This window comes from Schistocerca serialis, chromosome 5 (assembly GCF_023864345.2).
Source record: "Schistocerca serialis cubense isolate TAMUIC-IGC-003099 chromosome 5, iqSchSeri2.2, whole genome shotgun sequence".
Classification (NCBI taxonomy): domain Eukaryota; kingdom Metazoa; phylum Arthropoda; class Insecta; order Orthoptera; family Acrididae; genus Schistocerca; species Schistocerca serialis.
In genome coordinates, this window is record NC_064642.1 from 756,213,457 (window position 1) to 756,285,545 (window position 72,089).

The 72,089-nt window shown below is 44.1% G+C and overlaps 1 protein-coding gene across 1 annotated transcript; it reads left to right on the forward strand.

Moving 5' to 3' along the window:
* Nucleotides 1–4,536: 4,536 nt before the first annotated feature.
* LOC126480939 (uncharacterized) lies at nt 4,537–53,444 on the forward strand. The gene is made up of 2 exons (XM_050104356.1): nt 4,537–4,727; nt 50,630–53,444. Exon 2 carries the CDS (start codon nt 50,630–50,632, stop codon nt 50,930–50,932), a length of 303 nt encoding a protein of 100 aa, XP_049960313.1. The 5' UTR covers nt 4,537–4,727; the 3' UTR covers nt 50,933–53,444.
* Nucleotides 53,445–72,089: the final 18,645 nt, after the last annotated feature.

The following is a 72,089-nucleotide window of genomic DNA, read 5'->3' on the forward strand; positions in this document are numbered from 1 at the left end:
ATCCATTGTATTTTTCTGTGGTCAACACGTTCCCTGGTAGATTTCCAGGTCTCCCTTCGAATAGCTGAAAACCGATGTCTCGCAGGGATCTCTTCCTGGTCTGTGTTGTCTGTCAGAGTACATTGAGGAAAATGAGTCTTGAGGAGTAGTTACAGCGTTTCATGTGCTGTCCTTGTATACTCTCCATCCTCTTTCCTTAAAGTTCCTCCTGGATTAGTGGTATCCTACTGAGGATTTTGTGAAGTCTGGCCTGAACAGTCGTACCCTTTACCTCCTCACAGAATACCTTCGAGGACGCCTGTTTTGATTGCTTAACTACATGATTGTATTTGACAAGGGCTTCCCGATATTCTGCCCATTGTACTTTCCTTCTCGCAAAAAGTCTTCATACCTGTTTCCTCTATGATTCCAGGTTGTTGTTTCACCAAGGTACAATCCTATTCGTGCACTTCTTAGTGATTGAGCCGTTCTGCCTCTGCTACCTCCTCAAACTCTACTGGATTCCTTACCAAAGTACTGACTTCCGATAGGCTTGAGTCGAGGCCCCTCCTATACGCCTCCCATGCCGTTTTCCTGGGATGCCTATAGGACATGGTCTGTCTAATGCCCATTTCAACCACGAACTTAATATAAAAGTGTTCTGATGAGGATGGCTCTAAAGCCACATACCATTGTTTGACATAACTACCTATTAAATTGGAACCGAAGGTTATGTCATTTAGCTCTTCCCCCCTTATATTCCTAAACGTAGGTTCCTTGCCTCTATTGAGGATCGAGGATCTCTAAGTTATTAGCTAGTAGAAATTCTAGAAGGTGCTCACCTCTGCTGTTGGTGTCGGTGCTGCCCCACGCTAAACTGTGGCACTGGCAACGCATCCAACCAACAGTTGGTCGCCCTGTTGTGCACAGGCTTCCGTCAGTCACCTCACCTCCTGATAAGGAGGAGCACTGTCCTCGTAAAAAAATGTCGTGTGACTAGGGCGTCCCGTCGGGTAGACCGCTCGCTGGGTGCAAGTCTTTCTATTTGACGCCACTTCGGTGACATGGGCGTCGATGGGAATGAAATGATGATTATTAGGACAACACAACACCCAGCCCCTGAGCGGAGAAAATCACCGACCCAGCCGGGAATCGAACCCGGGCCCTTAGGATTGACAGTCTGTCGCGTTGACCACTCAGCTACCGGGGGCGGACACTGTCCTCGTATGAAAGGTATGTCGAGACCATTACAAACTCCCACGTGATTCCTTCCTCACGTTGCCGCAACCTGATGGTCATTAAGTCCCTAGAACAAAAGTCCGCCATCGGCATGAAGGGGATCCCATTTTTTACACAAATGCACGTTCTGGAGGTTCTTATATTTCTAATATAAACCAGCTTACCTCCAGTGCGGCCGAGGCCCGATACACCCCCTTTATATATATAGGGTTCCTGAATCAGGTCCACGTACACTTGTTGTCTTCCCAGAAGACGACTCAGGGCAGCAATGGCCCCTTTACTGTGTTGCAGATTCATCTGCAGCACGTTCAGTCTCCATGGTTCAAATGGCTCTGAGCACTATGGGACTTAACATCTATGGTCATCAGTCCCCTAGAACTTAGAACTACTTAAACCTAACTAACCTAAGGACGTCACACAACACCCAGTAATCACGAGGCAGAGTCAGTCTCCATCTTGCCGCCATTGTCACTTCTGATGTCTTTGATTACCCTGACGGCAACCTGCCAGAGCCCCAGGAATAGTCTCAGGTCCTGTTCCCGCATTGCCTACAGGGACTTCTCTCCGACTTCCACCATAAGGGTATGCTTACTTTTGAGACAGACACTTCCCGTTTATGTTGTATTTCGCTACTAGTGGGAATGGCTACAAATGAAGATAAAGAATTTCTGCCATTGTCTCTAGCACTGAGTTTACAGAAGAAGAAAACAAGACGATGATTTAAAATGAAATATTTACAACTGGAAACCTGTTAATGGAAATGCTGCACTCAGAACCTCATGATTACGTCAACTTTCTGCTGATGGACAGTGAAACGTTTGATAACTTGTTTAGCGTTACTTCACTCAAACATTGAAAAACAAGACACAAGTACGTGAAAATTTACTCTCTTCTACTAAATCCTCTCATGACAGGATATTAAAATACTGCAACGTGGGAACACATAGCCCACGGCGTCGGTGGAAGGACCGAAGAGCTTCGATTTCTTTTATTTCATTGCACTCCACTTGTATGCCATTGTATGACTAAAATATTGATTTTGCTCATAATCTCTTCAGGTGTGATATGTGGCTGGGAAAGACGTGGTACGTCTACAATTTCGGTAATTGTCAGTGCTATTTTGTTTTTCTACTCGAACGTAGTTTTCGTAGTTGTGCCGGCCGGAGTGACCGAGCGGTTCTAGGCGCTTCAGTCTGGAATCGCGCGACCGCTACGGTCGCAGATTCGAATCCTGCCTCGGGCATGGATGTCTGTGATGTCCTTAGCTTAGTTAGGTTTAAGAAGTTCTAAGTTCTAGGGAACTGATGACCTCAGATGTTAAGTCCCATAGTGCTCCGAGCCATTTGAACCATTTTCTCATAGTACTGGAAATTCACGATACAGTAAGATAAATAATAATAAAACAATTTTTTAGTAAAAATATACGGCGAAAAGTGGAAATAAACAACGTCCGCCATCTTGTCAAACTTTGTGGCAATCAAAATTTCTCTTAAACATGTCAAACACGATGTATGCTTGACAAAAGCGTCAAACCGCACAGCACATGGTCAAATGCACTTAAGCGACAAAGAAACTAGTACAGACATGCGTATTCAAATACAAAGATATATAAAAGGCGGAATAAGGCGTTGCAGTCGGCAAAACCTACATAAGACAACAAGCGTCTGGCGCAGTTGTTAGATAGGTTACTGCTGCTATAATGGCAGATTATCAACATTTAAGTGAGTTTGAACGTGGTGTTATAGTCGGCACACGAGTGATGGGATACAACATTTCCGAGGTAGTGATGAAGTGGGGATTTTCCAGTACGACCATTTAACGAGCGTACCGTGAGTATCAGGAATCCGGTAAAACATCAGATCTCCGACATTTCTTAAGCCGGAAAAAGATCCCGCAAGAACGGGACCAACGACGAGTGAAGGAGACAAGATAAGGTTTCAATGTGACGGAAGTGCAACCCTTCGGCAAACTGCTGCAGATTTCAAGACTGGGCCATCAACAAGTGTCAGCGTGCGAACCATTCAGCGAAACATTTTCGATAAGGGCTTTCGGAGCCGAGTCCGCAGCTCGTGGTCGTGCGGTAGCGTCCTCGCTTCCCGCGTCCGGGTTCCCGGGTTCGATTCCCGGCGGGGTCAGGGATTTTCTCTGCCTCGTGACGACTGGGTGTTGTGTGCTGTCCTTAGGTTCGTTAGGTTTAAGTAGTTCTAAGTTCTAGGGGACTGATGACCATAGATGTTAAGTCCCATAGTGCTCAGAGCCATTTGAATCATTTTCGGAGCTGAAGGCCCACTCGTGTACCCTTGATGACTGCACGACACAGAGCATTATGCCTCGCCTTGGCGCGTCAACGCCAACCTTGGACTGTTGATGACTGGAAAAATGTTGCCTGGTCGGACGAGTCTCGTTTCAAATTGTATCGAGCGGATAGACGTGTACGGGTATGGAGATAACCTGATGAATCCATGGACCCCGCACGTCAGCAGGGGACTGTTCAAGCAGGTGCAGTTTCTGTAATGGCGTGGGAAGCGTGCAGTTGGAGTGATATGGGACCCGTGACACTTCTAGATACGACTCTGACCGGTGAGACGTACATAAGCATCCTGTGTGATCACTTGCATCCATTCACGTCGATTGTAAATTCCGACGGACTTGGGCAATTCCAGCGGGATAATGCGACACCCCACTAGTCCACAATTGCTGTAGAGTGGCTCCAGGGACACTCGTCTACGTTTAAACACTTCCGCTGGCCACCAGACTCCCGAGGCATGAACATTATTGAGCATATTTAGGATGCAACGTGCTCTTCAGAAGAGATCTGCATGCCCTCATAGTCTTACGGATTTATGGACAGCGCTGCAGGATTCATGGTGTCAGTTCCCTCCAGCACTACTTGAGACATTAGTGAAGTCGATGCCACGTCGTGTTGCGGCACTTCTGCGTGCTCGCGGGGGCCCTACACGATATTAGGCAGGTGTACCAGTTCCTTTGGCTCTTCAGTGTACTTGGCAACCATATTTGACAGAATGTTTGATCGTTTACGGAGGCCTTTACACACTGTCCTCCCCGCCAACGCCTCCCCTCTCAACTTTGATGTCGACGCTGCGTCGCGTGTCGTTCAGTTCTTCCGCCCTGCGAAATGCGCTGCGGAAGGTTTTGACGTCTCCGTCCCACCGTTGCTGCGCAGCCCACTGTCGGCTGGTCCTTGAGCCGCGGAGTGTCAGACGGCTGCGAGGCCTTGAACTCGGCGCCGGCGCAGCCAGGCGAGGCGAGCTGAGGCCGTGTGCGCTATGAGGCGGTAGGCCACCGTGGGCGCCGCTCGCTGCTGCTGGCGCGCGCCTGGTTCCTAGCGGCGGCGGAGGCTGGCGCGTTGCGCAAGCGGCCGGGCGGCGGGCGGCGAGCGGCCGACCCAGGTGAAAGCGGCCGCCGTCTGCCGAGCTGTGCGGCCCCACCACACACCCAGCCAGCCGCGCGCGCAGTCCGCCACAGTCTGCGCGCCCGAGCACGGACAGGTAAGTCGCTGCCTGCTCGCTGAGCCGCCTGCGCTTTAACCAGTTCCATCCTCCGTAGCTCATTTCAACGATTCTTTTATCGAAACGGTGCGGAACCGATCATTTCACAGTATACGTACACATCGCTAGCGTTAACAATAGGAAAAACATAATTTTCTAGCCCAAGTTCACGCAATTAAACTCAAAAACATTAAAAAAAATTATCTCATTAGGTTGGTGCATAACTCCCTAGTGTTTCTATTTCGCATGTTTGTATTCCCACTCACTATTCGTTTATTTACAGACAGTCATTTTTTATTTGTAGTTCGCCGGTGCTTTCAGAGTTTACGTATTGTCTACATCTACATTTATACTCCGCAAGCCACCCAACGATGTGTGTCGGAGGGCACTTTACGTGCCACTGTCATTACCTGCTTTTCCTGTTCCAGTCGCGTATGGTTCGCGGGAAGAACGACTGCCGGAAAGCCTCCGTGCGCGCTCAAATCTCTCTAATTTTACATTCGTGATCTCCTCGGGAGGTATAAGTAGGGGGAAGCAATATATTCGATACCTCATCCAGAAACGCATCCTCTCGAAACCTGAACAGCAAGCTACACCGCGATGCAGAGCGCCTCTCTTGCAGAGTCTGCCACTTGAGTTTGCTAAACATCTCCGTAACGCTATCACGCTTACCAAATAACCCTGTGATGAAACGCGCCGATCTTATTTGGATCTTCTCTGTCAACCCGACCTCGAACGGATCCCACACTGATGAGCAATACTCAAGTATAGGTCGAACGAGTGTTTTGTTATCCACCTCCTTTGTTGATGGACTACATTTTCTAAGGACTCTCCCAATGAATCTCAACCTGGCACCCGCCTTGCCAACAATTAATTTTATATGATCATTCCACTTCAAATCGTTCCGCACGCATACTCCCAGATATTTTACAGAAGTAACTGCTACCAGTGTTTGTTCCGCTATCATATAATCATACAATGAAGGATCCTTCTTTCTATGTATTAGCAACACATTACATTTGTCAATGTTAAGGGTCAGTTGCCACTCTCTGCACCAAGAGCCTATCCGCTGCAGATCTTCCTGCATTTCGCTGCAATTTTCTAATGCTGCAACTTCTCTGTATACTACAGAATCATCCGCGAAAAGCCGCATGGAACTTCCGACACTTTCTACTAGGTCACTTACATATATAGTCATTTGGAGGTAACGAGTGGAGCTGTGGAAGCTAGAAGATGCAGTGCCGAGAGAACAAATTGGAACATTTTCGACATGTTCTTCTGTTTGAGTTCAATTCAGGCATAAACAGCAGCGGAGGCATCCACAAACGGTCTACTGAAAACGGCGCCCACTGAAATTTGCGCCCAGAAGGGACAGAGGAAGGACCCATTAATCCCCGTGCCCGGCAGCTAGAAGAGCTCAGGGGCGTTTCCGTACTCGCATACTCATGCCACACTATACAGAATGCTGCGAACTTAGGAGGTCAGTGTTAGGAGCGCATCGACAGCTTTCTACAAGAAATCTATACACTTTGCGAAGCCATAGAACGTATGTCAGATCTTGTTTCAGATCCCAGTCATTTGATTCAAAATCCAGACACGAAACTTCCCACTATCATACAAAAATCAATTGACTGATATCACGAGATTCCTGAAGACGGCGTCTTCGCACAAATTTGACGACTAAGAGGATTTCTTTCGAAATCCAAACTTTACTTTGCTGGCCGCGGTGGCCGTGCGGTTCGAGGCGCTTCAGTCCGGAACCGCGTGACTGCTACGGTCGCAGGTTCGAATCCTGCCTCGGGCATGGGTGTGTGTGATGTCCTTAGGTTAGGTTTAAGTAGTTCTAAGTTCTAGGGGACTGATGACCTCAGATGTTAAGTCCCATAGTGCTCAGAGCCATTTGAACCAAACTTTACTTTGGTGCTAAGATTTGTGTTTCGACAGCGCTATGTTAAAGAATTCTTTTATTCAAAAGTCAGATTAATTAAGAATTGTCTTTGGGCCGCTATGAGTCAAAGACGAATGTCAGATTTACCAGCTAGCTAATAAAAAATGGGCTAGCTACAGATATCGATATTTTTGAGGCAATTTCAAATTTTGCAAACGAAAAAGAGGGAAAAATTGGAAGATAGTGCTAGCCACCTGTTACTAAGGATATCTTGGGTAACTTATTCTGCTTCCTGAATAATCAGTTAAACTGGTGTGTTTTTTTTCTTTTTAATGCGTTTTACTTATTCTTTTCCTTCCATAAAAACTGTTTGCGGAGTAGTTAACATTATACTTTGATTACTTAATCACGCCTATGAAAAGACACCTACACAGAAATGTTGTATTTCATGCTTTTGCGAGGTTGAAAATACGGGGGCATGACAAATTAAAAGTCTGCACCGGGTACCAAATTACGTAGGTACGCCACTGCGTGAACGTCACCCTGAATGGTCGCTAAAACTCCCTTATCGTAACTGTTGTAGGAGAAATATTCCAGTCGCACGATGTCAACTATTACGGCAGCTAGATCGGTACTAAGGCCATCTGTTGAGATAGTCGGCTACTGTGATGTGACAGAGGAGGTCCCTCGGGGCGTAGATCGACCGTGTCTGAGGAGCAGGTAGTTCGTAGTGATTACGACGGACCGAGTCCGTGACACATAGGGGGCAGGTACCATTAGTCACTCTCCACGTTCAGGAGGACCTTTGCGTTTTGATGAAGATCGTTTAAACTCATTAATCCACAATGATCGACGTCAGTAAACTCGAGAACTGACAAATGTGATGAACTGTGATTATTTCAAAATCGTGTGACATCTGCATGCAGTAGAGAAGGTTCAAAAACAGGGAGTGTGGGTACTGCATGCTCTAAGCTAAAATCGTAAACATCAAAATGGTTCAAATGGCTCTGAGCACTATGGGACTTAACATCTTAGGTCATCAGTCCCCTAGAACTTAGAACTACTTAAACCTGACTAACCTAAGGACATCACACACATCCATGCCCGAGGCAGGATTCGAACGTGTGACCGTAGCAGTCCCACGGTTCCGGACTGCAGCGCCTAGAACCGCACGGCCACCGCGGCCGGCTCGTAAACATCAGCGGGTGGCCGTATGACCATCTCTGCCAAGGCCTACAGTGAACTGTTTACTCTGCAAAGGCCAACAGAGAATCATCACTCTGCAAAGGACTAGGCCGAAGTATACAACTTCTGGCTGCTCTCGAGCTTTACTGCAGTTTTTCGCCGGAGCGGGATCTCGACTGCCAGTGGTGGCAATGATTCCGAACTCCGACCAGTAAAACTCAATTGAAGAAGTTAAATAATATCCTACTCTCGTATATTTTCTCGACGTTGAACCAACATGGCTCTTAGGTGTGGAGGAAGGCAGAGAATCTCTTCCGCTCGACGGCATAATTCTGAAAAGGGCCTAATCAATGTTCCGCTCTGCATGTTCACAGCGACAAAGCGCGGGCTCTCCAGAAACTAACTGTACGACCCAATCAGGAAGCCGGATTCTCAAAGTTTAACCGAGCGAGCTGTCGTAACGAAAATTCACACGCTCTTTGGGAAACTACACATGCCTAGACGTTTCCTTTCTTGCTAAAAGCCGTCTGCGAAGGCTCTCGTGTTTCTTCCGACAGAAAAAGCCTGTCGCATGTCCAGCCTGGAGAGTGTGGCCTGGGGAACTAGGATGGGCACGAATGCAGGTCTGTTCATTTCAATCCGCGCATCTGCCGAGACAGTATTTTTACGACGGGAAATTCGTGAACAACACCGACCATTCCTATCCTGTGTCACTGGTGACGAGAAGTTCTGTCTTTACACTAACATAAGGAAAAGAAAGCAATGGTTGAACCCAAACAAAGCAGCAACTCCCCATACAAAGACCTGCGAGCAGCCACAAAAGATAATATTAAGCATCTGGTGGAAAAGCGACGTTGAGGGGTGTAACCATCACTGCTAATAAATCAGACGTCTTCCAGACGCAATCCAAGAGCAGGATTTGGTGAAGTGATGCTACTCCTCGATAAAGCCCACCCGCATTCTCCTAGACCGACAGAAAACGCTATACAGGACCTAGGTTGGAAAGTCATTCCGCTCCCATCTTATTCAGCTGATCTTGCACTCTCAGATTTTCACCTTTTCTGCTCTCTGTCGAACAACCGTAAAGAGACGTCCTCTCGGGATGAAAAAGCTCTCCGAAAACGGTTTGACGAGATCTTTCACCTCAAAACCACGTGATTTCCAGGCTCGCGGAATCGGAAAGTTGCCCCAGAGTGGCAGACTGTTGTAAATAGTGATGGAGAATACACTAATCAGGCAGAACCTTATGATCGTGAACCTAATAGCTGGTGTGTCCAACTTTGGCACGGTTAACAGTGGCGGCGCGTCGTGGCATGGAAGCAATGAGGCCTTGGTAGCTCGCTGGAGGGAGTTGGCACCACGTCTGCACGCAGAAGTCGTCACCTAATTCTTGCAAATTCCGGGGAAAGGGGGGGGGGAGGGTAATGAGTTCTGATGCCACGTTCAATCACAACCCAGATGTGTTCAATCGGGTTCAGATCTGGCGAGATAGGGGCCAGCGCATCAGTTGGAACTCGTCACTGTGTTCCTCGAACCACTCCATCACTCTCCTGGCCTTGTGACATGGCGCATTATCTTGTTGAAAAACGCCTCTGCCGTCGGGAAACTTGATCGTCATGATGGGGTGGTCTGCAACCAGTGTACAATACTCCTTGGCTGTCATGGTGCTTTGCACGAGCTCTACTAGACCCGTGGATGCCCACGTGAATGTTTCCCAGAGCATAATGGAGTCATCGCCAGCTTGTCCCTGCCCCGCAGTACAGGTGTCAAGGTTCAAATGGCTCTGAGCACTATGGGACTTAACTTCTAAGGTCATCAGTCCCCGAGAACTTAGAACTACTTAAACCTAACTAACCTAAGGACATCCTGCCCGAGGCAGGATTCGAACGTGCGACCGTAGCGGTCGCTGCGGTTCCAGACTGTAGCGCCTAGAACCGCTCGGCCACACCGGCCGGCCAGGTGTCAAGGAGCTGTTCGCCTGGAACAGACCGTGCAACGCTCTGCCACTGTGCCAACATCCACTACCGATGGCCACGTGCCCATTTCAGTGTAGTTGCCGACGTCTTGGTGTTTACATTGGTACGTGCGTGCGTCGTCGGCTGCGGAGGCCCATCGTTTGGAGTGTTCGGTACTCTGTGAGTTCTGACACAGTTGTACTCTGCGCAGCATTAACGTCTTATAGTTCCGCCATAGTTCGCCGCCTGTCCTGTTTTACCAGTCTGCCCAGCCTACGACGTCCGACATCTGTAGTGAGTGGTGACCGGCCAATCCTACGACGTCTGGACGTGGTTTCACCATGGTTACGCCACATGTTGTAGAGACTCACCACAGCACTCCTCGTACACCAGACAGTCGTGCAATTTCCGAAATACTTGTGCCGAGTCTCTGGGCCATCGGAATTTGCCCTCAATCAACCTCAGAGAGATCGCGCACGTTCCCCATTCTACACACAGACCACATGCTCACTGATAATACATGCACCGTGCATGTCTCTGACTAGCAGCCGTTCCTCGCCGGGTGACATTGCCACCGCCTGGACGGGTTTATTTCGACTGTAGATCGGAGGCCATAATGTGCTGGCTGATCAATGTATGTTGGTGATGACTAAAGTGTCCGTTATATCAGTCTTTAAAACTTACTTTGCTAACTGTCAGACTTTTCATGTTATCGGGCTAATGATCAAAAATTTTTATTGCTGCAAACTGAATTTCTTTCTGAGCTACTGACAGCCTCTAGTGCTGCAGGTATGAACATCACCGTTCTTCTAAAATTGTGATGGATTATTTATGACGAATTTCATTAGCTTCTTGGAGTGGTAACTACATCACGTCCGTGAGTGAATGCCACATATTATTCTTACTCCGCGCATTTGTGCGATCAGTACTTTCTAACTCATGAGTTACCCCAGAAAATTATTCCATAACACATTTTTGAGTGGAAATAGGCAAAATATGTCAGAAGGATTGTTCGTTTGTTTCGAAGATTACCAATTATAAGAAGACAACGTCTGAACTGCGTGCCACGCGGCTTTCGGAAGCCCAAGATCGAATTTCTCTATCACGCTTGCGCGCCAGGCCTGAATGGATTTTTGGTAGTTCGATCAGTTATCGGTTATCCGAGCGACAGTTGTTTCACACGAACCCTCTACTTCTTCCCCGCCATTTGCCGTTCCTCTGCACGGCCGGGATTCGGTAAATTCTTACTTCTTTTAATGTTCATCTCTGAGGTTGGTTTGCAGCAGGGCACCATTCCTCTCTTCTGCCTGCCTTCCTCTTCATTTCCACATGTGTTACATCCAACGTCATTCATGATCTGTTGCATGTATGACATACTTGGTCGCCCCCGCCGATTCCTTCTTTCATTAGCTTCTTCTGCTATTGTTCCAATGATGTTATTGTGTCGTAGGATGTGCCCTAAAAGTTTGTCTCTTCTTGTTTGGATGTGCCTCCACAGAGATTTGGTTTCCTCCACTCTTCTAAGCACCTCTTCATTTGTTACTTTGTCTCTCCAGCTGATATTCATCATCCTTCTACAGCAACACTCTTCCAGGGCCTCTAGTCGTCTTCTCTCTTCTCTTTCAATTGTTCAAGTTCCACATCCGTATAGGACCACACTCCAGACGAAAGGTTTCATGGTTCGGTAAATTGGGCTGTCGTAATGTTGGTGACACTGGGTGGTCTGGTGTCCTTCCTGACGGCGCCACTTCCCCGGGCCGAATCTGCGTGCGCCATCTGATTTATTTTTTCCGTATGGAATTTAGCCCAACTTTGCCTTCCACACTATAGAGTCTTCTTATTACCAAAAACTATGTATTCTGAAACTGTTATCCAACTTAGACTCGTACCTTTGACTAAACAGAACCGGATTTGAACTGAGCTGTAACTGATCTGAATGCAGCTTATCGTCGTACTAAATGCGCAACGGAAGTAAAACAATTATCTGGAACTAATCAAAATTTCCACTTGCCTCCCTTCTTGACAACATTATTGCAGATTTATCAAAGTTCAACAGCAAACAGCAACCAGGAAGCGGCTAAGCTAGATTTCTGTTTCTAAATACAGTACATATTCGAACTCTTGCATGTGGTAATGCGTAATGAGAAGCAGTGCAGTGGGGAGAGTAACTGTTCCTATGAAATGATATCCCCAGACAACGACTTTAGAATGAAGTATATATTCAATAAGACAGAGTAAAATTTCGCGCGATCTTTACACATAACATTGGTCTGATGAAAATGCGAGGTGCCGGGGCTAGCAGTGTATTTAACACTAAATTCTTCTAGAATCTACATATGTAAATGATGCTCTAAGCCCCCCCTATTCTAACTCCGACTTTTGCTGTTGCACAAGGATTAAAAAAAATACGCGAACTGACTCTAATCAACCCTGCCAGTGGAGTAGAAGAGAGTTTGGCACCTGCAATAATTTAATTTGATAAATAAGTTAAATAAACGAAGGTTTCATTAACATAGTGAGGAATGATAGGGTTGCTCTACCGATTAACAGAATGAAAGTTCTGTCCAAAATAACAATATGATTTATTAAGACTAAACACAAAATAATAAACAAAAACACATGAAACATTTACAATACATCAAATTGGCTCAAATTGGATACTCATACAAACACTGTAAAGGTGAAGTTGTCCCTAAACTAGATTGTGAGGTTTAAGACGAAGTAGTATGTGGAGCCAATTCCTTGCCACTCAAATCTTAAGAGAGACACACAGCTAACACAACATTAATTGCTGCTACTCAAGACAGAACAAAGTTAGAAAAAGACGAACAGGCGCGCTCTGCTGAGCTCTGATTATCACCTAGGAAAACCCCTATCTGCCGGTGCTGCGGACATACATTACCAAACTGTCTTCTTAGCTGCCAGAACACGATCTGGCGTACCGGAGGCGATGGCTGGTTGCTTCGACGTCCTCGACCGAAAAGTGAGAGACGACTACCTAGAGCACCCGTACAGGCCGAACACACAACATTCCTGCCCCCACGACAGTGGCCGTGGTTAAACGTTCCAATCAGCAACTCGAAAACCTGCGGAAAATTCCACTCCATTGCCGGAGCACTACCATTCCACCAATGGAGATTCTTGGCGCCAATTTCTGCGCTGATTTTTGCTACGTCACGGAGCTATGCCCTGAGCAAGCCAATCACAGTTACTATTTTGCAGAAAGCGCGGGAATTTTCCCGCCACAACTGCCTGGGTACACAAGTCATTCCCACGCCTCGCTGGCAGCCCGCCAGAAAGTGTTTTCGCTAAGTTTCTGCGAAGTAACGGAACCTCTAGCCCAGCCGCTACTTCAGGCCCCGGCGGGCGTGTCTCTTGACAATATCGGCGTCTGGAAAGCATTCACTCAACTGCCTCCCACCCGTCGGCTTAACCCTCTCGAGATCAGTGGACCCCGCCTGTCACCGGACCACCTGGGTGACGAGAGACGCTGCGTGGGAAGTCCGCGTGTGAAGGAATAGCAACTTTCCACTGCATGCAATTAGAGAGGAGAATCGTAAGATAGAAATATGAGAGGGGGCTCATGCCACCTCTCAAAATTTATACATAACAAGTGAACAATGATTTGAAAAGGACAAAATGTTGACAGAAGATTTGTATAAAAATCAAACAGCTCAATCAATTCATATGTTAATGCGTAACACAGGGAAGTGGGGTGGTCTTTCTTTCAGTTCTGAGCAAGTTAACTAGCTGGCAATAATCATTCCTAGCTGCACAGTGCTGTAGTATTACTTCAAACTTCTTCTCTTCAAATAACATTATTCAAACTTTATATTCCTTTCACCTTTCATTGTATACATCGTATTGATCCATGCTGGCCTTTCTTCATCTAAAGGATACAATCACAAGTCCACATAGCACTACTAAATGCGTCTGTCGCCTACCACACTTTAACTGAATGTATCAGACTGCACAGACACAAAGAATGTACCACGACAAGACCAAAGTTTCTTTAACAGTAACGTAACTTGCTCTCTCTCTCTCTGACGTGCACATCGATGACATACAAAAATCAAAATGACATGACGACCTTACAGGAGTAATCACTTTTTGAAGTGGGAGAACATTATGTAAACATCTGTGAAGCGTTTATCTTAGGCGGATCGTGGGTACCAGGCCCGTATTTGCCCCCTTGGATGCAGGAATCCGCCTACAGCCTACATCCAGGCTGGCGCATTCCCCAGCTGTCGTCGTTAATCCACGAGGCGGATTAAATCTGAAGCAGACAAGCCTCCCTGAGTCCCAGAAGCGGCGCTTTATCCCTCTTGGCTCTCCGGCAGGATCAGTTGTTTCATACGAATGGTGTCTGGAACTCAGCCTTAGACCGCGCACAATTTCGTTGTGCTGGAACCAACATCTCGATCAGGTCACTCATCTAGTTGCACGCGGCTACTTCTGCAATGCTCTTCAGCTGATCGTAGTTATAGCATTTTCGGTAAAGGTTTCTGTATTGCAATGGTGAAATCAGCAGCCGCGCTTGGCTACACCGAAAGATATGGGAAAGCAAGTAATATTTCAATCCACAGGTAAAGTTGCTGTAAAATTACAAAAAAAAAAAAATTGCAAAAATTTTTGAGAGAGTAACTCATTGACCTTACAAGCTGAACGCGAATGGTCTTCTACTTGTGAGCAATTGTTCGTGTCTAAATGTTAGTAATTGAATCATAAGGATCATTACACCCCGTCAGTCCAAATACTTTCGAGGCTGGACTAATAAAAAGATAGAGGAAAGTTGCGATGTTGGTTTTTAATGTTTCAGGTATCCTACGTAGTCACTGTCCCTCCACCCCCCCCGCCCCCTCCCCCCGCCTCCCCTCCCCCCCCCCCTCCCCCACACACACACTAGAATACAGCGCACAGGACGTCCACATAGTCAAGTGAACAATCTGGAAAATCTCCCTTTGGGATGTTGTTCAGTTCGTACGTCACTTTGGTTTGACCATCGGTTATATCTTCAGAGCGTTTGCCCTTTCTGTGAATTTCTGCACTTTGTCGTTCTGTAGTAGGTTCGTACTGACAAAACCAAGTCTCATCACCCGTAATGGTTTTTTCCAGAAGAGAATATTTTCGGAGGTTTGGATTTCAATCAAGTCGAGGCCGGCGTCGTTTTTGTTCGGGAGTCGAGGTGTGCGAGACAAACTTTGAACACACTTTTCCCTTCTTCGGAAGAGTCTGAAGGATACCGTGAACGCTTGATTCAGAGATGTTACTCTACTGCCTTCTCACAACTCACTGATAGAATGTATAACTGTTATTTACGTTGGTAGTTAATGTTGGTGCCGTAGTTACTATACAGACGTTGCTTGCTGTCGTCGACTGCTGCAATTCGATTCCGAGTACGCACAGCTCCTTGTTGTAGAAAACCAGCATTGCAACTCAACTTATGGATGTGTCTCCGATGGCTGAACAGACCAATCCTGGCATCGAACATGCGTCCACACAAATCACACTGAATGGTTGGAGGAGGGCGGTGTTGTAACTGACGAAGGTTTCTTGCTTGATGCTTGCACTCTTCCTGACTGCGCCTTTGTCCTTCAAACAAGTTGATAGCGTTGGGAGTAGTGTTACTCCACAGTAAATGGTCCACAGCACGATCTTCCCACGTTTGTAAGTTTGTACCAGTTGTTTCCATGATGCATTTTAGCTGGTCCTTAAGGCGCTCCATGACGTCTCCTGCCAGAGCACAGTTCAAATGTTCAAATGTGTGTGAATTTCTAAGGGTACAAACTGCTGAGGTCATCGGTCACTAGACTTACACACTACTTAAACTGAAACTAACTTATGCTAAGAAAAACACACTCACCCATGCCAGAGGGAGGACTCGAACCTCCGATGGGAGGGGCCGCGCAGAGCACAGTTCACCATAAAGGATTCGGCTGGGGAACTTTGTATCACTCACGCTAGGAACATGGCCTAATCATCTCAGTTGATGAACGAAGGTGGTTTCCTCGTTGCTGTTTAGATGAGCTTTCTCGAGAACCACAGTGTGGATCACATGGTGCCCCCTCCCGCTTAATGTTCAAGATGTATCTCATTTTTTGTTAGTGGAAGCGCTCAAATTTCTTGATATGTCGTCGATAGACTGTCCATGCTTCATAGCCATACAGGAACGTAGACGACAGCTCAGTACACCACTCGTTTGGTATGCAGCTTTAGATCTTTATTCGCGAAGACTGCGCATTGAAGGTCCAAATGCTGCATAGGCATCCCCAATTCTTTCATCAACATGCTGTTCACCGGTACACCGTTTACACGAGAAGCTTCCAAGATATGAAAAGTGCTGAAACTGTTCCCGTAATGTGTCTAAGGTGGAGGTATTAAACTCCAGGAGAGTTGATCCTGGGCAGGTTGTGCAAATAGCTTCGTTTTTCCCGCATGGATGGTAAGACCAAAGCGATCACTTTCAGTATTAAAGCAGTTGACAGCCTGCTATAACCCTGCCGGTTTTAGAGCAGGAGATGCAGTGTCATTGGCATACTGTAGTTCTGTCACCTGGGTAACTTGGGAACATCTTTGTGAACGAAGTCTTGTTACACTGGGTGACCACCATCGAAACGAAATTTAATCTCCATGCCTGGGTTGTTTCCCGATGATTCGTACCGCATGACAGCCGTGTAACGTGGGAGAAAGTGCAAACCCTGAGTTGTAGGGAACAAATCCAATTAAGAGTTATCGTGAAGATCCTGCCCAGACGCCGTCACGCAGAGCTTCAACCAGGTCCACATAGCGTTCAGGAGATCGAAACTGTCTTAGTACCTTCCACATGGCAGATTTAGGTACGCTATTCAAAGCACGTTTCCAGGTCACAGAAAACTAAATATAGAGCCTTCTGTTGCTCCCTGGATTTTTCCCAGAACTGTCTAGCATAAAAGTTAATATTTGTTGCGCCTCTGGATGTTCGGAAACTCAGGCAAAATCCTGTCTGAAATTATTTGGAGAAGATTTAATATAATTCTTGCGAGAATATTACCTGACATTGACAATAGCGATATATCACGGCAGTTCCCACACATGCTACGATGCCTCTCTGGAAGGTAGAGATGATGGTAGGATTTTTCAAGTCATCAGGTACTTCTCGAGTTCATGGTAGAAAGTCTGGTCTTCCAGGGTGTTCTTGGATTTTGTATCAGTTCGAGAGGATTGTTATTAGGACCAGGAGCCTTTCTTAGTCTTAGTCGATCGAGTACCTTCATAAAGTGTCCCTATGTGGGTGAAAGTGCCATCCATGGTTGTTTGGGTTGCTGAGGGACATTACAAAGAATGCGCTGGAGGCACGATTTAGAAGAACAGAGAAATGTTCCTTCCAATGCTCTAAGATTTTTTCATTCTCAGTTAACCTGATAGAATTATCAATAGTCTGCAGAGTTCCTCATGAAGATCGAATTGGACTGTATATGTCCTTTACTCCTGCGCAGGTCTCGGGCATCAGGAAATCTTTGCAGTTCTTCAGCTTTTTGTTACCATCAGTTATTCTTGCACATGACATTTTGTCTCAAGTTCCATGAAATGTGATTTCTTCACATTGGAAGGCGGATCTCGAATAAAGCCACTCTCGAACTTATTGGATGAAAAACGTATATTGGGTTGGAGATTTGCTCCTCTCGATGACTGGGTGTTGTGTTGTCCTCATCATCTTTTCATCCTCATCACCGGTGCGCAAGTCGCCCAGTGTGGCGTCAACTGATATAAGACTTGCACTTGGAGGCCTAACTTCCCTGTATGGGGCCTCCCGGCCAACGATGCCAAACGCTCATTTCCATTTTTGTACCGTATGAAGCAAGGGATAGGATGTTGTTAAGGTGTCCAGTATCGTCTTTCTACAACAAAAATCGCATGCGGATTAACACGGTTCTTTATTTGCATTAACAGGTAGCTGCTACTTAACTTTAATAGAGTCCATGTGGTATACGCTCTTCCATAATAGTGCTCTTGCAGACAATATCGGTAATCTTGCTATTACACAATTCTGGACGCATGAACTGTCGTAGCCAGTTGCTTACTTAGCTTGCATTTATCGTGTATCTCTTGCCCAACGTAAATTCCCGAGCGACTGGAAAAAAAGCGCAGGTGACACCTGTATATAAGAAGGATAGAAGGACGGATCCTCAAAATTACAGACCAATATCCTTAACATCGGTTTGTTGCAGGATTCTCGAACAAATTCTCATTTTGAATATAATGAATTTCCTTGAGACAGAGAAGTTGCTGTCCATGCATCAGCACGGCTTTAGAAAGCATCGCTCCTGCGAAACGCAACTCGCCCTTTTTTCACATGATATCTTGCGAACCATGGATGAAGGGTATCAGACGGATGCCATATTCCTTGACTTCCGGAAAGCGTTTGACTCGGTGCCCCACTGCAGACTCCTAACTAAGGTACGAGCATATGGGATTGGTTCCCAAATATGTGAGTGGCTCGAAGACTTCTTAAGTAATAGAACCCAGTACGTTGTCGTCCATGGTGAGTGTTCATCGGAGGTGAGGCTATCATCTGGAGTGCCGCAAGTGTGGTAGGTCCGCTGTTGTTTTCTATCTACATAAATGATCTTTTGAATAGGGTGGATAGCAATGTGCGGCTGTTTGCTGATGATGCTGTGGTGTACGGGAAGGTGTCGTCGTTGACTGACTGTAGGAGGATACAAGATGACTTGGACAGGATTTGTGATTGGTGTAAAGAATGGCAGCTAACTCTAAATATAGATAAATGTAAATTAATGCAGATGAATAGGAAAAAGAATCCCGTAATGTTTTAATACTCCAGTAGTAGTGTAGTGCTTGACACAGTCACGTCGATTAAATATTTGGGCGTAACATTGCAGAGCGATATGAAGTGGGACAAGCATGTAATGGCAGTTGTGCGGAAGTCGGATAGTTGTCTTCGCTTCATTGGTAGAATTTTGGGAAGATGTGGTTCATCTGTAAAGGAGACCGCTTATAAAACACTAATACGACCTATTCTTGAGTACTACTCGGGCATTTGGGATCCCTATCAGGTCGGGTTGAGGGAGGACATAGAAGCAATTCAGAGGCGGGCTGCTAGATTTGTTACTGGCAGGTTTGATCATCACGTGAGTGTTACGGAAATGCTTCAGGAACTCGGGTGGGAGTCTCTGGAAGAAAGAAGGCGTTCTTTTCGTGAATCGCTACTGAGGAAATTTAGAGAACCAGCATTTGAGGCTGACTGGAGTACAATTTTACTGCCGCCAACTTATATTTCGCGGAAAGAGCTCAAAGATAAGAGAGATTGGGGCTCGTACAGTGGCATATAGGCAGTCATTTTTCCCTCGTTCTGTTTGGGAGTGGAACAGGGAGAGAAGATGCTAGTTGTGGTACGAGGTACCCTCCGCCACGCACCGTATGGTGGATTGCGGAGTATGTATGTAGATGTAGATGAACTGTACTGCTCCACGAATGGACTGACAGTTGCCAACTTGGAGTAGTGAGACGCATCGGTGACTGAGTGACCAAGACCCTCCGGTCAGAGGCGGCAACCTAAATACTCTCGATCGAGAGAGCGTTGGCAGCATGTTGCTTGCGGGTGTGTCTCTGACCTCTCCCGTGATACGAACGCTTGATCCAGTGCCTACTATCGATCTTTGCACTACATCTTTGCTCACCGGTGTGCTGTCAACAGCTTATGCCAGCACAACAACAGTCAACACCAACAACACTAATGCATTGTGGAAGCCTTTTTACCTGTCACAGAGAACTGAACTCTAATCGCTTACACACCCACCGATGGCGTGTATGTGTACAGTGTTGCACTGACATTCATCCATTTTTGGATGTTGTTGTGCAACAGTCATACAATATTTTTTAAAGTAACACACAGCCATTTGACTGCTTCATTGTTTATTTAAGTATAACACAGGTTTTGGCCTTTTATACCATTTTCAAGTATTCGATTTTAAATCTTTAATATATATTGCAAAACACTTAACAAGATGCCAGGCTCAAAGTTCGCCATAAATTAAGAAGAATATTGGCTCCTCACGAAACGCCAGATGTAAAATTACTATCATCATGACGTGCTCCCACGATTATTTCCTGCCCTGTTACAAGATGGTGATTTTACATCTGGCATTTCGAGGGGAACCAATATCTTTCTTAATTTATGGCCAGCTTTGAGCTTACAACATGTTGAATGTCCTGCAATATATGTTAAAGACATAAAATCAAATTATTAAAAATGGGATAAAATGCCGAAACCCGGGTTGTACTTAAATAATAAAACAGTCAAATGGCGGCGTGTTACTTTAAAAACATTCAACCATGTCTTCTAAGTGCTGCACCTTTTTTGGCAGACAACGTGTATCAGCATTTATATCTCCCTTTCCATCGAGTCAAGATAAACTGCATCTCTTCAGTTCTATAAAGGAAATGAGCACGTTCCTGGTCAGGCGAGCACCAGAGATTTTCTTTCACTTCACTCAAAACGATTTAGTCCACATTAAGTGAGTTCGGGAATCAAACAACATCTGAAATGTAGTGGGGAGTATACAGGGACTGAAAATCATTTGTGAGAGCTGGAATCCGGCAACCAAACCTTCATTTGCGGAATCGAAGTAGATGTGTTTAAATGACCAACCAGGACCGGTAACGAGAATTCGCTACGCCGAGAACTGGATGTGGGAGTCCGTGTGAAGTGCTGCTCCTTCTGCCTTCTTCCTCTTACACCACCTCAGTTTGCTACCCATCTCTCTGTCGACTTGCAGCTACCGAATATTTTCTGCTGTTTTCCTCTGCCCTAGGTAGTGCCAATAACAGTTAACATAAACTGATTTTTGTAGTTTCGTAGTTTCATTTGTTTTTCGTAACAGTTACGGTTAAGTCTAAACTAAAATGTTTGTACTTGAACTTAACTTCTTCTTAAATGAACCAAACAAGCTTCTGATACTTGTGTAACAAAGGGCACTGTGTCCAACAAAAAAGTAAATCGTTTCAACTTCGTTCTTAAACACTTTAACATTTGTAAAGTAGGCTTCATTTTCTCTTTCATATTATTCTTTTTATACCCAGCCTCGCATTGTTGTCTCTTTGTGAAACGGCACTGTAAGTTTTTACATGGCTTTCCGCCAGGTGATGAGCCCCTCGGATTAAAATCGAACATTATCCTTTTATCTCTACAAACACACCCTGTTCTGCGCTCTCATAGGTAGCACACCACGCTAGTACACGTCCACCGTGGCGCTCGGCGACCACAGCACGGTTGCGACACCTGAGGATGGGCTTATGAGAGCCCGAAACCGGTAGTGATAATAAAAGGAATTTACAACTGAAACGGTATTTTCAACCTCTGGCATTTTATCTCTGTTATTTTTACTTACGAGGCGTGTTTTTTTAAAGTAAGTAATGGAATGGTAAGAAAGTGGGAGAGAGCATTTAAAGATGGCCGCACAAACGTGCATGATGAACAACGGAGTGTGCGTCCTTCGGTCGTTAATGAAAGTTTAGTGCAGGAAGTGGACAATAATGTGAGAGAAAACAGATGCTTTACGGTTACCTCCTTGCGGGATGACTTTCCTAATGTTTCTCGTAGTGTTTTGTACGACATTGTGACCGAGCACTCGAATTACTGAACATTGTGCGCACGTTGGGTACCGAAAATGTTGACGGATGTGCACAAAACCAAACGTTTAGACAGTGCATTGACTTTCCTTGAGCGGTACCACAACGACGGTGATGATTTCTTAAGCCAAATTGTTACGGGCGATAAAACATGAGTGGCCTACGTCACACCAGAGTCCTTGGAAGTTTAGCAAGGGCATCGTTTTGCTGCAAGACAATGCCCGTCCGCATGTGGCGAATCAGACCATAGATCTCACCACATCTTTTAGATGGGAAACTCTAGATCATCCTCCGTACAGCCCCGATCTTGCACCCAGTGACTACCATCTGTTCCTGCGCTTGAAGAAAACCTGGGCGGTCAGCGTCTTCAAGACGATGACGAAGTCAAAACAGTGGTGATGCAGAGGTTAACAAGCCAGGCGGCAGACTTCTATGAGGAGGGTATTCAAAAACTGGTACAACCTTGTGATAAGTGCCTCAATATTCACGGAAATTATGTAGAAAAGTAGATTAAGGTGCAGGCTTTCATGTAAAAATAAAATTATTGAGATATCATAGCACGTCTTTTTTTAATTTCAAAACGGTGCTTACTTAAAAAAAAACGCCTCGTGCAATCGGCCTTCTTGGCCCAAAACCCATTTTTTATTCCACGTTTAAGCTCTCTTTTGTAGCTTACAGTCAGCTTCGTGATAGAACTGTTTATATTTAGACGGGAAATATGGTGGTGAGATGCAGTTTCTATCTTCAATGAGTTAACTAAAATGAACGAAGAGTGTAATGTAGACGCAGTTATGGATGTTAAATGTGAAATGAAGTCGGACACTTTGCAGTCTGGTTAGACGTTAAGTCCGTGTGGTTCAGTAGCAGAGGGCCGTGACTGCTAAGCTCTCCAGCCTTGGCACGGCCTTCGGTCGTGTGTGTGTGTGTGTGTGTGTGTGTGTGTGTGTGTGTAAACGTGTGACGAGCGCTGCGCATCCGTGGTCCGCATTCCATACGGCAGTTGTGGCGCTGTGCGAGTTATGTCTGCTGGGAAAGCCCGCAGGCGAAGTACTGCTTTCCTGTGACTATCAGTTGCGGATGTGCGTACAATGTCAGCGATATAGGGGGGGTTCTTACGTGGCCGATAGATGAATCGTATCAGAAGATCGCTAATAAAACATGTGAATCGATCACGTCTGGATAAGTGATGCTGTGATATAATTGTATTCAACTCACCGCGATTTTCATAAATCCGAGATCGAGTGGGACCACTTGATCTATTCCCAATAGATGATTTCAGCTGGAAACTCCCTTGTAAACTATAACCTAAAATTCTACGTAATCAAATTTGATTCCGATGTAACATTGCAGACGCTTTCGGCTCCTACGTAAAATTGCTTAAAATTATCCACCCCTTTCCATATTGATCTTTTTACTTTTATATCATCGTATAGTTCGAATTTTCGTATTTAATTTCTGTTTTAGAAATTATCTCCAGTTTTACTAGCATGTATTGGAAAAAGGTACAACTCTTTACTCTCTGTGAATAATAGTTTTTGTTGGGGGGATATCTGCCATCACCTAACCTGTAAAGCCAGATTCTGGAACACTGCTCATCTTAATGTTCACATAAAAAACCCCTTTTAAATTGTTGATGTACACTACTGGCCATTAAAATTGCTACACCACGAAGATGACGTGCTACAGACGCGAAATTTTACCTACAGGAAGAAGATGCTGTGATATGCAAATGATTAGCTTTTCAGAGCATAAACCAAGGTTGGCGCCGGTGGCGACACCTACAACGTGCTGACATGAGGAAAGTTTCCAACCGATTTCTCATACACAAACAGCAGTTGACCGGCATTGCCTGGTGAAGCGTTGTTTGATGCCTCGTGTAACGAAGAGAAATGCGTACCATCATGTTTCCGACTTTGATAAAGGTCCAATGACTGTTAGCAGAATATGGAATCGGTCGGTTCAGGAGGGTAATACGAAACTCTGTGCTGGATCCCAACGGCCTCGTATCACTAGCAGTCGAGATGGCATCTGCACGAACAGACAGGAGCGCCTGCGATAGTGTACTCAACGACGAACCTGTGAGCACGAATGGCAAAACATTTTTTCGGATAAATCCAAGTTCTGTTTACAGGATCATGATGTTCGCATCCGTGTTTGGCGACATCGCGGTGAACGCACATTGGAAGCGTGTATTCGTCATCGCCATAGTGGCGTATCACCCGGCGTGATGGTATGGGGTGCCATTGGTTACACGTCTCGGTCACCTCTTGTTCGCATTGACGGCACTTTGATCAGTGGACGTTACATTTCAGATGTGTTACGACCCGTGGCTCTACCCTTCATTTGATTCCTGCGAAACCCTACATTTCAGCAGGATAATGAACGACCGTATGTTGCAGGTCCTGTACGGGCCTTTCTGGATACAGAAAATGTTCGTCTGCTGCCCTGGCCAGCACATTCTCCAGATCTCTCACCAACTAAAAACATCTGGTCAATGGTGGCCGTCACAATACGCCAGTCACTACTCTTGATGAACTGTGGTATCGTGTTGAAGCTGCATGGGCAGCTGTACCTGTACACGCCATCCAAGCTCTGTTTGACTCAATGCCCAGCCGTATCAAGGCCGTTATTACGGCCAGAGGTGGTTGTTCTGGGTACTGATTTCTCAGGATCTATGCACCCAAATTACGTGAAAGGTAATCACATGTCGGTTCTAGTATAATATATTTGTCCAATGAATACCCGTTTATCTTCTGCATTTCTTCTTGGTGTAACAATTTTAATGGCCGGTAGTGTATTTCCATAGAAGTAAAAGGTCGAAATGCATCGATTCTTACAATAGGTATTGCTTAAAAGGCGATGTTTTAATTTCTGTTAATTATTTAATCCTAGTGCAGAGGTATATAGACAGTTATTTTTCGCTCGCTCCGTTTGCGAGTGGAAGAGGAAAGAGAATGACTACCAACAGTACAAGAAACCATTCATTGTAGCCCTCAGAAGGCATCAGCCGACCGCCGTGTCATACTCAGCGGATAGGGATGCGGATGTGGAAAGGCATGTGGCCAGCGCTCTCCCCGCCATATGTAAGTTTACGAGACCAGAGCCGCTACTTCTCAGTCAAGTAGCTCCTCAGTTGGACTCACAAGAGCTGAGGGCACCCCACTTGCCAACAACACTCGGCAGACCCGGATGGTCACCTACCAATATGTTTTTGTATCCTTTTGATCGGAAGTCGTGGAGACCACGGCCGTTCACTATTGTAAGAAAATAAAACCTCTACATCCTTCCTTGTGATTTTATTCATTGTGTAGCTACCAGTTTCGGCGCTTCAACGCACCGTCTTCAGGCCTTAGTTGATGCTAAAGTGGTTATCACGATCCATACACACGCTGCATCAACTGTCAACTGACCGCTCCAGTCAGTTGGCAGCTGATGGGTGGAATGCTGACATCACAGTTAGAGATAGCCTGCATAAACCAGTTATGTTGGCCACTAATGCAGCCTATATATGGATCGTGATAGCCGCTTCATCATCGACTAACATTAGACCTGAAGGTGGCGCGTTGAAGCGCCGAAACTGGTAGCTACACAATGAATAAGGTTATAAGGACGGCTGTAGGCGTTTCATTTGGTTACATCCAAGTGTTAGCCGAGCCGACAGCACTTAACTTTGGAGATTTTGTTGGAATCGCTGTTACCATTGCTATAAGACCGTTGGCTAAGTATTCGTTAGGGGTCCCGGAAAGTCGTTTCTGCGCATGTCGACGTTCGTTTGTCATTTATCAGCTCATTGTGTACCATACTTCAGAGTACTGCCAAAGACATTTTAAGGTTAGAGTGATTTGATTACTCGTAAATAATTGAATCATACATGTTTTTGCAATTTTATGGTGAAGTGGATAACCAAGTACCAGAAGAGGTTCATATACGGCATTGAATGCTTTTTTAGTTTCGCAAGTTACTACCAAAAAACATTTGCCATGTTTATCCAAGTGCACTGGGCGGTCGTAAATGCCAAAGGTGGTTTCCTGAGTTCAAATCCGCTAATTTTAATCTTTCTGAACCCAATCGACATGGAAGACGAAAACATGTTAAGGGCGAAAGTGTAAGCAAATCCGTCTCAGACAATCGAGGAATAGTCAGAGACTCTTAATTAACCTTGGTCGACCATCCAAGAACGTCTGCAGCAGATTGGTAACGACCAACAGAGTTAACAGACCCACCATATGCAAGTTATAACTTCAGTGACACGATACGGAAGCCCTGTCTGATCGCTTGATCACAGAAGATGAAAAATGAGTCTTCTGTGAAAACCCAAAACGCAAACGGCAGCGGCGCCCTCGGAATGAATCGCCACGAAATACAGCTAACTGAGATTTACACCACAAAATGAGGCTTTTCTGTGTTTGGTGGAATATTAGCGCTGCTGTTCATTTTGAAGTGCTGAAACCTGGACAAACTGTGTATGTGGACGTTTACTGTGAACACCTACATTGAGTAAATCAATCTTGAATTGAAAAGCGCGCAGCGATTGACACCAGAAAAGGCGTTATTCTGCTACACGATAATGCAAGAGTGCACTGCGCAAGACGAACTCCGGAAAAAATTAATTAATTGGACTGGGAGGTATTGCCTCACCCACAATGCTCGCTCGATATTCCGCCAACGGATTTCCGTGCACTCCGATCTTCACAATTCTAAGTGGCAAAAAACTTGGAAATGTGGGTGGTGTCCAGAATGTCATCTCCAGATATTTTGCTCATAAACCAGAGGATTATTGTCTACACGGCATTGAAAATTTGCACACTATATGACAAAAAATCGTTATCATAACGACGGCGATTACATCACTGATTAAAAATAAAAAAATTGTTAACAGTCTGTCTGAATTTAATGTAAAAACCGACGTTACTTTCCGGTCCCTCTAGTAGATGTGAACGTAGTTGTAGTGGGGCTGCGAGCTGCCACCGAGTTTCGGCCTCACCCTCCTCTCATATGGGCACAACACAAGCATGAGGCCTCACTGTACGCACTATAATATAATAAAATAATGGAATAGATGACAATAAAATGTTGAAATGCGTGGCTTTTTAAAATGTATTGAATTTATGAGATTAATTTTTCGGCATGAATGACAAGCACAATAAGCTGAGCTATGCCTGGAAATAAGTTCGTATTAGTTCATATTATTTTGCAGGGCGAAGTAGTTTCTTTCTCCGCTGTAGATTTGTGCTTACCATTCCTTATAATGCTACGTTTGGTCGCCGCGTTCACCTTTGAAGTCTTGACCGTGTTCCCATTAAGCTTATCGGATCTTCGTAATTTTCCAAAGTACACAGGTGGGCTTCAGTTTTTGTAACTATCGTACTATTTGAAATAACAACTCACAAGACCTTTTTGTTAATAAAACAATACTATATTTTTCTAAACTGTGCACTTATGAAATACATACTCCTCACTTATCCATAGCGACCCCTAAATGGCGGTCTACAATTACTCGCTAAAAATGGCGTGCTTCTCACTCGTTCACTAGCTGAGCGCGAATCCTCCCTTCCTCCTACTGGTACCAGAAAAAAATCCTCTGTTTTTTAACAACTGAAAGTAAAAAATACATGACGGTAGGCATAGGCGCTATGATGGGCTACCGCTTCATCTTTTCTCTTTCTCTTTGCCTTTAAAGAAGACGAAAACATAAAAGAAATGCAAAAGGTTTATCACAGCACATTAATGACAGTCATCAACAGGGTCTCCCTATTTTTAAATAGTTATAATTTTTTTAAATTTATGAACCAATTTTCTTACAACTACTATTGTTAGAAACTTTCACATAAGTTCCACCATTCCCTACGCATTTTTTAAACGAACCGGTATGTGCGAAACTGCTGCTTGCAACATATTAGGTGGAACATTGGCTAACACATCGGATATTACTGCTTCCAGTTCATCAAAGTCCCGCGGCTTTCTCTTGTAAGCCTCGTCGTTAGTCCACCCCCAGAGAAAGAAATCGCGAGGCATCGAATCAGGGCTGCGGGCAGGCCATTCGTGTGCACCACGCAGCCAATCCAACGACCCACAGTCATTCGCGGAAATCATTTGCAGAATGTGCAGGCGCTCCGGCCTGCATGAAGTGAAGCTGTGGGTTGTCCCATTGTGAAAGTACTGGTCATACGCAATATTGCAGCGTTTCCAGATATCTTTCGCTATTCACTGTGTTCCGCGGAAAGAAAGGACCAACAATTTCGGATGACGTGATACCACAGCATACTATCACCTTCGGACACCCCTGTGCTTTTTCAACACATTCGTGAGCGTTTCCGGCTCCCCAGTAATGGCAGATATGCCAGTTTACAAATCCTCCGATGTGGAAAACTGACTCATCAGTTCACATAATGCTCGCAAAAATTTCAGGCCAATCATCATTCGAAAAACTTCTCCGAACTCAATTCTTCTGCCACCGTCATCAGGAAACAACTACCGCACATGATGTGGCTTCCACGGGTAAAAGTGAGATCTTTCTGAAGAATTATTGCAAGCATATAATACTAAAGACCACTTTCGCGAGATACTTGATGCAATGATTTCTTAGGGCTCCTCGTGAACGTTTCACGAACTGTGTGTGGTGTCCTCGAAGTTTATGTTTTCCCGATCTTCTTGCATCGGTGTAATTTGGAATGGTGATTTTTAACTGTTTTTACATCCAGTGTTGCAGCCCTCCATCACCTTTGTACTCGCCCCGCAGATCGCCAAACCTCATCTCTCTCTCTCTCTCTATTCCTTTAGTCGGTTCCGACTCTTCGTGACCCCATGAACCAAAGCACACCAATTTCTTTCGCCCTGCAATTAATTTCTCCCGTAGTCTTTCCAGCCTTGAACACATTACTTTTGTGATGCCATCGATCCATCCCATCCTCTGACGTCCTCTTTTTCTAGTGCCTTCGATCTTCCCCAGCATTAGTGTCTTTTTTCACTGAAACATGTCTTCTCATGATGAGTCCAAAGTAGGTCAGCTTTTGTTTTAGCATCATATCTTCGAGAGAGCACTCTGGTTTTATTTGCTCTAATATTGACCTATTCGTTCTCTTTGTAGTCTATGGGATTTTTTCTCCCTTGCGCCTTTCTAACGGTCCAGGTCTCATATCCATACAACCCTCATAACGAGCTGCTATTTTGGCCCGTTCTTCCACAGTCAACACAGGCGGCATTTTCCAACAGAAAAAAAATAAAAAAATGATATTAAACCCAACACCGAGGAGTGCTGTTTCTAACATAAATGGCTCTGAGAAAATTGGGTCATAAATAAAGAAATTATAAGTGTTTAAAAATAGGGAGTGACTTATCAGACACCGTGAACACTAAACAAAACACCACAAGACACAAATCTTATAGACCGCATTGAAACGTTCCGTTGTGTGCAATGGAAGAAAACCCTTTCTGGTTAGGCAGCTGAACAAAGACCGGGGGTCCATCAGCCAACAGTGCTGCACGAACCGTCCTTCCTTTTCCTTTGAAAAGGACAAGGCCACTTTCCTTCTCCGTGTTTACTCAGTCCGAGCATGTATTAAGGCGTGGATCCAGCGTTCGGTTAAGGGGAGAGGGCCACCGTGCGTTAAGGGCCCTCACAAGCTTTTTATTTATTGCACAATAATATTGTATCAGTATATTGAGCGAAAGTTTGAGGCCAAGAACGGCACAATGTTATGGCGTAATATTAACACCCGGGGAGCGGCAGTTAGAATTCAGCCTTCGTAGCGAACGTGTCGGCACTTGATGACGTAGTACTCGCATGTACTGCAGTTGCAATCGCCACACACTGCAAAAAGAAAAGCAACAGGAAGCGGCGATAGGCGAAGAAAGCGTCTTGGAAGGCGTTCTGCACACGGCCATACTAGCATGCTAAGAGCCGAGAGAGGACTTGCAACGCAGCCAGATAACTATACGAATTTTTAAGGATGAACGAGTAGTCTTTCAACGAACTGGTGTACTTCGTTACACTTCGCGTAATACGGAATATATACTGCCCATATACTCGTCGGATTTCACTTTCCTAAATGCTGGAAGCGTTCTATAAACCTGAAAAGAGTAATATACAGTATTCTATAATCTAGAGGATCGGTAGATATCGCTGTTATGTATTTCTGCCATAATAATCCAAATTCCTGAAACGAAAAAATAAGCGGTCGCGATGTTATTTGCCTTCAGATTAACATTTTTGTTGTATGTTTCTACCGCAGCGCGTGGTCTAGTGGCTAGCGTTGCTGCCTCTGGATCACGGGGTCGCGGGTTCGACTACCGGTTCGAGGATTTTCTGCGCCCGGAGACTGGGTGGCCGTGTTGTCATCATCATTCGGGGAGTGCTGCGACTGGAAATGGGAAGATTTGGAACTTGTACGGTCGCTGATGACCACAATATTGAGCGCCCCACAAACCAACATCATCATCACGGTATGGTAGAGCGTCTCAAAGGATATACATTACCACGAGGTAATGTAAGTTGCACTACCGCGTCAGTGCAGGTTGATCGCATGAAGCGAAAATGGCGACATCACAGCAGCGTGCGGAAACTGTAGCTTAGTTTACGGAAACAAAAACGGCGATTAGTGTGCAAAGAAATTATCGGAGATTGTGTGGATGTGATTCAACTTATGTGGAAACGATTAATGAATGGTATTGTACCGAGCGAGGTGGCGCAGTGGTTAGCACACTGCACTCGCAATCGGGAGGACGACGGTTCAAACCCGCGTCCGGACATCCTGATTTAGGTTTTCCGTTATTTCCCTAAATCATTTCAGACAAATACCGGGATTGTTCCTTTGAAAGGGCTCGGCCGACTTCCTTCCACATCCTTCCCTAATCCGATGGAACCGCTGACCTCGCTGTTTGGTCCCCTCCCACAAATCAACCATCCAGCCAATGGTATCATAAGCATCTGACGAGTGGAAGTGTTCTGAAGCTTTCTGGCGATGCACGTAGTAGTGTCTCGGAAGAGACGTTGGAGGATATCGGACAAGAAGTTCTCAGAAGCACTCGTAACTCAGTTCGGCAGGCATCCAGCCAGCTTAATGTACCTCTTCAACATTTATACCAACGACCAGCCATTGACTCCAGGCACAAGGAGATTCTTATATGCAGATGACCTAGCCCTTGCTACGCGGAGCTCATGCTTTGAAAGAGTGGAAAGAAACCTGACAACAGCACTTAGAACACTGTCAAGCTACTACAATCGAAACCAACTCAGATCAAACCCTTCGAAGACACAAGTGTGTGCCTTTCATTTAGGGAACAGGGAAGCTAATCGTGAGCTACATATTGCATGGTCCGGCATCCAACTCCAGCATCATCACGCACCTAAATACTTGGGAGTCACTCTCGATAGAACTCTGACATTCAAAACTCACTGCAAGAATACCAAAATGAAAATCTCCGCTCGAAACAACCAAATTCGCAAACTAGCGGGGACACAGTGGGGATCACATCCACAAACTGTTCGCTGTTCTGCAATGGCACTGTGCTTTTCCACTGATGAATATGCTTCTCCAGCCTGGTACAGGTCATCTCATGCCAGACAAGTAGACATTGCTCTCAACGAAACCTGCAGGTTGATCACAGGTTGCTTAAGACCTGCCCCAACTGATAAGCTCTACTGCCTGCCTGGAATAGCGCCACCATGGGTACACAGAACAGTGGCTGCCAACAAGGAGAGGACTGAAAGTGGAACAGGCCAGTGCCCATCCACTGCACGGACATAATCCACCACAGCAACGGCTGAGATCGCGAAAGACCTTCCTGAGAACATCCGAGAAGCTCACCATTTCACCATAGAAGGCAAGGCTGGAGTTATGGACGAAATCGACTCCTCACCTGCAGACGCCAGGAGCTGAAGAACTGCCACCTGGACACGACGAGAGCTGGCTGGTGTGGAAATCTTTAAACAGATTACGATCAGGAGTTGGACGATCCAGAGACAACCTGAAGAGATGGGGTTTCATAACAGAAGATACGTCCTGTGATTGTGGACAAGATCAAACCACAAGCCACATGCTCCAGTGCCTCCTGTGCCCTACATCCTGCACGAAGATTGATCACTTGCAAGCCACTCCAAGCGCCTTGGAGCTTGCAAAGTACTGGGCACATATATATATATATATATTGAACGTTTCCTGTAACAAAGTGTTTGAAGTCACGATGGTATGCTGTGTGTTTCCATTCCATGATTAATATATATATATATATATATATATATATATATATATATATATATATATATATATATATTGAACGTTTCCTGTAACAAAGTCTTTTGAAGTCACGATGGTACGTTCTGTTGCTGTGTGTGTGTTTCCATTCCATGATTAATGTGATTTGAAGCGAAGTAATAAAATGAGCTCTAACATGGAAACTAAGCGTTTCTGGACACGTGTCCACATAACATATTTTCTTTCTTTGTGTGTGAGGAATGTTTCCTGAAAGTTTGGCCGTACCTTTTTGTAACACCCTGTATATATTGATGTGTATGGCTGCTGTAAATTTGTATGTTTCTGGCTTGAGAATAAATAAATAAACACTGCATCGCGTAGTACACTAGCGCCTTTCCTTGTACGTTTACATAGTACAAATTCTGCAACATCTGATGCCGAATGGTGAACAATGGCGCCAAAATTCTGCTACGGACATGCTACTGCAGATCGACGTGAATGTCAGCTTCCTGGAAAGATGTTTCTTCCCAGATGAGGCAAACTTTCATGAACCAAGAACTCGCTTCGCGCTACAAATGGTTCACGTGTAGAGGTGTACTGATGAGTAGTAAATAGATTCTTTGAGAAACAGTAGAATGTGGTGCAACTTCATTACCATACCTAGTGTAGCTATTTTCGCTGGGCCTTTGAAATGTGTGTGTGTCTGTGGGGGAGGGGGGGGGGAGGTGTTTTAAAGGGTCACTCAGTAATGTGTAAGTTACTTCTTGAAGTATGAACTCCACGACACCTCCTTGCCCCCCTCCACCTCTTGGATCCACGCCTGCTGACCTCTGATGGCCTCGTGGTAAACGGGACTTGAAACCCTAACCAGAGTGTTAGTTTTTGACTTAGCACCAGCGTACAACTTGGGCCTGTCAGCGTTGCGCAGTGCGGATCAGAGCCCAGCGCTGACCTCGGTCCACTGCGGTCCACCAGCGGCCGTGCTGGACGCGTCGGCACGCCGCTGCCGGGTGGGGTGACTCACTAATTGGGCGGTCGGTGACCCCGGCCGGCCAGACGGCATTCCTGGGGCTGCGGCGTCTCTCGGCTGCCGTAATGAGGCAGCCGCTCCCTAATTGGGGCGCCCAGCCTCGTCTGCATACGCTCTCACACCTCCCACGGGTCCCCTAATGGACGTCCGGCCGCCAGCCCTAAAAATGTCACTCCCCGCGTTCCTGTCACCACTGGACGAGGGCCGGCCTGGGAGGCGCAGGTGGGCAAGTTACGCAGCAACACGAGGTACACAGACAACGCCGTTCCTACACCTCCGTCCGCCGCGCATGTTTCGGACTGTAGGTTGACGTATTCAATGGTTCAAATGGCTCTGAGCACTATGGGACTTAACATCTATGGTCATCAGTCGTTGATGTATTAGCAGTGGTTTTAACGTTACCACACAGTAAGTGATTGGGGCGGAACACGGTTTACGCTAACATGTTGTGATTCTCAGACTTCGCCGGCCGTTGTGGCCGAGCGGTTCTAGGCACTTCAGTCTGGAACCGCACTGCTGCTACGATCGCAGGTTCGAATCCTGCCTTGGGCATGGATGTGTGTGATGTCCTTAGGTTAGTTAGGTTTAAGTAGCTCTAAGTCTAGGCGACTTATGACCTCAGATGTTAAGTCCCATAGTGCTCAGAGCCATAGCCATTCTCAGACTTCAACCAGAGCAGCATAACTCCAGTTGCAAAGACGGCAGGTGGTGACAGGTGTGAATACGAATGCCGGACATTTGGCACGCCGGATATTTGCCACACTTGCCCCTTCGCCAGGTAGCGATCCCTCAGGTAAGGGACGACCTTTCTACTTCTGTCCGCTTTCAGACTGCCGTCTCCACATCTTACTCGATACAACCAGTAAGTAAGGGACCTTCTTCTTGGAGATCTTACTCAAATACAGAGCTTCTTCTCCGAAATAAAAATATTTATTCTGGTGTCACCGCCAGACACCACACTTGCTAGATGGTAGCCTTTAAATCGGCCGCGGTCCGTTAGTATACGTCGGACCTGCGTGTCGCCACTATCAGTGATTGCAGACCAGCGCCGCCACACGGCAGGTTTAGACTAGAGAGACTCCCTAGCACTCGCCCCAGTTGTACAGCCGACTTTGCTAGCGATGGTTCACTGTCTACATACGCTCTCATCTGCAGAGACGACAGTTTAGCATAGCCTTCAGCTACGTCATTTGCTACGACCTAGCAGGGCGCCATATTCAGTTACTATGTCTTCTGAACAGATAATATTGTGACTCATGTACCGTCAAGAGCGACGTTCATCATTAATGGATTAAAGTTAAGTATCAAACTAATTACGTCCGCTTTCTGAATTCTAATTCCTTGTCATGTTCCGTACCTCACGTCGGTATAGTTCTTCCCTCCTCACGCCAGCCTGCGTGAGCTAAAACGCGTGTCTTTCGGCCTCCACTAGTAACACGGTGTTGGCTCTTCTACCAACACAACGTTTATAACTTTTGGGAAACGAAACCAATACCGACAATTATGTCACTATGTAATTAGTTCTGCCAAGTATAAATATAGATCCCTCTGTCTGTACGGTAGCTTCCTTTCATGCTTACTGATTGCAGTCCATCACCATGAGAGCAACAAGAAAGGAACGATGTAAAGAGAATGCGAATGTACGCTAATCATTTCTTTTTGATCACTACATTTGTGCCTACTTTAATTACTACAACTGCATGCCCAAAAGACAATAAGGACAGAAGAAATGGGTATGTAAATGTTTGAAAGGAAGAACGACATACTCCATATTAATTTACTCTGTATCTACTACATCTACATCTACATTTATACTCCGCAAGCCACCCAACGGTGTATGGCAGAGGGCACTTTACGTGCCACTATCATTACCACCCTTTCCTGTTCCAGTCGCATATGGTTCTCGGGAAGAACGACTGCCGGAAAGCCTCCGTGCGCGCTCGAATCTCTCTAATTTTACATTCGTGATCTCCACGGTAGGTATAAGTAGGGGGAAGCAATATATTCGATACCTCATCCAGAAGCGCACCCTCTCGAAACCTGGACTACAATTTCTAAGGACTCTCCCAGTGAATCTCAACCTGGCACCAAGCGCCTCTCCGCTGCAGATCTTCCTGCATTTCGTTACAATTTTCTAATGCTGCAACTTCTCTGTATACTACAGCTTCATCCGCGAAAAGCCGCATGGAACTTCCGCCACTATCTACTAGGTCATTTACATAAATTGCGAAAAGCAATGGTCCCACAACACTCCCCTGTGGCACGCCAGAGGTTACTTTAACGTCTGTAGACGTCTCTAACTTTGAGAGCAACATGCTGTGTTCTGTTTGCTAAAAACTCTTCAATCCAGCCACACAGCTTGTCTTTTATTCCGTAGACTGTTACTTTGTTTATCAGGCGACAGTGCGGAACTGTATCGAACGCCTCCCGGAAGTCAAGGAAAATGGCATCTACCTGGGAGCCTGTATCTAATATTTTCTGGGTCTCATGAACAAATATAGCGAGTTGAGTCTCACACGATCGCTGTTTCCGGAATCCATGTTGATTCCTACAGAGTAGATTCTGGGTTTCCAAAAACGACATGATACGTGAGGAAAAAACGTGTTCTAAAATTCTACAACAGATCGACGTCAGAGATGTAGGTCTATAGTTTTGCGCATCTGCTCGACGACCCTTCTTGAAGACTGGGACTACCTGTGCTCTTTTCCAATCATTTGGAACCTTCAGTTCCTCTAGAGACTTGCGGTATACAGCTGTTAGAAGGGGGGCAAGTTCTTTCGCGTACTCTGTGTAGAATCGAATTGGTATTCCGTCAGGTCCAGTGGACTTTGTTGAGTGATTTCAGTTGCTTTTCTATTCCTTGGACACCTATTTCGATGTCAGCCACTTTTTCGTTTGTGCGAGGATTTAGAGATGGAACTGCAGTGCGGTCTTCCTCTGTGAAACAGCTTTGGAAAACGGTGTTTAGTATTTCAGCTTTACGCGTGTCATCCTTTGTTTCAATGCAGTCGTCATCCCGGAGTGTCTGGATATGCTGTTTAGAGCCACTTACTGATTTAACGTAAGACGAGAACTTCCTAGGATTTTCTGTAAAATGCGATATCCCTTGCGGCGAAACATTAGTTAATAAAGTGTAGCGGGACAATGTTCAAAACATAACTGAAAATACGTTCACTAAATAGAGATAAGAACATCTATGATTGACATGTCATCTAAAGTCGACATACAATTTTAAAATGTTAGAAATAAGGAAACGGAATAATACAGAATGCTGTGCTTGTAACGTACGCTGTTGTTCTACATTGTTTAGCTCTGGTGTTTGCAGGGTCACAGAGAAAGCATCCTAGGTTTTGAAGGGAAAAGCAGTAATTATAATGATCTGCACTACAACAGAAACAAGATGCTCGACTTACAGAAAAATAATGTAATGTGTGTTCCAGCTCACAAGCGACATTGAAGCAGATAGTTCCTGTGACTTAGTATGGGCAGAGGTTATATTCGACAACCGGAATAAATTAATAACTGGCTCCTTTTACCGACCCCCGGTCTCAGATGAAACAGTTGCTGAGCAGTTCAAAGAAAACTTAAGTCTCATCACAAATAGATACCCCACTCATACAATTATAGTTGGCAGTGACAAAAATACATTTTCAGACCCTATTGTAGATAGGAAACAACTTCCGTAATTGTTCTAAATGCTTTTTTTTTAAATTATTTTTAACAATTAGTTGACGAGGCCATTCAGATTGTAAATGGTTACGAAAACACACTTGGCCTCTTAGCCACAAATAATCCTGAGCATCACGACGGATACAGGGGTTAGTGAACACACAGTCGTAGCGAGGCTCATTTCCGTAACAAAGAAATTCACCAAAACTAAACGCGAAATATATCTGTTTATAAAAGCAGCTAAAAATTCTGTTGACGTCTTTCTAAGAGACAGTCTCCAATCCTTCCAAACTATGTAAGTGAAGACCATATGTGGCTTAAGTTCAAAGAAATAGCATCAACAGCACTCGAGAGATTCATACCAAATAAATTAATAAGAGACGGAACTGATCCCCCATGGGACACAAAACACGACAGAAAGCTGATGCAGGAGCACCGAAAAAGGCAAGTATAATTTAGTCGAACGAAAAATCTCCAAGATCGGCGAAGTTTTACTGAGGCTAGAAATATGATGCGGATTTCAATGCGAAATGCATTTAATAGTTTCCACAACGAAACTCTCTCTAGAAATGTGGCGGAAAATCCAAAGAGATTCTGGTTCTATGTTAAGTAAACCAGCGGAAAGGCTCAGTAAGCGATGAGGAGGTGGAAGAGGGGGGGACAAGGGACCCAACCCTTCGGAGCAGGTAAAATCGTGGCAAATGTCCGCACACCGTGAATACTACCGACTCATCTGTATAGTACACTGAGGTGATAAAAGTCATGGGCTACCGATATGCACATATACAGCAGTAGCGGCTCGTGAGTATTCATTCTGGGTGTTTACAAATTTTTTGATTCAGATAAATCTGAGAGTGTGAAATTAATAGCATCTTCTGTATATCAGTTATGCTTATCACCAAACTTATACAACTACAGCCACTGTCAGTTATAATAACAACAGAAATAATAATACAGTAATAATAATTATAGACCCCTACCGAGGGAAGTGGCGCAGTGGTTAGCACACTGGACTCATTCGGCCATCTAGATTTAGGTTTTCCGTGATTTTCGTAAATCACTTCAGGTAAATGCCGGGATGGTTCCTTCGAAAGGGCACGGCCGATTTGGTCCTCAAACCTTCCCTAATCCGAGCTTCTGCTCCGTCTCTATTGACCTCGTTGTCGACGGGACGTTAAACACTAACCTCCTCCTCCTCCTTATAAGATGCCTAACTTATCTGACAAAAGAAGGAATTGATTTTGTTGTTTTGTACATAATTAAGTACAGTTCAGGGCAATGACGAAATAATGTGTAAGCTTTCGCAACTCTCCGTTTCGCATTTTTGTGTACGTGGGAGTTTCCGTGCTTTTCCATTTTTTCGTACAAATATACAAGATTCCTAACCGACGTATTAGTTCACGAATTTACTTCCGAGCTACACTCACACAACAACTTAGGCTAACTGAACACTTGCTTGTTAAATGTTCGCTTTTGGTCACGCTTGATTTCGTCACTCTGTTCTCGGAGGCCATACTTCTTTGCGGCTAACTTTTTCTGGTAATTTCTGTTCCCAGAATGAGATTATCAGTCGGTGTGTGCGCTGATACGAAACTTCCTGGCAGATCACAACTGTGTGGCGGACCGAGACTCGAGCTCGGAATCTTCGCCTTTCGCGGGCAAGTGCTCTACCGACTGAGCTATCCAAGCATGACTCGCGAAACGTTCTCTCAGCCTCACTTTTTCGTTAGCATTTAAAGTAGATTCAACATAGTTCACGTTTACACTGCACACGAAAGCCGAGTCCCGCACAGTAAGCGACCAACTCCAAACACAAAGTGCCGTTCGTGGAACTCAAGTAGTAATGTCTAAGACAGATAAGGGCCTAAAGCACTCCGCCGTCGATAGCACATTTAACCGAATATCAGAGAAAACAGTGATGCAGCTTTTCGTGAATTTTCATATTATACAGTGTGGGCCTACAGTACAGATAAACCTGACTTACCATAGGATCAACAGATTTCAGAAGCTTGAATAAACGCTGCAGTCTCACAACTGAAAAACTTTAACATATACTGACGACCAATCTAATTTTAGTACAGTGTATAGTGAATGAATCCGCACACCTGAGGAGTGTGTTGTCATCTAGCAGGATTTATGGTGGCACTGACGTAAACTTCTAATTGAGTGGCAAGGGCTAATTGTGCACTTGGAGAACCGTACACGTTCATTATCAAATTCGTATGTATTTAGCCCATAAGGCAATCACGTCACGTGAGTTGCTCACGTGCAAAAGCTCCTTAAACCGTGCACAACTGAGGGTGTGCTCTCTATCCTGATGCCAAGTTTTAACGGAATCTAGAGGAGCGGTAGCGCGGTAGATGTAAGTGCCGTATCGTTCAGATTGCAGCAGCTATGTTACATATAAGAGCATTCAAAGATAAATAACCAATAAATCCGCAAGGTGTCAAAAGTTACGGTGCTCTTACACACCAGCCGCCACGATATACAGACGGCCCTAGCATCGCATACGTAAGATGCAGTGCATTGACAGAGCTGTCGTTTGTACTCACGTGATGCACGTGAAAAGGTTTCCTGCTTGGTTATGGCTGCACTACAGTAATTAACAGACTTTGAACGCGAAATGGTAACATGAGGGAGACGTATGGGACATTCTGTTTCGGAAATCGTTAGGGAGTTCATTATTCCGAGATCTGCAATGTCAACACTATGCCGAGAATTTCAGGCATTACGTCTCAGCCCACAGAAAACACAGTGGCCGACGGGCTTCACTTAACGACCGAGAGCAGCGACGTTTGCCTAGAGTTGTCAGTGCTAACAGACAAGCAACACTGCGTGAAATAACCACAGAAATCACAGTAGACGACCGACGCGAGTGCCATTGCTGACTGCACGTCGCCTGCAGCGCTTCTCCTGGGTTCGTGAAAATATGGGTTGGGCGCTAGACGGCTGGAAAACTGAGGCTGGACACACGAGTCCCGATTTCAGTCGGTAAGAGCTGACGGTAGCGTTCGAGTCTGGCACAGATCTCGCGAAGCCATGAAGACAAGTTCTGAAGAAGGCACTGTGCAAGCTGTTAGTAGCTCCATAACGGCGTGGTCTGTGTTTTCGTGGAATGTACTGGGTTCTCTGGTGCAACTGAACAGATCATTGACAGGAAATAGTTACGTTGGATTGGAGACCATTTTAACCCACTCATGGACTTCATATTGCCAATCAACGATCGAATTTTTATGGATGACAATGCATCATGTCACTGGGCCAAAATTTTTGCGATTAGTTTGAAGAACGTTCTGGACAGTTCGAGCGAATGAGCTGGCTGCCCAGATCACTCGGCATGAATCCCATCGAACATTTATGGCACAAAATGGAGAGATCACTCTTTGCAGAAATTCCTGCACTGCCAACACTTTCGCAATTATGGACGACTATAGGGACAGTATGGCTCAACATTTTTGCAGAGGACTTCCAACGACTTGTTGAGTGTATGCCACGTCGAGTATCTGCACTACGCCAGGCAAATCGAGATCCGACACGATATTACACAAGACATCCCTTGACTTTTGTCAGCTCAGTGTAAGTCTTCGTCGCAAGATATTGACACGAATTATTTGCAGAGAAATAGAAAACTGGTAGAAGACGACCTCCGGGGAAACCTGTTTGGTTTCTGGAGAAAACTAGACACACGCGAGGCTATACAGACCCTACGACTTATCTTAGAAGATAGACTCAAGAAAGACAAAGCTCACTTCATAACTTTGCAGGTTTTAGGAAAGCTTTCGCCAGTGCTGGCTGGACTACACTCTTTCAGATGTTGAGTGTAGCAGGGATAAGTTACTGGGAGTGAAAGGTTATTTACAACCTATACTCAAACCCCAGTGCACTTCTGAGAGTCAAGGGACATAAAACGGAAGCTATAGTTGAGAAGGAACAGAGACAGGGTTGTTCTCTCTGTACGTGAGCAAGTAGCAACGAAACCAAGGAGTACTTGGGAAAGGGAATTAAGGCTCAGGGAAGGAAATAAACCTTTGAAGTTTGCCGATGACATTGAAAGGCAGCAAAGGACTTGGATGAATAGCTGAAAGGAATGGGTAGTGCCCTAAAAAAAGCTTTTAAGATGAACATCAACAAAAGTAAAACATGAATAGTAGAGTGTGATCGAATTCAATCAGGTGATGCTGAGGGAATTAGGTTAGGAAATGAAACAAAAAAGTACCAGGTCAGTTTTGATATTTGGGTACCAACGTAACTGATGGTAGTCGATACAGAGAGTACAGAAAATACGAACTGGCAATAGCAAGGAAAGCATTTCTGAAAAGAGGAATTCGTTGACATGGAACACAAATTTAGTTCTTAAGAAGTCTTTTCCGAAGTGTTTGTCTGGAGTGTAGCCTTGTGTGAAAGTGAAACGTGGACAATAGGCAGTTCAGACAAGAAGCGAGTAGAAGCTTTTGAAATGTGCTGCAGAAGAATGCTGAAGGTCAGATGAGTAGACAGCGAAAAAAAGAAACAAAACTTGTCTAAAAGAGCTGCTGTGTTGGTGGGACACATCCTGAGTCATACAGGAATAGTCAGTCGGGTTGTGGACGGAACAGCGGTGGGGAGGCCTAGACACGAATAGAGTAAACAGGTCAAAATAGCTGTAGGTTGCTGTAATTACTCAGAGGCGAAGAGGCTTGCACAGGATGAACCAGCGTGGAGAGCTGCGTCAAACCTCTCTGCACTGAAGACCACAACAACAGCACCAGCAAATATTTCCGAATGTCGTGCCTATATCTAAAAAAAATTGAGGTTATTTTATTTGTTTTTATTTAATTCGTTTAATTATCAGGCTAAGTGTAGCCGCGAGAGCTAAAGCTCTTTGGTCATGGATTTAGTCATTATATAGCTAAGAGATTACTGTTTAAAAAGCTTATAAACACGAGAAACTAAAGAACTGAAAAGAAAATACTTTTTTTAAGATTCTGTACTACTCACTAACACATTGCAGAAGAAAGTTCTCAAATATTTCAAGGAAGTCGTCTACGTTTGTTTTTTATGCAAACAACTTTTCAGATTAGCTTTAAAGACTTGGGTTATAACTTCCTTTTTTCAGTTTTCCTAGAGGCCTATTGAAAATTAAACGTACTGAACAGTGAACATCTTTTTGTCACATATTTAAGGAAGTGTTAGCCAATGGAAAACCGTTTTTTCCCACGTAGTGAATGCCACAGTTTCTTGTCAATGAGCCAATATTGTCAACAATAAATCCCATGATGGAATATACGTACAGGGGCAGCAGTATTATACGAGGCTAATCTGGAAAGTAAGGTTACAAGAATTTTTTGGAGTATAAAAATTGAATTTATTTTATTAAAATTCTCATGCATTGTAGTACATGTCTTGAGTTATTTTTTCACATAATGAACATTTGTACCTAATTCACTTTGCCATCTGTGGGACGACTTTTCGATTCCCGCGTCATAGACGTCTCTCACCGCCTTTTTTGCCCAGTTCTTTACTTCGTTTTGCACCTCATCGTCGTCGCAAAAGTGTTTTCCAAGAACGTGTTCCTTTAATTTAGTGAATAGATAGTAGTCACTGGGTGCGAGATCGGGGCTGTGACAGGCGCGGCTTCAAACATCTCTACCAAACGAAGTCAACAACTCTTCTGTTGCATGCGCAGTGCGCGCATGCGCGTTGTCATGAAGCAGTACAGTCTCCCGTTGTCCACATCCCGCGACGTTTGTTTTGTATGGCTCTGCAAAGTTTCTTCACGGTCTCACAATATCTTTCAGTATTTATTGTTTCACCTCTTTCGAAAAAATCAACGAGCAGAACCCCTTTTCTGTCCCAAAACACTCACACCATGATTTTCCTCGCTGTTGGCTGACTTTTGAATTTTTTTTCGTAAAGGAGAATGCGTATGGAGCTACTGCACTAATTGTCAGTTGCTCTCTGGAGTGTTGTTATAACCCCAAGTTTCAACTCCTATCACTATAGAGTTGAGAAAAACCTCACCTTCAGCCTCAAGACGGTCAAGAAATCCTCGAGCTCACTGATTCTGTTCATTTTGTGTGCTTTGGTAAGCGTCCTGTGCACGCATCGTACACACAATTCGCGATAATTAAGTCGAATAATCACGATTTCATGAAAAACAATTCGTGAAATGTTTGGACCAACTGCATGCAGGTCGTCAATTGTTGAACGGCGATCGGAGAGAAGTGTTCTTCAATTTTCTGCGTCACATCATCAGTCACAACAGACGGCCTTCCGCTTCTGTCTTCATCGTGAATTTCCGTCCTTCCATAATTTAAATTCCGTACACATTTCGTCACACGCTGCCTTGACATTACGTCCTCTCCATAAATTGAAACAATTTCGCGCCGAATCGCAGCGGCTTTCACGCCGTTAGCGTTTAGGTAGCGAATTGCAGCGCGCACTTTCCACTTGGCGGGAGTCGGAATGAGAACGCTGATTTCTAACAGTCTAAAAGTAAACTCCGCTCGAACAGGCCGTGAAGGCCCAACGGTACCCACCGGCCGCTGTGTTATCCTCAGCCCACACGGCAGTGGTACCAACATCCCCATGCACATTCCACGCTAAAGCTACATGCTTTGTAACCTTAGTTTCCGGATGACCCGAGACAGTGGCCTATACCAAGTTCGCGAATTGACGCCGCACGTCAGACTGGCCGCCTTTTTTGGGCTAAGAATATTCTTGGTGGGTCCACAGTTGCCCCAGATATAAAACCATACGATGGGAGACCGTGAAAGTAGGCAAGGTGAACAGGACTTCTTGTTTCCGTGCCGGAGACAGTGGAGAACATTCTTATAGTCAGGCTAGCAGCATTCCATTTGTACATAACATATTGATTGTGATTGCACTCTCCGTCCCAAGAATTTAAAATGGTCGATTCCACTGTTTCACCACCTTGGGGTATTGCATTGGAAACTGCATGCATAGCGTTATGTTGCAGATAGGCCTTAATCTGTTCTCTTAAGCCATATGCTACATCATTTAGTAAATAAAAAATGGTTCTGAGCAAAATGGTTCAAATGGCTCTGAGCACTACGGAACTGCTGTGGTCATCAGTCCCCTAGAACTTAGAACTACTTAAACCTAACTAACCTAAGGACATCACACACATACATGCCCGAGGCACGATTCGAACCTGCGACCGTAGCGGTCGGCATTTACTTAATATTACACGTCTTTTCCGAAAACACTTATGTCATCTACAAACAAACAAACAAATCAATCATCTGTTACGTTTAGTGGTAGATCATTAATATACACTCAAGGAAAAAAAAGAGAGAAACCACGAAGCAATTATCCGAATAGGAAGAAAATCGGTGGATGTGATGTGCATGTACGGACAAGCAAATAATTACAATTTCGGAAAAATTGCACGATTTATTCAAGAGAAAGAGATTCACAAATTGAGCAAGTCAATAATACGTTGGTCCACATCTGGCCCTTATGCGATTAGTTATTTGGCTTGGCATTGATTGATGGAGTTGTTGGCTGTCTTCCTGAGGCACGTCGTGTCAAATTCTGTCCAACTGGTCCGTTAGATCGTCAAAATTCCGAGCTGGCTGCAAGCTCCTGCCCGTAATGCTCCAAACTTAGATATGTAGAACTCTTACGGGGCGACAACTATTGAACTATATGAAATAAAATCGTCATAGCTTCTGCACGGTTTGCGTTAGGACGTTCAAATTGCACGGCTGGCCGTGGGGCATGATGGGAATTAGTATGCGCGAGCATGGTTTGGTTTAGCGACGAAGCCCACTTCCATTTGGATGGATTCGTCAATAAGCAAAATTGGCTCATCTGGGGGACTGAGAATCCGCATTTCGCGATCGAGAAGTCTCTTCACCCTCAACTGGTGACTGCGTGGTGGTCAATGGCCAGCCACGGAATAATCGGGGCGATATTCCTTGATGGCACAGTGACTACCAAACGGTACGCGAAGGGTTTGGAAGACGATTTCACTCCCATATCCAAAGTGACCCCGATTTCGACAAGATGTGGTTCATTCAAGACGGAGTTCGACCTTATCGAAGCAGGAGAGTGTTTGATGTCCTGGTGGAGCACTTTGGGGACCACATTCTGGCTCTGGGGTACCCAGAGGCCACTGGCATGGGGCTCAATTGGCTACTGTATTCTCCGGATGTGAACACAAGCGACTCATTTTCGTGGGGCTATATTAAGGACAAGGTGTACAGCAATAACCCCAAAACCATTGCTGAGCTGAAAACAGCAATTCAGAAGGTCATCGACACCATCGATGTTCCGACACTTCAGCGGGTCATGCTGAATTTCGCTATTCGTCTGCGCCACATCATCGCGAATAATGACAGGCGTATCGAACATGTCATAACATAAATCCGAATTTATGTAGAGACGATTATATGTTGAATAAAGTGTGTGCACGCCGTAGTTTGTAACTGATTCAGGTTTTTTCTTCATATAGTTCAACAATTGTCACCCTCTAAAAGCTGTTTCCAAACAAGTATACCACAGATAGATACAGAAATTAAGCAAAAATAAAAGTGAATCAGTTATTAAATTGCTAAAGATTAAAGACTAGCATAAGCGAGACGAAATGTCAGGTGCGTTATGAAGACTGAATGCACCACGTATTACTACTGTATTCCGCCACCTGCGCAATGTGTCTCTCAGGAGTTGTCGGTTCTTGACGGATTGAAATGCTGCTTAGTGAGACTACTTTAGAAAAAAGGAGAGAGAGATAATTTAGATAATTAACAGAGAAGTTATTTGCAGCACGCTTTTTTAATTTTTTTTGTTTTGTTTAGCCGAGCGATCTAAGGCACTGCAGTCAGAGACTGTGCGGCTGGTCCCGCCGGAGGTTCAAGTTCTCCCTCGGGCATGGGTGTGTGTGTCTGTCCTTAGGATGATTTAGGTTAAGTAGTGTGTAAGCTTACGGACTCATGACCTTAGCAGTTAAGTCCAGTACGATTTCACACACATTTGAACAATTTGTTGTCAGGTTCGCAGTGCCGCTACAGGGAGGGAGTATCCACAGGAAAAGCAATTTATGTTTTCATTGCAAGGCACTCGAAGGACAATAGGTATTTTCTTTGATGTACCAAAAGCATTTTATTAGGTGGACAACGCAGCTCGTTGCGGAAGTTGGGACATTATGGGGTTAGTGAAGAACTCAACAACGCAGTAGGAAGCAGAACAAATATGAGCTGACTGGGGTCGAATTAATTGACTCGGGCGGAAATCGGTAGATGCAATGTACATGTACAGACAAACAAATGTTTACAATTTCATAAAATCTGCATGATTTATTCAAGAGAAAGAGAGTCACAGATTGAGCAAGTCAGTAACGCGTTGGACTTACTACTCGCTATTTTGCAAGCAGTTTTAGGCTCGGCATTGACAGGTAGAGTTGCTGGATGTCGTTCTGAGCGATATCGTGCCAAATACGTCCGATTGGCGGTTAGGTAGTCAGAACCCCAAATTGTTTGCAGGGCCCTGCCCGTAATGTTCCAAACATTCTCAATTGGGCGATCTTGCTGGCCAAGATAGGGTTTCTCAAGTTCGAAGACAAGCAGTAGAAAGTCCCTACTCAACGTGATTCCTGACCGAAGACATATCTGTAGACGCCCCGGACAGCGGTGAAATACCAGTATGACTGTCGCCCGCCATATGGCTCGACAACCAGGGGTGACGGTCTGGGGTGCCACTTCATTTCATAACAGGACCCCTTGGGTTGTCATCCACGTCAGTCTTACAACAAAGCGGTACGTCGACGATATTCTGCTCCCCGTTTCGTTGTCCTTCATGGCAAGCCATCGTGGGCTTACATTTCAGCAAGACATTGGCCGCCCGCACACAACGAGAGTTTCTACTGCATGTCTTCGTCCTTGCCAAACCCTGCCTTGGTCAGCAAGGTCGCCGGATCCTTCCCCAGTTGAGGACATTTGGATCATTACCTGTCTCAATAAAATTATGACTCAACTTGCCGACTATGAACAGGAACTGATTATTAAGTATTTTGCGCTATTCTGGTGGATCACTAACAGTTTTTATTTCAGAGAGATCTAATGTGATGAACACTGACATTCCCAACGATAACTCATTCACAACTGACCATACAATTTTAATTTCGCTCATAGCTCTTTCTGTTATCCTGGTGTAATGCGTTACTTTAGTCTGTTTGATGACATTCTTCAGTCCTTTGTGGTATTTTTTTGTGGTGATGTTCTGTAGTTGGGCTGTGAATGTCCTTCTTATTACGATACAGATCCCGTTTTCTCCTGTATGGCGTCTAATGCCATTAGTTATCCAAACTGGTGGATTAGTATTGCATACCTGCTTTCAATTTTTAAGCGGTAAGAATTTTCGACGATAGTCATGAAGATACTCTGTACGGTACACTTTGTAATCTCCCACTTCCTTCCTGTTTTCATCTATTGTCCACATTACTCTTTTATGAAGATTTGAGAGGATCGAAGATTACAATAAACTTTCTAGTTTACTTAGCTTGTCATATAGAGTTGGCCCCAGTTCTTCTTGTCTAGGGGTCTGATCCTTAAAGCTGAAAATGTCACATTCTAGGTCCTCACTGTTAGACTGATCTAAATAAATTTGAAGATTGTTGTTGCAGAATTTTTGTTTTTAGGTAAATCTGTTTTCTCACATTTTAGTGTATCATACAGACTTTTGATTTTTCACATTAACAAAGCCGAAAGTGTTCGCACAAAATACAAAAATACGTCCTATCACATCAGAGGCATGCTTACGACTCTCACACTCTGCAGCCATAACCATATTTCAAAGGGTTTACAGTGTTTCTTAACAAATGAATTTCTACGAGTTTCTGTTACTTTCGATTATTATTTCATAAATGAATCCAAAAATAAACATAGCAACCAGTACAGTATTGCGTAATTTATAATAGTGCCAATATTTCGTAATTTCAAATGTTTCTAAAAAAAATAATTTTAACTGTACATTCAGACTAGTACTTCTCGATTATAACATCGAGACTAAAACATTTTATAAAGTAAAAAGGCAAGAGAACCGTGTGTGCAGACGCCACCGCGTGGCTCCGACGACGATTTGCAATAACGCCCAGAACATCAAGCTACATTTCGCCATCTTGGGCGTTTTCTGTATTAAATAAAAGGGGAATGCTATTATTATCCTGCCCCCTCTAACCGATGGTCCTCTTCATACACAAAACTTCGGTAGTGTTTGTGGACTTGGGAAAATTAATTTAGTGGCATTAATTAATTATTCGACTGGACGGAGTTAGGTATCAGTTTGCTTTAGGTAGCTTTCGGTAGCTCAGCGTGTTCGGTCAGAGAGCTGGTTCGCCTCTGTAACAAAAAAACTGAGTGAAAGGATCAACAACGAACTTAAACGGATGTCATGTGACGTCCGCAACGACCAAACACAACGATCAACAACGAAAAAAAAAGTAGCTAACTGCCGAACGATTCTACTGCCGCCAACATACATTGCCTTTAAGGACCACGAAAGTAAGATGCGAGAAATTAGGGCTCATGCGAAGGCATATATACAGTCGTTTTTCCATCGCCCTATTTGCCAGTGGAACAGGAAAGGAAACTGCAAGTAGTTGTACAAGGTACCCTCCCCCACGCACCGTACGGTGGCTTGCGGAGTACCTATGTCGATGTATATATAGACGTATAATGCTGGTCCATGAAATTTTTCCGTTCTTAACGTTTCGTCCAGAGCTACCCTCGACATTTTCAGAGATCTCGTTCCACTGAGTCTTGCCGACTGACGTGTCGGTCGTACTGTGACAAAATTTGCACGGTAGAAGTTTACACGTGATCGGCAGAGGCAACATTGTTCAATGACTTCGAATGTGGACAGGTCATCCGTCAAGGGAGAATTAGTCAAACATGCTGCCTCTATACCCATCCATAATTGCGAAAATGTAACTGGTGCAGGATTTCGTGCACGAGCTGTGCTGTCGATTGTGCCCCACAAATGTTCGATGAGATTCACGTCGGGCGATCTGCGTGGCCAAACCATTCGCTTTAACGGTCCAGAGTATCCTTCAAACCAATCACTGACAAGCGCGGACCGGTCACACGGCACATTGTCATCCATAAAATATCCGTTGTTGTTTGGGAACATGAAGTCCATGAATACCTGTAAATGGTCTGCAAGTAGCCAACATCACTGAGGACCCAGTCCAATTCATGTAAAACACAGCCCGCACGATTATCGATCCACCAGCAGGTTACACAGTGCCTTGTTGACAATCTGGGTCCGTAACTTAGTGGGGTCTGCCCTGCAGTCGAACCCTACCATCGGCTCTTATCAACTGACATTGGAACTCATCTGAGCAGACCTCGGTTTTCCAGTAGTGTATGGTCCAAGTTTACGAACCCAGGAGAGGTTCTGTGGGCGATGTTGCGCTGTTAGCAAACGCACTCGCGTCGGTCGTCTACTGTCATAACCCGTTAACGCCAAATTTCGTCTCACTGTCCCAACATTTACGTTCATCGCACGTTCCACGGGTTTCTTTGGTTATTTCATGCAGTGTTGTTTGTGTGTTAGGATTGACAACTCTACGCAAAGCTGGCTGCTCTCGGTCGTTGACAGAACTTCGTTGTCTGTCGTCAGAGCTAATGCTCTTGACACTGTGGAACTCAGCATATTGAATTCCAGCTCCAACTACTACTTCGCGTTTAAAGTCTGTTAATTCCCGTCGTTCAGCCATAATCTCGTCAAAAACATCTACGTATGAACCACCTGAGTGCAAATGACAACTCCATCAATGCACTTCCACTTTATACCTTGTGAATGCGATACTACCACCATTCGTGGATCTGTATATCGCTATTCCTGCTAGAGTTTGTACACTACTGACCATTAAAATTGCTACACCACGAAGATGACGTGCTACAGACGCGAAATTTAACCGACAGGAAGAAGATGCTGAGATATGCAAATGATTAGCTTTTCAGAGCATTCCCATAAGGTTGGCGCCGGTGACGACACCTACAACGTGCTGACACGAGGAAAGTTTCCAACCGATTTCTCATACAAAACAGCAGTTGACCGGCGTTGCCTGACGAAACGTTGTTGTGATGCCTCGTGTAAGGAGGACAAATGCGTAGTATCACGTTTCCGACTTTGATAAAGGTCGGATTGTAGCCTATCGCGATTGCGGTTTATCGTATCGCGTCATTGCTGCTCGCGTTGGTCGAGATCCAATGACTGTTAGCAGAATATGGAATCGGTGGGTTCAGCAGGGTAATACGGAACGCCATGATGGATCCCAACAACCTCGTATCACTACCAGTCGAGATGACAGGCATCTTATACACATGGCTGGAATGCATCGTGCAGCCACGTCTCGATCCCTGAGTCAACAGATGGGGACGTTTGCAAGACAACAACCATCTGCAGGAACAGTTCGACGACGTTTGCAGCAGCATGGACTATCAGCTCGGAGATCATAGCTGCGGTTACCCTTGACGCTGCATCACAGACGGGAGCGCCTGCGATTGTGTACTCAACGACGAACCTGGGTGCACGAATGGTAAAACGTCATTTTTTTCGGATGAATCCAGGTTCTGTGTACAGCATCATGATGGTCGCGTCCGTGTTTGGCGACATCGCGGTGAACGCACATTGGAAGCGTGTATTCGTCATCGCTATACTGGCGTATCACCCGGCGTGATGGTATGGGATGCCATTGGTTACACGTCTCGGTCACCTCTTGTGCGCATTGACGGCACTTTGAACAGTGGACGTTACATTTCAGATTTGTTACGACCTGTGGCTCTACCCTTCATTCGACCCCAGCGAAATCCTACATATCAGGAGGATAATGCGCGTCCGCATGTTGCAGGTCGTGTACGGACCTTTACGGATACAGAAAATGTTCGACTGCTGCCCTGGCCAGCACATTCTCCAGATCTCTCACCAATTGAAAACGTCTGGTCAATGGTGGCTGAGAAACTGGCTCGTTACAATACGCCAGTCACTACTCTTGATGAACTGTGGTATCGTGTTGAAGCTGCATGGGCAGCTGTACCTGTACTCGCCATCCAATCTCTGTTTGACTCAATGCCCAGGCGTATCAAGGCCGTTATTACAGCTAGAGGTGGTTGTTCTGGGTACTGATTTCTCAGAATGCACCCAAATTAAGTGAAAATATAATCACATGTCAGTTCTAGTATAATATATATGTCCAATGAATACCCGTTTATCATCTGTATTTCTTCTTGGTGTAGCAATTTTAATGGCCAGTAGTGTATAATGCTTTCATACTTTCTTTGTCAGTAATATCGTAAATCCCCTTATGCTTCCTATATGGAGAGTGCTGATCGGCTGTCGCTGCGTTGCAGATGAGAGCGACAGCGCTAGTGGTGGTGGCAGCCGTGGCGGCGGCGGCGGTGGCGGTGGCGAGCGGCTACGACCCGGAGGACGAGTCCCTGGCGACGGTGCTGCCGCCGCGCGGCCAGTTCGAGGCGTTCTACGGCGGGCGCGCCTTCGGCGTGGAGGACGCGGCGTCGCGGCCGGCGCACGGCCACGCCTCCTACTACGCGGAGCGCAGCCCGGCGCTCGTCAACGCGCCCAACGCCGCCGCCTACGGCTTCCGCTTCGACGGCGGCCGGCGCTTCAACTACGACCGCCGCCGTCGCCGCTAGTCGCACTCACCAGTCCGGGCCAGGGGCTCGCCGTACTCCGCCTCGTCTCAGGTTCTCCTCTAAAGACCTCAACTCGCGAGACAGGTCTCTGCCGGTGACTGCGACAGAAACTACAGTGGTGTACAGCAGAAAAGGCGAGTGTGTTTGCATTTCCCAGAGTATGGCACAGAAACTTGGCAGCGCCATCACTTTGCTGTTTGCCTTGCCTCACTCAGCGTGCTCCAGCAGTTCTCTTTCCTGGCAGTTGGTAGATCTGGTCCAGGCTCATTGTGGGCGGTGCAGCTTCAGCTTCTGACGCCTTTCTCATGCAACTGATGTACACGGGACGCCATTGCTGCAGTGGTAAAGACTTGGCAGATGAGCTATACTTTTCAGAGGCAACCAATAGGACAAATTTAAGGCCGAGATGTGGCTATGCCCTGATAAGGTAGACAATTTTTTAGATTTAGGCTGTAACTCATTATTTCAATGACGTCATGGTACTCATATTTCCAAAATACTTGTCACACACTCTGTGCTGACTCTTACAGGATGACAATGTAAGAATCACCTGAAAATGACAGTTATCATATGTCTCTGATTAATATAAAGCAAAAGATACATGTATCGCGATTTACAGGGTGAACGAAAAAGATGTTGACATTAAATGGGTGAAATTACGAGGCAGGGATTTGATTACACCCATCTCGCTCAGTGCACTTGTAGAGCCTGTCCATTCTACTGGACCATCTGCGCAGGGACAGAAGGACCTCACTGTTTGGACGCTTCAGATCGTCTGTGTTGCTAGATTTGATGGCGGAGACACGATCCTTGACCATGCCGCACAGTCAAAAAACGCATGGCGTCAGGTCGGGTGAACGTGCTGGCGAGTGGAAAGGATGACCTCTAGCAATCCAACGTTTACCGAACGTGTCGTTCAGGTAATCCCGACCCATGTGACTGTAATGGGCAGAGGTGCCGTCTTGCTGAAAGTACCCTCGCTGGAGGATGGAAAGTGGCGCGTTCTCCTCCATGAACGTGCTGAACATGCCAAGTTAATTCTCTCCCCTGATTGTCTGTTCTTCAAAAAAGAAGGATCCAGTCACTCCACAGCAAACGTTCACCCTGGGAGAATCCCGCACGTGCTTTCGAACTTCCAGGTGGTGCTCGGTCGTCCAGATGACACAGTTATGCTTGTTCACACGACCACTGATATGGAATGTTGCTTTGTCAGAAAACGTGAACAGAATGTCACGCTCCAAGTGCACCATTTCCAACATAATTTGGGCAGCAATCACACGTAATTACTTGCCCGCGTTTGTGAGTTGCTGCACAATCTGCAAGTGGTTTGGCTCCATTCCTAAATCATAGTGCAAAATTCTAAGCACTGACCTTTGAGAAACGTTAGCCTCTAGAGAAAGTCTACTCGAGGACTTGGTTGGGCTGGCTATTGTTGGTCCTTGGATGAGGATGATATTCTCTTCAGTTCGGACAGATCTCTTGCTACCGCTGTTTCCCTTGCAATTGTCTTGAGCAGACAAACTTCTTGTAGATCCTACCAACTGTCAGGCGCGATGGCGCATTCCGTCCAATCCAGGCCTTGAAAGTTTCTTGCATGATGCTTGAGGACTGAAAACCTCCAGCCACGAAATTATCTCCCTACGTTCCTCAATGGAATATTGGGACGCCACGGTTTAATCAAGGGAAAAACAAAAAAAGAGAACACCCATTTAATGTTTACATCTTTTTGCCCCACTGTATTTTCAAGTAGAACTGAACTAAATTTACTACCTATTAGTAGACTAAAACCCTTTGCCAGATTGATATTGAGGCTGGGTGATCATCTTAGAGGGAACTGAAGTCATGTATTGTTTGTGTGAATTCATGAACTGCTCCTTGTTTACTTTTGGGACCAACAATAAAAGAATTTTCATAATGTTCGAGTTTTGATTAATTAATTTTACAGATTGGTTTCCGAGTTCAGACAGCTCATGGAAATATCTCAGAATAAAATGAAAGAGTTCTTAGAGTAAAACTCTTAATTCAGTATTCGAAAATTGTGTCCTTTCCCGTTTTGTGGAAAGCCAGTGTCTCCATTTTTTGTGTAGCCACTGTAATTTCGCAACTTAACATTTCAACTGCCATTTTCTGTTTCTATCGGCTCATTTGTCATTGTAAATTGCTTAAACTTTCCTGATGTTTGATTTTCACTTGTTTATGTCTATCTGTATGTCTGTCTCTCTCTCTCTCTCTCTCTCTCTCTCTCTCTCTCTCTCTCTCTCTGTCTGTGTGTGTGTGTGTGTGTGTGTGTGTGTGTGTGTGTGTGTGTGCGTGTGATTGTGTGTCACAGCGAAATCTGAGACCCTCATTTCTATAACATAGATAAAATCCTGAATATGCCAGTGTTATTATTTCTGGATGCCTTGGTTCTCTGAGTGTTTTTCGCAACAGGCAAAGGTCTTGGTTTGAGTTCTGCAGTTCAGTACAAAACTTATATTTTTCTGTGGAAATAAATGTGTTGATAAAGTTTGAATTGCGTTTCTATTTCTCGATGGAACCTTTGTTACAAATTTCAGCACTAAGTTGGAAATTTTTGGAGTTGGCTACACACTAGTTTCTAAACAGGAGCAGAAATATTTATATGAAATATCATGCCCTTAAGCTTATAAATTCTCTTTACACATGAAATATTTGTAAATTCTTCAAATTAATGGGTATATACATTGATTGTTGTATCAATGATTGCTGTAACTATTTCTCAAAAATATTTAGGACTTCAAGCTGATTCTATTAAAAACTAGGTGAGTGTTTGGGTACCGCACATTCGTTTAACCTGTTTGGGTACGGAACCTTCAGCAACGTTACTATAACTCAAAGAGCAGCTACTCGACAACATTCCTTTATTTTTTGCATGGTATTTTTACACCTGTAGACATTGACGCCTACCTTCTGAAATGCAGGGTAAATTTTCATCTGTTATTGTGAGCCAGTTTTGGGATTATAATGTATCATGTTGGTTGTAACAGGTACAGTAAGTGTGAAGATTTTATCAATCACAAGCAGTCTGCCTTTAGTTGGAGAATTCAAACAGCTCAACAACATTTAATGAGTATGATTCTCTCCATTTCTTGTTTTGTGATGCACTTGTATTCAGATTCCTACATGTCTTTCCACTTGTAATTTGTGATACATCTGCATCGCAAAAGAATTTTTACATACAGTATAATATGTAAGCTGTAAATGAGTGTGTCAGTTAAATGAAGCAGGACAGGTATTGTTGTTTCATGCAACTATCTGTAATTTTAGAATACTAAATTACAATGTTTTCATAGCATTTCTGTATGCATTTCTTCTAAGTCTTTGTATTAATATACAGTGCTATGCTGTGCATTGCTAAGTACTCAAGTAGGTAGGTGCAATATACAGAAAAAAAATTTCTGCATGATGATGGACTGATCAACAGCTGAAGCTTCACTACAAATTACAGTTGGCAGTTAAGGTTTAGAGGTTACTTTAGAAATAAGACAATATAGCTCTACAAGAAAATCTTGTTTGTTTCGAAATCATAGAATAGAAAGAGTGAGAACAAATGAATCCACACATCAAAAGAAGTTTTGCATCACCTCAGTACCGAGAGTTCCGGAACCTGTACAGAAAATTGGAATAGATATAAGCATAAACACCAATTCCGCCCTTTTTATTGCTCATGAAAACCACACATTTCATGTTGTACCACCATACGCTGAGACCTTCAGAAGTAGTGGTCCAGATTTCTGTACACACCAGTACCTCTAATACCCAGTAGCACATCCTCTTGCATTGATGCATGCCCGTATTCCGCATGGCATACCATCCACAAGTTCATCAAGGCACTTTTGGTCCAGATTGTCGCACTCCTCCTCCCTTTTCAATCTATCCCAGGGATGTTCGATAGGTTTCATGTTTGGAGAACATGCTGGACGCTCTAGTCGAGCGATGTCGTTATCCTGAAGGAAGTCATTCACAAGATGTGCACGATGATACCAATCCTGGGCGTTCCATTCGGCATGTTGTGGGGCCCATATGTACCGCGCCTGCGTGGTCTCGTGGTTGCAAAGATGGACCTTGCCATGGACGTCGGGATTGAAGTTGCGCATGGTGCAGTCTATTGCGCGCAGTTTGAGTCGTAATATGACGTCCTGTGACTACACAAAAGCATTACTCAACATGGTGACGTTGCTGTCAGGGTTCCTCCGAGCCATAATCCGTAGGTGACGATCACCCACTGCAGTAGTAGCCCTTGGGCGGCCTGACCGAGGCATGTCATCGACAGTTCCTGTCTCTGTATCTAAAAAAAAAATGGCTCTGAGCACTATGGGACTTAACTGCTGAGGTCATCAGTCCCCTAGAACTTAGAAATACGTAAACCTAACTAACCTAAGGACATCACACACATCCATTCCCGAGGCAGGATTCGAACCTGCGACCATAGCGGTCGCGCGGTTCCAGACTGAAGCGCCTAGAACCGCTTGGCCACACCGGCCGGCTCTCTGTATCTCCTCCATGTCCGAACAACATTGCTTTGGTTCACTCCGAGACACCTGGGCACTTCCCTTGTTGAGAGCCCTTCCTGGCACAAAGTAACAATGCGGACGCGATCGAACTGCGGTATTTAGGCATGGTTGAACTACAGACAACACGAGCCGTGTACTTCTTTCCTGGTGGAATGACTGGAACTGATCGGCTGTCGGACCCCGTCCGTCTAATAGTCGCTGCTCATACACGGTTTTTTACATCTTTGTGTGGGTTTAGTGAGATCTCTGAACAGTCAAAGACTGTGTCTGTGATACAATAGCCACAGTCAACGTCTATCTTATGCAGTTCTAGGAATGGGGTAATGCAAAACTTTTTTTGATCTGTGTATATTTTACAAGAACAGATAAGATTCGATTCAGTGCACATTCCACGGAACTATAGTACAGTCTACAAGGATATGGAACAATAGAAAAAAATTAAAATTCATTATAACCTTTTTATACAGTAGTTTCTACATATACTACAACATATAAAATAAATCATAAGATATTATAGCCAATTATTTCCAAACAAAAATGATTACAACATTCACTTACACTGAACATATTACTCTTTAGGTTTAGCATTACATAGCAGTCAAATTATGTAATACCATTATTAATTCCACATCAATTCACAAGAAACTGATTGGCAACCTACAAATCCTCGAGCTCTCCTAAAATTGTATTTTACTCATAGCTAAACTTGCCTTTGAGTCTTTCTGAGTATTGTTCTTATTTATGGTATGTATTCTTGAACTGAGCATTTGTTTGCAAAACAATTTCATTCACAACAAATTTTATTAAAGAATAAATTTATTGAGATCTATACAAGACATTTTTGTCTACACCCCCACAAATAATTTTTATCACATGCTTTTGGAAACAGGTAACTTATGTTTTCTTAAAATATTATCCTATGTTACTGTAGTATATGACATCATACAGTAAAAAATAAGCACAACATACCAGCTTTTGTATGTTATCTATCTTGAGAACATCTGCATAGAAAATAGAGATTTGTTTTCGTTTTTCAGGAGTTTTGTGGTATATTCCTCTTGACTGGTATTATGGTTATATGGTAATCCCAAGTATTTAATGCTGTCAGTGCCTTCCATCTCCACAATTGTATATTTTGTCAGTATTCTCAGTTGAAATCGTTCACATATAGCACACAAAATATGGTTTTTAATTTAATGACAATGAGTTAGTTACAAACAATTGATTAGCATCCTTTTGTAAAATTGCATTTGAATGATATTTGTCACACTCTGTATTATGTGAAAGAAACATCTTACTGCCAAGAAACATAACCACCAAAATTTCATTAAGGTACAAAAGGAAAACGAATGGCTCCAAAATGGAACCTTGGGGAAAATATCTTGTAATTATTTCCCAATTAAATAATGACTCATAGCTTATTTGATGAGTCTTTAGTGCTGATACCTTTTCTTTGTTACAAAATGAAACATTTTGAAACTTTACTTCTGATGAAATTATATCTTAATTTATTTACAAACTTTTATGAATTGTGAAGTTAAACACCTTTGAGTAATCACAGAAAATGCTAGTAGAATGACATTTGTTACCAAATAAATTAAGTTGATTTTCACTATATGATCAAATAACATTATCAGTAACAAAACCTTCCCCAGAAATCCAAACTGTGATATGGACATCACATTATTTATGGTCAGAAGGTCAAGAAGACACCTATGCATAGCATTTCCTAAAAATTTACACCATATTGGCAAAAGGGAACTAGAATGGAAAGTGTGTAGTATATATGTATACATTTTCTTGTACAGTAGCTTAACGTTAATGTAGTTCAGCCAATCAGAAAATGTTCCTTTGACAAATGACTGGTTACACATTCAAGCTAGGAAATTATTTGACAACATAATTCTTTAATGAACTTCACACATATTTGGTTACAGCTACTACTTTTTCTTTAATTTCAAAAATTTGGTAGTAGTTGTTGAAGTAATTGTCATATAGTGTTACTGAAGTTATTTCCAAATACTAGTGTTAGATAATTAGATGTTTGAGAATTGGGTCATTGGTTGCAGTCTGCCAGCAGGTAAGCCATTATTTCAAGACTCCAGATCAATATCCACATAATACTGAAATCCAAGGAAATATACAATCACAAAACCAAAAATGAAGCACTTTTGGTGCTAAGATATACATAAAAGGTCCTCAAACATTTAATTATCAACATAATTTTTTGCTTCTAATCAGAATAATTAAATTTTTTGTATGATTAGGTGCACTTCTTTATGATAATAGATAACATTATTATAATACATTTTAATTAATGTACAAAATTTCTCATGAAGTATTGTGATTAGAACCAGAAAACTGGCTAAACTCTGCTAAGTTGGCAATGGTACATCTGAGTGTGTATATGGGGTACAGAGGGAAGGGGGGACAATCATGGTTTCAGAAATCATCTCCAAATTTGGTTGAGATGGAAACTGTGGACCCCAACAGTAACACACCTCTCAATGGCAACAACAATGTTTCACAACAGTGGCATCTCACAAGATAATGCAAACATGGTGTGCCTATGTTCTGGCAAACAGGATACTCTATGATGGATCAGGATGCAGCTGGTCCTCATTTAATAACCAGCCATCGTTATGTGAGTAAGTAGGGACAGACAAATGCTTCCTGTGTGGAACTTTTTATTAGCAAATTGCACTTTGTATACTCATCGTGACTGTATCAAAAGGCTATCCATACTAGCAAGTGATGGGGACAGTGTCTCCATTGGCGGAAATTTAAAATTCACATGTCTCAGAAAGGGAAAAAGATTATGATTTAATTGTAATGGTAACTATAGCTCAATAAAAAAAGTTGGGGTAGCAATTTAAGAACTTAAGAGAATGGTTCACCTCAATCACATTTACAACATTACTCATGTTAAGATTGATCACAGTGAAACGAAGACTTTTAATGTTATTAACGTTTAAACCAAAATATCCTCATAGATAGTAGATTTTAATATACTTTCAATGATGCATTTATTAGATATGGGGAACAAGCTCAGGCAGGGGAAGGAAACAGCTGTGCTCTCTGAAAGAAACCGTCCCAACCTTTGCCTTAAATGATTTAGTGAAGTAAATCTGGTGAACTGTCAGTAATTTCAATCCAGTGTTCTCTTGGACATGGGTCAGGTGTGTTACCATTGTACCACCCCACTCAGTACTGTGGTCCATTGGGTGGCTGCATGCCACACATGTCTGTGTATTCTGTTGCCTGTGCCAAGGGCAGTTAGATGGTACAATTCGACTCGGTGACTTATCCAACTGACAGCATCACAATTAACAAGATTTTCCAAAATGTTTTTCTTCATGGATTATTTCAAGAATGACGTCTCAAAATGATGATCTACAGCTAAATTTATTGTTTTCTCATATTTCATTGAATGTTCAGTATTCCCAAGAATAAATTTGGTGGATTTCAAAAGGCGAGTACCACTGTAATCTAAAGTGCAACACACTTCCACGGAGGCTTTGGTATGAACAGTATAATCTTCATCAAACTAGCAAGGTATTTTATAACCAGCCTTCCCCAGCAGTAATCCAATCCTTATTGTCCCCAGAATGTCTGCAGTTATAGATGATCAGACGAAATTCACTTAAACTTGAATTTTGGTGATTTTGGCTGTCTTAGACGATAATTTGTGAAGACAGAGTACGTCAGTTACAAATGTTGCTGGCTTAGTCTCTCTTGTATCAGATAGTTCTGTTTTGCCTGTGACTGATAGTGACCCATTAGCCCCTTCTTTGCCACAGGGAATATCCACTTGGGACGCTCGAACCAGATGTCATTGACTTCTGACTTCCTACATCAAAGTATCCAGTTTGGCCGTTTTTGACACATGTCAGGTTATAAACACGGTCTAGCTGTGCCATGATACAGCAAAAACCATCTTCAGCAGACTTTTATCACACAGGATGAACTTTTAATCTAGGGATAGGTAAGATAGTAACGAAATTTGTGTGTGCAAGAAATTTTTCTCCTTACATGTGTATGGAAATACAACTATTTTTCTGAATGATAGAGTGCACTAAGAATGTTCTATAATGTTTTTGTATCTTGTTAATCAGTTTGCTAGACGTTCATCAGACAACTGATTGGTAAGACGTTGGCATGATCTGAAATAACTTTGAAAAAGTCATTGTAACTGAAGCACATTTGGAAAAAAATCGCAGAGTATACATTATATTTATTAATGCAACTAAGATGTAAGAAAAGACTTCCAACTAACGTATGAAAAAGTGGAAATGAAGACAATCACAAGCATGAAAACTAAGAAATAAAAAAAATGTAAAGGATAGGGATGGTACACAGCTGTTTTATTACTAAGTGTGTTTCCCTGTATTAAGAGGTTGTAAAACCTATTGCATATAACCTTATCAAAAAGTTTTGAAAATTCTGACAGTGATGTACTGGTAAAATTTTAATGATTTTTGTTACATGTGATAAGTGTTGTTGATAAGTTTCATTAATAATTGTGAAAAAATAATGCATAAAAGTAGAGAAAAATACATGGCAAAAACAAAATATTTATGATTTATAGAATCGACTAACACTCTGAATAAAATAAAGAGACAATGAAGTAGACAGGCAGGGCAGGAAAGACGTTGTGTGGAGTTAGGTAGTTTAATAAAGCGTCGAGTAGTTTCGTAAATAATTCAGTACTACCAGATGGAGCACTTTATATCGTGGCTATTATTATTAACTTTTCATGAAAATTTAATTGTAGCAGAGACTACACTTATCAAAATGCTGATAAGCGAAAAATCTATGGGTGCAAATGTCTTTGCATTTGAATCCCTTGTTTACTCATGTGGCAGCTTGTCCTTTCAGCATATATCCTCTGCAATAACCTGATGCTAAGTTATGTTCAGAACTCCTATATTAGTGGCAAAATGATGTTAAGAAACACATACTACATCTACAAGATTTTCATGTCGCAGTTCATATGAACAAATCAGAAATTCAGAGACATAATTTTCTGAGTCTCTAATATTCCGATGCAACAAGTTTACTTTAATTTCTTCTTTATCGTCACATGTTTTTACCTTGGAACATTCAGTTGTCTTTACTTTTTTCAAACCGATCGCTGAAATCTGAGTTTACAACGAAAAAAAAAAAAAAAAAAAAAAAAAAGAAGAAGAAGAAGAAAGGCGCTGCCCCCACACCAGTGACTACAGGGATACGCCAGTGAGTGACAGTAACCTTGTTGTGTTATTCGGAGATTTGAAATAATATAAAGTTGTCGACTCTCCAGTTGCGTTAGTTCATCGAAGTAGAGACGTTTCGATGAGTGTCACTCAGCTCATCGTGTGACGAAGTGTTGAAATAACGTCTGAATCCTTATTGTGGAGACGATGCCCCCCCCCCCCCTCTCCTTTCCCCCTCCCCCCCCCCCAGTACCAAAGGCCTGCTGAGAGCGCTGGGAAGGTCCGCATTCGAATCCCGTCATGGTCAGATGGGCAGTCACGCTACACCTCGCTTGTCGCCTGGATCTCCTTCGGCTGGGAGTGCTCATGGCCTACTGACGAGGGACTGTGAAGGAAATCGGCTATGTGCCGTTCCAAAGCGATCTCAACAGGATTTTTGTACGAGATTTGGAGAACCGCGGAAAATCTAAATCTGAATGACTTCACAATAGCATTGCTAACCGAGCGCCGAGACACGTGTAACTACTGTGTAATCTCTCTGAAGCCGGACTTGTCGACCAGTACTGCAGTGCCCCATTTGAACTGTTTTCTGTGTTTTCTCACTAGCCGGCCGCTGTGGCCGAGCGGTTCTAGGCGCTTCAGTCTGGAACCGCGCGACCGCTACGGTCGCAGGTTCGAATCCTGTCTCGGGCATTGATGTGTGTGATGTACTTAGGTTAGTTAGGTTTAAGTAGTTCTAAGTTCTAGGCGACTGATGACCACAGATGTTAAGTCCCATAGTGCTCAGAGCCATTTGAACCATTTTTTTGCTCAGAGCCATTTTTTCACTCTGATAGAAAACGTGTGTATCATGTCGGCATATTATCCCCACGTCTATATTCTCTCGGACACATTGCCGAGCGTTACAAGGAGAGTGTTAGTTTTTTTCAATATTTTACGCTTATAAGCGGCCTAGGAGGTTAAATAACTTACTATCTCTCATACAACTGCTGCACACCACGCGGTGTTAGGTAACACAGTCAAGTGGACCGGAATATTTTATGACTGTGTGCTAGATCTCAAGTACCTGTTTCCTCTCGGCGCTTACTTTCTTGTTGCTCCAGCTACCAACTCAAGGCTGATCCTGAAACTGTTTATTAATTAGCTGTATGTTGGGGGAGCATGTACAGAATGAGGACCATAATATCTGATAAGGATCCAAGTATATTCTACCAGTAAATGAATTACATTTCCACACACTCCATGTCCTTTACACCATATATAAATTGCACGAAATGTTTTCGATGTTGTGACTATGGATAATCATCAGTTGTATAATGGGGGACGATAATGAACATTTATGCCGGACCGGGACTGGAACGTGGATTTCCCGCTAACGCGAGAGGTCGCCTTAACATTATCCTAGCCCGACTGTCAGCCAGACCCTAAACTTCCACTTGCATCGTAATTCGGATTGACACAGGCACTGCAATATCGTATACAGGGTGATTTTTTCCCCAACGTGTACAAACTCTATGGAGTGATCATGAGAGGCTATTAAAAACGGTCTAATGAACTTATGCCCGCAAATGCATGGTTTCCATCCTAGAGACCATTTGTTCAATCACACTTTGTTACACAGAGACTGCGGTATAATACACACTGTACCATGGAGCCACAGTTACCTTCTCCATGACAGTTGTTACTACCCTTATCTCTTACTGCGTTTGCAGGGCTTACTAGCGACAGTCTTTACACATTGGTAGCAGTTTTGTCACTGGTTTCTTCACCAGGTTTCCTGCAAGAGGATGGTACTGTCCCTCGTACATCATGCTAAAGCGCCCTCCATTCTATTCACAGATGAGGCCGCCTTTACGCAAAGTGGTATTTTCAACTTTCATTAACAGTCATCTTTGGGATAGTATGCAGAACCCCCATGGTATGGTGACAGCGAATCATCAGCATCGGTACACCCCGAATGTGTGGCCGTGGATAATTAGCAACCGTATTTTGGGACCAGTCTTCCATCCATATCGTTTAACAGGCTGGAACTATCGGTATTTCTTGAAGGTGTCATTGCCTCCCCTGCTGGAATAAGTGCCACTGACGATTCGAAGGGTTGTGTGGCTCCTACTTGATGGTTCTCCAGTGCACTTCGCCGTTAACGTCCGGACGCATTTCACTCGTATCTTCCCTGATCGGTGGAACGGATGAGGGGGTCGAGTTACATGGCCTGATCGTTCACCGGATCTCAACCCGTGCGATTTCTGTTTGTGGGGCCATCTGAAAAGTATGCAGAGCCCATTCCAGACGTGGAGACACTGGAACAGCGTATTCATGCTCCCTTTGACATTATTCGCATGGAGCCTGGCCGATGTGAACGTGTGAGATATAACACGCTACGGTTCGTGTACGCGTGCGTTGAGGCACATGGAAACCATTTTCAACACATTCTGTAATTGTGGCTGCATGGTACAACGCTTGTTAGACTGCAGTCACTGCAACAATGTGTAATTGAATAAATGGTCTCTAGCATTGAAACCATGCATTTCCAGACATAAATTCATTAGACCTGTTTTGTTCCGTGTACTCTCATCGATCAGTCCCTAAGAGTTTGTACACGGTGGAAAAAATCACCCATCAGGTCCAACCTTACGCCTACCACCTCTTCTTACAATAAAACACATATTACTATTAAACTAAGATGTACCTCTATCTCCATTATAAACTACAACAATACTTTTAGTACGGTATGTAATAACATCGGAATGATTGAATCTTTCAAGTCCGCCGATTTTACCGATACTACCGCAACGAACAATGGCTACAGTCAACCAGCCACCACCGTGGGAAAATTCTATCAGCTTTACTAATACTAAAATTCAGTACTCCTGTCCGCAGCTCGTGGTTGTGCGGTAGCGTTCTCGCTTCACGCGCCCGGGTTCCCGGGTTCGATTCCCGGCGGGGTCAGGGATTTTCTCTGCCTCGTGATGTCTGGGTGTTGTGTGATGTCCTTAGGTTAGTTAGGTTTAAGTAGTTCTAAGTTCTAGGGGACTGCTGACCATAGATGTTAAGTTCCATAGTGCTCACAGCCATTTGAACCGTTTTTTCAGTACTCCTCTGACGAAAGCACAAGGGACATCAACAGCAGTAAAAGATCCAATTTCTTTCAGCTTCATTTTATTTTTCGCAGTCATGTTCCCTGTTGTAATGTTTACATTGTCAATAGCTTTATATGAAAAAGCGCGTGAGTGCCGGCTATGCCTATAACGACTCATTTCTGTGAGTTGCAGTTGCCTTTCCAGCAACCCGGAAGTGTGGGCTGCTCTGTTCACAACTGGTCAGTCACCCAAGAGCTGGTAATTAATTCCTAAGCCACGTGGTCTACTTGCAGTACACAGAAACCTACCACCATGCTGCGCAGGCTCCCCGTCACCCCAGTCACACGTGATTACTATTCAGACAGTTTTCATGATAAGCACGGTTCTCGAAATTAACATTACTACATCCTATTGGTACTAATAATGATTTTTACGAGTGGCTGGCTGTTGATCTCTAGACTCGACATGCGAACGATGTGTCTCGACGTGTAAAATTTAGTTACACAGATTATAAGTTTCTTTCAGTTATAATGATCACTGTATTATGATGAAATCCACGTTTCTTGGTTCTGCAACCGTCGGTGCATGACAGACATACGAATCAGAAATTGTCCTTTCTACAATACTACACTGATAACGTTGAAATTGCTACGGCACACAGAACTTTCACTGTGAAAGCCCTGACGCTCTTGACTAAAATTCAGCAAGTTTCCTTTCTGCACTCCACTTCTCTTGCTCTACACATGGCGTCCGCCGCCAAGGTTTATATGCAATTCTCCTTTCTAACACTTGCGTCGCGAGAGATGCCACTATCGATTGTCAGTCCACGTAACGATATTATTGTATGCTTACGCGTTGTAAGGTAGGACGGGGTGTTTGTTATTCTCAGCCCAATCACAGGAGGTTTTCCGTTTTGGAATATCTGACAGGGGGTAAGGCGGGGTGTAGAGAATTCCACTGTTTGATTTACAGCCAACGGAAATTTCCCGAAAAACTTTGATCGGAACTAGGAGATTGGAGCTAGTTTTGTTTCGACTGTGGACGACACGATCTAGACAAAACTGTGGTGTCACCGCCAGACACCACACTTGCTAGGTGGTAGCCTTTAAATCGGCCGCGGTCCGTTAGTATACATCTGACCCGCGTGTCGCCACTATTAGTGATTGCAGACCGAGCGCCGCCACACGGCAGGTCTAGAGAGACTTCCTAGCACTCGCCCCAGTTGTACAACGGACTTTTCTAGCGATGGTTCATTGACAAAATACGCTCTCATTTGCCGAGACGATAGTTTAACATAGCCTTCAGCTACGTCATTTGCTACGACCTAGCAAGGCGCCATTATCAGTTACCATTGATATTGTGAATCATGTACCGGCAAGACCGACGTTCTTCATTAACGGATTAAAGTTAAGTATTCCACGAACTACGTCCGTTTTTCTAAATTCTTATTTCCTTGTCCTGTTCCAGACCTCACGCCAGCCTGCGTGAGCTAAAACGCGTGCCTTTCGGCCTCCTCTAGTAACCCGGTGTTGGCTCTCCTGCCAACCAAAACAAAAACTAAGAATGTTTAGTGTGTCGGTGGGTATCTTGTAACGTTACGGTTTTTGTAGCCTTGCATGGGTACCCGCGCGTAATTGGACTTCGTCCGTGGAACGAACGAAGTATCTTCTCTACATGACAATCATCATCATCAGCATAATTTATTGCATTAACGGCCGTTTACATCATACGGCAGAAATACAAAAGAAATAATTTCACTACAAAATTGGAAAAAAAACAGCACACTAAAAAGACAACAATTCAAAGAGCACAATAAAAAGGAAGTTAGTCAGTCACAACAGAGAAGATATCTGTTGCAGATGATAGTCTACCTATGCAAGACAGTACCAGTAAATGAACAATACGTTCGGCAGAATACCGGTGCCCAATAGACATGTATCCAACATACAATAATGAAATTCAAACCTGAAAATGATTCGTGAAAAAATGGCTCTGAGCACTATGGGACTCAACTGCTGAGGTCATTAGTCCCCTAGAACTTAGAACTAGATAAACCTAACTAACCTAAGGACATCACAAACATCCATGCCCGAGGCAGGATTCGAACCTGCGACCGTAGCGGTCTTGCGGTTCCAGACTGCAGCGCCTTTAACCGCACGGCCACTTCGGCCGGCTATGATTCGTGAAGTGGATGCTCCAGTGTCATAATGAAACGGAGAAATCACCGTCTGCTGCCTATTTTATGAGACATCAGATGTCAATAAGAGATACAGACTTTTCTTCACAAAATTTCACAGTGAGCTATGAAGTGCAAATTAGCTGCATTTTTAGTGTTACACATGACGATGCAACAACATGCACAAATAATGAGAATGCACGAAAGCGTGCAAATGCTACTTTTTTTTTTACAAAAAACCACCATCAAAAGTAGTCTTGAACCACCATAGCCACAATAAAAATCAGAGTTCCTAGAAATATTGTAGCTGCTTCCTCAAATTTACGTAAGCGTAAAGGATGAGGACAAACTACAACGGTGTGTCATAACAGTTATATCGGAACTATGTTAGATAAACTAGATTGCCTAACACACTGGCCGGCCGGTGTGGCCGTGCGGTTAAAGGCGCTTCAGTCTGGAACCGCGTGACCGCTACGGTCGCAGGTTCGAATCCTGCCTCGGGCATGGATGTGTGTGATGTCCTTAGGTTAGTTAGGTTTAATTAGTTCTAAGTTCTAGGCGACTGATGACCTCAGAAGTTAAGTCGCATAGTGCTCAGAGCCATTTGAACCATTTGAGCCTAACACACTGGCGGCGATTCCTGATCTTCTGAGGCCTTAGTCACTCGAGTAAACTACGAAAACACGGCTCCTAAGCTTCAGGTCCACGTGGCATGAGGATTGACATCACTACAGGGATAGTTGTTCTCTTTAGACTCTCAAACTAGCAAATGAAACGGACCGCTAGCTTTCGGTGCTCTTTGCAACGCGATAATCAAAGAAAACAGCGGGATGTCCAGAGAGATTGTGTTTTTTATATCCAACCGAACTGAGCCCATTTTCACAGCTTTGAGAGGTCTGCTTAGACATATTAGGTTGCGAGGCAGTGACGCCTCTCTGCTACATTTATACGTGAGGCACCGTTTAAGTTCCTACAAGCACTTACGTTAATCGGAAACGCCATCTCCCCAAAGATTACCAACTTCTTAACGAAATGGAAGAACGACCCGCAAAAATTTGGAAAAATGTCTCTATACCTACGTATCGTCACTACCTATTTATCACCTCTCGTGTGCCTCGTACCATGAATATAATAAAAATTAAACACTCATTAATAAATTCAAAATTCTGTTTATTCTGGCACAGAGACCTTCTATGCTTAGTTACACTTATCATGCTTTATTAATTAACTTCTGTTACCCCTGGGGAGATTGGCATTATAGATAGTTTGTAAACAGGAGAATGTGAGTAGATAAATTACATACTATAAGGGTACTACGATTTTTAGGATGGATGCTACTCAAAATTAGACCACCTTACAGTGTTGGTGGGTGGCTCAGTGGACTGTTCACTATCTCCTTGCTCTTCTGGATTTTTACAAGGCATCTGTCTTTGCTTCTCATACTTATTTGATCCGTGTGTTGGAGATAATCGGTTTTACCCATGAAACTCGTGTAGTTCATTCCCATATGTTTCAGGGCAATTGCGATTAGTGGGGTCAGGGTGTGCCTCAGGATAGCTCGCTTTCGATGTCCTCTCTCCGAAATCGCTGCTTTCTCCTCTCTCGCTTCACTTATGAAGCATGACACTTTCTGGTACGATCCTGACGGGTCGGTCATATGTCAACGGTGTGGTGTTTCTAGTGAGGAGTTTCCCTTTTGAAAGGCAAAGTTAGGTGATTAATGTCGAGTCACTAGTGCACGGCTGAATGAGCGCAAAGGTTAAATTTTTACATTTCAAAGCTTCGATGATTTTGCTGCTCCGTAGACTACTGAAGACCAGCATACGGGTGAGGGAGGGAGGGGGCGGGAGGAGGGGGGACAGGTAGTACAGGTCGATTGTTGTTCTCTTAAAACGGCGACACTTAACTGGAAAACCGTAAATGTAAAATCCAGAGGCCATACCGGAAGATGAGCGGCACCAAATTACAATCCTTCAAAAAGTTGATTTGTTTGATACATATGTGTTCTAGGAGTCGAGGGGCATGAATGGACAGCAGTGGTTGGGAAGGGAGTGAGACAAGGTTGTAGCCTATCCCTGATGGTACTCATTCTATATATTGACCAAGCAGTAAAGGAAACAAAAGACAAATTTGGAGTAGAAATTAAAATCCATGGAGAAGAAATAAAAACTTTGAGGTTTTTAAACATTTTTTTTAAAATTTGCGTTAAGGTCTTATGGGACCAAACTGCTGAGGTCATCGGTCCCTAAGCTTACTCACTACATGATCTAACTTAAATTGACCTGCGCTAAGGGCAACACACACCCTTGCCCGAGGGAGAACTCGAACCTCCGACGTTGGGAACCACGCGGACCGTGACAAGACGCCTCAGACCGCGCGGCTACCCTGCACGGGCCTTTGAGGCTTGCCGATAACATTGTAATTCTGTCAGAGACAGTAAAGGGCCAGGAAGAGCAGTTAAATGGAATGGACAGTGTCTTGAAAGGAGACTATAAGATGAAGATCAATAGAAAAACGAGGATAATTGAATGTAGTCGAATTAAGTCAGGTGATGCTGAGGGAAGTCAGACACTTAAAGTAGCATATGAGTTTTGCTATTTGGGGAGCAAAATAACTGATAATGGTTGAAGTAGAGAGGATATAAAATGTAGACTGGCAATGGCAAGGAAAGTGTTCCTGAAGAAGAAGAATTTGTTAACATCAAGTATAGATTTAAGCGTCAGGAAGTCTTTTCTGAAAGTATTTGCATGGAGTGTAGCCACGTATGGAAATGAAACGTGGACGATAAATAGTTTACACAAGAAGAGAATAGAAGCTTTCGAAATGTGGTGCTACAGAAGAACACTGAAGATTAGATGGGTAGATCACGCAACTAATGAGGAGGTACTGAACAGAACTGGGGAGAAGAGGAATTTGTGGCACTACTTGACTACAAGAAGGGATCGGTTGGTAGGACATGTTCTGAGGCATCAAGGGATCAGTAATTTAGTATTGGAGGGCAGCGTGGAGGGTAAATATCGTAGAGGGAGACCAAGAGATGAATACACTAAGCAGATTGAGAAGGATGTAGGTTGCAGTAGGTACTTAGAGATGAAGAAGCTTGCACAGAATAGAACAGTATGGAAAGCTGCATCAAACAAGTCTCTGGACTGAAGACCACAACAACAACATGCGTTTTGTATAGCATTTTACACTGTCTGAGCTCCCAGGTGGTGCACATCGACAGCGCAGAAAGATACATATATTGCTTCTTTTCTGTGTTTACTTCGTAGATTCTTACTTAAATTGCGTTTGAGTTTGGTGTAGGAGTCGTAATTTCGAGTTTTATTTACTGTAATCGTAGATTCAGGCAGATTGTAGCTGTAATCGTAGATTCAGGCAGATTGTAGCGCAGTCGTTAGGCATTTGTAGAGGTGGTGCGTGTTTCCCTTGCTTTATCTAGGCACGGACTCGTGTTTCAGTAACTGTTGTTCAACATCAATTAGAGTGGACAGGGACAGTGGTTCCTGTGTTCGGATGAGGGCTGAATTGGCATCCCTTCGCTCACAGCTGCTGGCGGCGCTGACTTCGGTCATGCAGCTTGAGGATGTTGCCAATGGGCACCACTGTGGGGAGCCGGACTTGGGTATCACGGGGATGTCAACCTCGTCCCGTCTGTCCCCAGATCGGTCTGCCGCTGTGGTTGCCCGGGTTACTGCCCGCAGTGGGGTGTGGACTGTGCGGTTTTTTTAGGTTAGAAGGCCTCGAAAAAGTACAGGATGGGCTGCAATCCCAAGGGGTGCATGGCAAATACAGGACGTGCTTGGATCAAGGAACAGTCGGAATTGTAGTTGTAAATTGTTGTAGTTGTGCTGGGAAAGTCCCTGAGCTTCAAGCGCTAATAGAAAGCACAGAAGCTGAAATCGTTATAGGTGCAGAAAGCTGGCTAAAGCCTGAAATAAGTTTTGCAGAAATTTTTACGAAGTCTCAGACGGTGTTCAGGAATGATAGATTAGGCAGAATTGGTGGTGGAGTGTTTGTGTCTGTCAGTAGTGGTTTATCTTGTAGTGAAGTCAAAGTAGATACTCCGTGCGAATTGGTATGGGTGGAGGTTATATTAACAGCCGAACTAAGTTAATAATTGGCTCCTTCTACCAACCCCCAGACTCCGATGATATAGTTGCTGAACAGTTCAGAGAAAATTTGAGTCTCGTAACAAATAAATACCCCACTCATGCGGTTATAGTTGATGGGGACTTCAACCTTCCCTCGATATGTTGGCAAAAATACCTGTTCAAGACCGGTGGTAGGCAGAAAACATCTTCCGAGATTGTCCTAAATGCTTTCTCCGAAAATTATTTCGAGCAGTTAGTCCAAGAACCCACGCGAATTGTAAATGGTTCCGAAAACACACTTGACCTCTTAGCCACAAACAATCCAGAGCTAATAGAGAGCATCATGACTGATACAGGGATTAGTGATCACAAGGTCGTTGTAGCTAGGCTCAATACCGTTTCTTCCAAATCCACCAGAAACAAACGCAAAATAATTTTATTTAAAAAAGCGGATAAAGTGTCACTGGAAGCCTTCCTGAGAGACAATCTCCATTCCTTCCGAACTGACTGCAAATGTAGACGAGATGTGGCTCAAATTCAAAGATGTAGTAGCAACAGCAATTGAGAGATTCATACCTCATAAATTGGTAAGAGATGGAACTGATCTCCCATGGTACACAAAACAGGTCCGAACGCTGTTGCAGAGCCAACGGAAAAAGCATGCGAAGTTCAGAAGAACGCGAAATCCCGAAGATTGGCTAAAATTTACAGACGCGCAAAATTTGGCAAGGACTTCAATTCGAGATGCCTTTAATAGGTTCCACAACGAAACATTGTCTCGAAATTTGGTAGAGAATCCGAAGAAATTCTGGTCGTATGTAAAGTACACAAGCGGCAAGACGCAGTCAATACCTTCGCTGCGCAGTGCCGATGGCACTGTTACCGACGACTGTGCCCCTAAAGCGGAGTTATTGAACGCAGTTTTCCGGAATTCCTTCACCAGGGAAGAAAAAATGGAATATTCCAGAATTTGAAACACGAACAGCTGCTAGCATGAGTTTCTTAGATTTAGATACCTTAGAGGTTGCGAAGCAACTCAAATCGCTTGATACGGGCAAGTCTTCAGGTCCAGATTGTATACCGATTAGGTTCCTTTCAGATTACGCTGATACAATAGCTCCTTACTTAGCAGTCATATACAACCGCTCGCTCACCGATAGATCTGTACCTACAGATTGGAAAATTGCGCAGGTCGCACCAGTGTTTAGGAAGGGTAGTAGGAGTAACCCATCGAACTACAGACCTATATCATTGACGTCGGTTTGCGGTAGGGTTTTGGAGCATATACTGTATTCAAACATTATGAATCACCTCGAAGGGAATGATCTATTGATACGTAATCAGCATGGTTTCAGAAAACATCGTTCTTGTGCAACGCAGCTAGCTCTTTATTCGCACGAAGTAATGGCCGCTATCGACAGGGGATCTCAAGTTGATTCCGTATTTCTAGATTTCCGGAAAGCTTTTGACACCGTTCCTCACAAGCGACTTCTAATCAAGCTGCGTGCCTACGGGGTATCGTCTCAGTTGTGCGACTGGATTAGTGATTTCCTGTCAGGAAGGTCGCAGTTCGTAGTAATAGACAGCAAATCATCGAGTAAAACTGAAGTGATATCAGGTGTTCCCCAGGGAAGCGTCCTGGGACCTCTGCTGTTCCTGATCTATATAAATGACCTGGGTGACAATCTGAGCAGTTCTCTTAGGTTGTTCGCAGATGATGCTGTAATTTACCGTCTAGTAAGGTCATCCGAAGACCAGTATCAGTTGCAAAGCGATTTAGAAAAGATTGCTGTATGGTGTGGCAGGTGACAGTTGGCGCTAAATAACGAAAAGTGTGAGGTGATCCACATGAGTTCCAAAAGAAATCCGTTGGAATTCGATTACTCGATAAATAGTACAATTCTCAAGGCTGTCAATTCAACTAAGTACCTGGGTGTTAAAATTACGAACAACTTCAGTTGGAAAGACCACATAGATAATATTGTGGGGAAGGCGAGCCAAAGGTTGCGTTTCATTGGCAGGACACTTAGAAGATGCAACAAGAGACGGCTTACACTACACTCGTTCGTCCTCTGTTAGA

What these genes read in the sequence shown, in the direction of transcription:
- LOC126480939 (XM_050104356.1), top strand. Translation starts at nt 50,630, where the DNA reads ATGAGAGCGACAGCGCTAGTGGTGGTGGCAGCCGTGGCGGCGGCGGCG.